General features: G+C 43.1%; 2 protein-coding genes and 1 long non-coding RNA gene across 10 annotated transcripts in view; all 3 read right to left on the bottom strand.

The window, feature by feature from the left end:
• Positions 1-5708: 5708 nt before the first annotated feature.
• phf20l1 (PHD finger protein 20 like 1) lies at positions 5709-40538 on the bottom strand. 5 transcript variants are annotated; one of them, XM_083760383.1, is made up of 22 exons: positions 40435-40538; positions 37382-37469; positions 35748-35955; positions 35005-35086; positions 33680-33768; positions 32351-32578; positions 31799-31907; positions 29858-30034; positions 26937-27095; positions 25834-25893; positions 24798-25145; positions 23188-23448; positions 21927-21980; positions 21537-21629; positions 20572-20763; positions 20002-20198; positions 15115-15214; positions 12834-13029; positions 11466-11853; positions 10659-10792; positions 8017-8120; positions 5709-6025 (listed from the first exon to the last, which is right to left on the bottom strand). In XM_083760383.1, exons 2-22 carry the CDS (start codon positions 37462-37464, stop codon positions 5883-5885), a joined length of 3405 nt encoding a protein of 1134 aa, XP_083616509.1. In that variant the 5' UTR covers positions 37465-37469; positions 40435-40538; the 3' UTR covers positions 5709-5882. The 5 variants fall into 5 exon arrangements, with proteins under 5 accessions (XP_083616509.1, XP_083616508.1, XP_083616507.1 ...); XM_083760382.1 differs by having other exon boundaries at positions 35005-35089; XM_083760381.1 differs by having other exon boundaries at positions 10659-10789; positions 35005-35089; positions 35685-35955.
• Positions 40539-45990: 5452 nt separating this feature from the next.
• On the bottom strand, positions 45991-52253 carry LOC310856372. Its single transcript, XR_014569079.1, has 5 exons — positions 52140-52253; positions 51620-51698; positions 51095-51227; positions 49247-49391; positions 45991-46911 (listed from the first exon to the last, which is right to left on the bottom strand). It is a non-coding gene; the product is annotated as an uncharacterized lncRNA (long non-coding RNA).
• A 19352-nt stretch (positions 52254-71605) lies between these two features.
• The window catches only part of ptk2ab (protein tyrosine kinase 2ab), a 144800-nt gene continuing 144316 nt past the window's right edge, over positions 71606-72089 (bottom strand). The window contains exon 33 of one of the 4 annotated variants that reach the window (XM_083761665.1): positions 71606-72089. This exon is cut by the window's right edge and continues 1055 nt beyond it. The gene's annotated coding sequence lies outside the window, so the exon portion shown is untranslated. The other 3 variants (XM_083761662.1, XM_083761663.1, XM_083761664.1) reach the window with 3 other exon arrangements.

The raw sequence follows: 72089 nt of genomic DNA on the forward strand, positions 1-72089 counted from the left end.
CGAATGTTTTCTTGTCCTCGTGCTTTTTGAGTTCATCTGAACTATAGCTCTACGATTATATACACCGTTCATACGATACCTGGAGAGCGGTGGGGATCCAATGACATGGACAGACGCAGCGACTCAGATATATACTGTATGATAGAGGAAAGGGGGAGGATACACGTTACTAGTGTAAATACTGAATATAATACTGATGGGTGGATGACAAGCATAATATTGGACATTGGGGTGTTTGTCAGTGAGGTACCTGTAATCAGATGATTCACTATTTGATCACACATAAGTGGAGAGAGTGAGACATATAGACATTCTTCTCTAATATAAAGAATACCGTGAATCCGAGGGCCGACTTGACAACAAACGCTTTCTAAATGATGAGTCTAGTTCTCGCACATCATCTGTCAATAATGTTCAAAAATAGCAGATGCACAAGCTTGTACAAATCATGCTGTTTTTGAATAGCCAATACAAAAACATCTAACATGACACAGAATTGTGTTTTAATGGGTTCATAAGTCATCACTTCGGTATAGTAGAAACGTACTGTATGCAACATTTCTGGCAGCACAATATCAGAGTTGATTTCGTCGACTAAAACTATAAGGCGAAGAATGTTCGTCGACTGCCTTTTTTCACTGAGGAAAACTAAATGGAAGCTAAATGAAAAATTTGATCCAGTATAAGTCATTTTACACGGTTGCATGCGTTATGAGCTTGTAGATCGGCTATTTTCAGCAGGTGTAAAAAACAGTCATTACGACGGCATCAAGGCCCGCCAAAACGCCTTTCAGTAGACTAAATCAACTGTAGATTTAGTCGACTAAAATCTCATGATGTTTAGTTGACTGAAACTAGACTAACACTAAAACATTCCCGGGTGACTAAAATGAGACTATTCAAGAGACTATGACTAAGACTAAAATAAAGATTTGTTGCCAAAATCAACTTAACCCATTCTGAACGGGAACCCGTTTTGGTGTTAGCGTCATGTTATGCTTTAGCTATTGAAAAACAGCAGATCTACAAGCTCATAGCTACGAGCTTGTAGGTCTGCTATTTTTGAAAAATCGAAGAACGACTGACATTTTTAGAATCTGATCTCAGGTCAGAATGGGTTAATCAGACCAGTGTGTGTCCAGTGGAAACCTTGTATGAATCTGATCTCAGGTCAGAATTAAGGGCCAGTCAGTGGGCATAATCTGTCTGAAGTCTGACTGTTCACATCATCAGTATCATTCACCATCCTCATCTCTATGTTTGTTAAGCACTCATCTTCCTTATCCTAGGATTTTTTTATTTTATTTAACCAGTAAAAACACATCGAGACTGCATCTCTTTTTCAAGCGGGGAACTGGCCAAGAGGCAGAATACATAATTACACTTTCAAACGCTACATTGTACACGTCAAGTTATACAACAGCCACATACTAAATCCACTAACCTATACCTCCAGAAGCCTACAGAATATATTATATACAACAGTAGCGCACGCGCACACACACACACACACACACACACACACACACACACACACACACACACAGTGTCACACACACACACACACGAAATAATGTAACTAAAATGAAATCATTTATATGCCAATGAAATAATAACGATGTAATGACATGATTGGATCACACCCACCACCTGGTTGTACTTAAGGGTGACTAATCAGCCAAGCTGGCAGATAGACCCTGACCAAGACCTTTTGGTCGGAACGCGTAGGTGCCGTTATGTATTTGCCTTGCTCATCATCAAATAAACCATACATTTTTTCACCAAAGTAGTGACAAGCAGTACAACTTGGAGGAAGGATACCTTTTGTCCTTAAACAAAAACCCATTGGGGTCTTTTAACAAGCCATACAGGACAGGACAAATGTATAGGCAGCCCCTGCTTGCCCAGGGGAGATACAGTATACTGCACTTATATGAACCAACGTATTATGAAGCGGTATTTTGTCCTACCAGACATCAGGGTCCAAATGTCTCAATGGACGGAGTATGGCCTCCAACTACTGCAAATGACGTGTCAACCTAATTTTTTTATTAATTTGATGCGACATCCCCAAAAGTTGACTTAATCAATGAATGCGTGTGTGCGCGTGCGTGTGGGCGTGCTGTTTATCATTGAGGCAGAGCAGGCATGGAGGAGGCCAAGTCAAATAAGAAACTTCGGGACAAATCAACAGCACAGTTTCAGTTCAACAACTGGACTTATTTAGTAGCGTAAAAGAGGGGCCAAGGTGGGAATCAAACGGCAGCAGGATGTGTGTACTGAGCATGTCCTTGTTGTCTCTGGGTCAACAGCAGCACTTTAATGCACACTTTAATACACGTTTCATGTGTGAACACTCATCAAAAGGCACATTAATCAGTCAATGACAAGCACCTGTGTCGGAGGATCCTGGTTATAGGCTTCCGCTTGGAAAGGAAAGGCTCAAAAGGCTACCAATATAACATGAAGTTATGTTATGGTGGTATTTCATTGTCTATATAATTAAAATAGACAATTTTTTATATGTATAATATGGATGTATGTGTGTAAGTATATGGGATGTAGGTTATACATGTATTATATATATATACATGTTTATATGTATACTCATATTACTTTTTAAGAGCACTTCTTAGAAGAGCAGCTTAATTGGCACAGAATCCAGCGAGTAATTTCAGTTAGGGTGGGAGTTTATACGTTTTTTACTTCTTCTCACTCCTTTTCGGATATGCTATAGATTTTTCTTTTTCCTTTTATTTTTCGTGTTATATTTTAACTATTTATTTTAATAGTTTTTCCTTGTGAGGTGAAATGCAAGGAATTGTTTCTGTTTTATTGGCCTATTCGAAATAAACATGACAAACAAACAAACAAACAATTACACTGGGTGCATACTCAGATAATATGTACTGTATTAATCTGCACCGTGCACGCTCTGTGGACATATTTAGGAGTGTTTAAAAATATGAATAAAAAGATTATATGATGCGCAGCAGCAGTCCAGATAAGACACATTTCGGCACGCAGTGTTAAGAGTAACACCGGGGCTCCACCGGGCGCGTCAGCGTTGCATCTCCGTCTTCCCCGGTTCGTTTTTTGACGCACGCGACGGAGACGCAACGGGCCCGGTGGAGCCCCGCCCTAACACTGACTAAAGGGCCAAGCTACACCAGGCTTTTCAGTGCGCGTTACGCGAATACGCACACACGCGCAAATTTAGGTCCAGTCCTTTTTTTTAAACGCGTACGCGGGGTTCGCGTTTAGGGTAAACGTGCGCGAAAAGCCTGGTGTAGCCCGGCCGTCACTCACAAAGCATCGTGACCGCAATGCGTTGTGAGCTCTTGTGACAAATATAGCGGTGACAGGCGGATTCACCGGAGGTTTCTCCAGAACATAAATGTAGAAACAAAAAAGGTCTGAATCTGCAGCAGTAGCTTTAATACTCCCAACGTTTCATGCTATGCTATACGCTCGCGTGTGGTCAATGTATGAAATGATTAGCAGGCGGTATACATATTATAATTCGTAGATAAGAGGCTTCTGCTCGACAGCAACGATAACGTAATTGACATTCACGTGTCTGGTGTCGACAGAGAAAACGGACACGGTATTTATCCAGAATACTTTTATTGGTCTCATGTGCATGTAGGAAACCTCATAAGAATGACCTTTAAATAAAACGCAATGTACAGCTGCATATGTAATATTGAACAAAAGGAAGAAAAAATGAAGAAAAAAAAAGTTTATACAAGGTGTCAAAATACTAAATGAACATGTTAATAATTTCTCTCTTCAAGTTAATCTTTTTTATTCCGTTCGTTAACCAGAGTTTATCTTTATCGCAACTTTTTAACTCTTTTCACTTTAGGAAAAAAACTGTACAAAAACGGAAATCTACACAGCCCGCGTGACATCACGTGCTTGTCCCACGCGTACACACGCATACATACTGTACATACATACTGTACACAGGCCCGGGGCTGTCACTCTGAATTGTGTGTGTGTGTGTGTGTGTGTGTACAGTACACACAACCATCTATGAATCTGGTGATGTGTGCGTTGTGTGCGTGTGTGTGTCAGTATCGGTGTATCAGTCAGTATCGGTGTCAGTCTGTGTGTCACCAACTTCTAACACATTGTCCACATTTTAGTCCTTAAGTAACTTACTGGACGTACGCGACGTACAAAGACAGTGGATTTCTCATAGACTCCAGTCTTTAAATATCTCTCTCGCTGCAACATGTAAAGGCTGTTGATTGTGTAGCATTCGTTTGGTTTATGTTCCTTCTTTTTTTTTTGCCACGTCGGAAGATGAAAGCAACCATCACAGGGACTGGTTTACAGTACCATAATAATTGTCTTGTTGTCACAGGTTCGAGTCTCATCGTGATTGGTGTATATAGGGTTTGAATGGCTTGTGGGGGGTTTTGGCTGGGCTACTGAGATTTGGCTTTTTAACTCATTTTGGGTGTTTTTAAGCATTATGTCATGCTTTAGCTTTTGGAAAAAATAGCAGATCTACAAGCTCGTAGCGCGGCACTCGGTACCGCGCTACGAGCTTGTGGATCTGCTATTTTTGAAAAATCGTGAAAATGTGGCAAATCTTTGAATAGATATTCTTTCACAGTGAACGTTTTTAACTCCAATCTTTGTTTCTGGGGGGGGGGAAACAACATATTTTCAGATGAGGGTCGGCGGCCAATTACATATATATTCTATAAATATTTTATGCTGGTATATATACATTTGAAGTTTTTCAGAAAACTTAGGTCAGGTTTTCAAGGCATTTCTTTTTTAGAATTCGGCCTCAGTCCAAAATGGGTTAAATGTTTAACGAGTACAGACGAGAACAGTCGAGACGAGACAAGTGAACGCCAGAGCCTCGTCTACACAGGATGTCCACACGGCAAAACCTGACACACCACCACCTCCCGCAAAACATCTCGTTTTTAACCCATTCTGACCTGAGATCAGATTATAAAAGTGTCAGTCGTTCTTCGATTTTTCAAAAATAGCAGACCTACAAGCTCATAGCGCGCCACTTGGTGGCGCGCTATGAGCTTGTAGATCTGCTATTTTTCAATAGCTAAAGCACGACATGATGCTAACACCAAAATGGGTTCCCGTTTAGAATGGGTTAACCAGCATAATTAATACCCTGTACACTTTAACCCATTCTGGGCGGGTATACCGCCTTTTGGTGTTCTAACCCATTCTGGACGGGAACCCCTCTTTAGAGGGGTTCTGTACAGTATGTACAGTATTCAAAAATGTCACATTTTTGATGCTGCTATATAAATATTTGAAGTTTTCCAAGAAAACTTAGGTCAGGATTTAGAAGAGTTCTTTTTTTTTCTTTTTTTTTTTTAGAATGGGCCTCGGTCCAAAATGGGTTAATTGACCTCAGGGGGTCCCTCCTTTTTTTTCACCTCTTACACAAAAAAATATTTTCTGCTGAAAATAGATAATCGGCTAGAACTTATGCCGAACCGGTACGCCCGTTTTGGCTGAACGTTTGCCAAAAGTCATGCCGTGCCCACAATGGAGACACTTATAGGGCTCGTGTGGTTATGGCGTGAAAAATAGCAGATCTACAAGCTCGTAGCGCGCCACCGAGTGGCGCCCTACGAGCTTGTAGATCTGCTATTTTAGAAGTAGCTCTCCCAAGAACCCACCGAGCGAACACAGAGGGAAGGGATTCACATCGTCCTCACAAATAGAAAAGACAGTATTTCAGGTAAAGAAATCGATGAAGACGCCACCCCTTTAAATAAGACAATCTACAGGCTAGTGGGTCTGCCAGTTTGTCACTGTGCGAGTGTGAGTGTGTGTGTGTGTGCGTGTGTGTGTGTGTGTGTGTGTGCGTATGCACGTGCATTATGTCAGACAGAGCAGAGTGCACTAATATGCTGCAGCTTGCTAAGGTCCGCCAGCAGCTGCTTGATTGACAGCTTGAGCTGCGGGAGGCGGGCCAAAGGGTCCGGCGGTTCTAGGCCTCCCGATAGGTCCAGCCAGGATTCTAGAACTGCCAATGGAGAGGGGGAAGCAGGAGAGTGATGTCACCACATGAATATCAACACCACAATATTAATGTATTATTGTTATTATTATTATTGGAACGATTACCGGCCGCCATTTCAACACAACACCATGAAGGCACTGCACTGACTTAACGAAACTAAAGCCTTGACTTATCATCGCCATCATTTTCCGACCGTGGTCGAGATCGTGGATTTCGCAATATTACGCCAGACTTCCCGGTCCTTCCATTGCCATCCCTGCTTTCTGCTTACTGATGCCTGTGTCCCTCGCGATGACATCAGGGAACGACAGTTTTCTACCTCTGGTCTGCTTTGAGGCAGGACTCCAGAGAAGAAGGGAAGATATAACCTCATTGTCAGCTCTGTAGCAGTGGCCGGCAAACTGTGTGTTCTTCTGGTGGCTCTTCCAATACAGATTTTGCGCTCTCATTAGAAGGAGCGTGTAAGTGACTTATACTTTGTCGTAAGGACAAGGTATTGTTTCGAGGAGCTCAGTCGGTAGACCGCCTTTCGACCACAAGGTCACCGCCAACTCGGCGTATGAGTAGCACAAGCTTGTGTGAGGCAAAGTCAATGCGGTACGTGCTGGGAAATCCATCTCCCAGAGGTCTAAGCACATTGCAAAACAGGGATAGACTCCATCTCCCAGAGGTCTAAGCACATTGCAAAACAGGGATAGACTCCATCTCCCAGAGGTCTAAGCACATTGCGAAACAGGGATGGACTCCATCTCCCAGAGGTCTAGGCGCATTGCGAAACAGGGATAGACTCCATCTCCCAGAGGTCGACTTAGTATGAAGTCCCACTTGGCTCCTCCGTTGACTATCAGTATTAAAATGTGTACAACGTTTCAAAGCATTGCACCACGATTCCCAAGGAAGCGGGACCATTTTAACACGGAGTCCGCCAGAAACGAGGAACACGAAGTTTTAAATCAGGACCCTAGCCCTTGTATTCTTTAAAACACATTTAGTGCCGGAAGTGCATCAAAATAGAAGCTCCGGGGTGCCAGAGTTGTCTGATCGCTTTTACTCTGAAAGCCATGAACTGGAAACACTTTCCTAAAAAAAGTTGACTTTACTAAGTGACCTCACATCCCCGATCATCTTCATTTATTTTTTTACGCTCCAAAAAGCGTTCATATTTTGCGGGAGAGACGGATGAGGAGCAGAAATGAAGCGCCAGCATATCGATCCATTCATCACCACGGAGAGCGCCTTGGATTAGGAGATACGAGTCATTCTTTCCGCCGCGCTAACATGGGAGTCAATGACAAGCTAATAGTTGCACTGAGCGTTAGCATACAGAAAGCGAAAAGCGAAATGCCAAAAAAAAAAAAAAAAGGAAAATGTCTGAATATTCTTATCTCGCCCGTGTCACTAGGACGTCGCTAGGACGTCCTCATACGTCGTAGGCACTGATTTTTCGGGATCCTTATGACGGCCTCATGGGTCGTATGAACTGAAACGGTTAATCCGATCGTATCGCTAGCTGATGTTGCTAACCGCATCAACACAGTGTGGGACACTGGCCGCGGCCATTTTGAACATGCGCGCGCATCCACTTCCAGTCCCCAAGCCCACCATTCACAGCTCTGTATCTCAGAAAGGACATTGAGGGGGCCGTTTCTGGTGAATACAAGGGTTTTCAACGGGCGGCTTTTTCCACCACCGACCGACCGACACAACATCCGGGCATGTCACCACACACAGCAGTTTGTCTTTGTAACATTCGGTTACGAATATTTGGCTCTTCAAAGTAAGTGTTACGCGCGATAAAACCTTGGCAATACGCCATCGAGGGGATTAATTAATGCTGGCGCAAATTGAGTTTTAAACTAAGTGTTCTAGGTGAAATAGGTCCAAACATTTTTGGGAGAATAAATAAATATAATGAGAAAAAGACAACATCATCAACATTCCCCCCCCGGAATTAATGATCCATTATATGTTTTTTTTTTTTTTTACCCTCTTACCGTCCAGTTCTTTCTCTATGTAGTCCATTCTGGAAGCCAGTTGGTTCTGGACGTCCTCGATGTGGGTGAGCAGGTTCATCTGCCACTGGACACACGTCCTGGTCCTGAAATACCACAGACAGGGAGCTTTAACTACTGACTAAATACCACAGACAGGGAGCTTTAACTACTGACTAAATACCACAGACAGGGAGCTTTAACTACTGACTAAATACCACAGACAGGGAGCTTTAACTACTAACTAAATACCACAGACAGGGAGCTTTAACTACTAACTAAATACCACAGACAGGGAGCTTTAACTACTAACTAAATACCACAGACAGGGAGCTTTAACTACTGACTAAATACCACAGACAGGGAGCTTTAACTACTAACTAAATACCACAGACAGGGAGCTTTAACTACTAACTAAATACCACAGACAGGGAGCTTTAACTACTAACTAAATACCACAGACAGGGAGCTTTAACTACTAACTAAATACCACAGACAGGGAGCTTTAACTACTAACTAAATACCACAGACAGGGAGCTTTAACTACTAACTAAATACCACAGACCGGGAGCTTTAACTACTAACTAAATACCACAGACAGGGAGCTTTAACTACTAACTAAATACCACAGACAGGGAGCTTTAACTACTAAATAAATACCACAGACAGGGAGCTTTAACTACTAACTAAATACCACAGACAGGGAGCTTTAACTACTAACTAAATACCACAGACAGGGAGCTTTAACTACTAACTAAATACCACAGACAGGGAGCTTTAACTACTAACTAAATACCACAGACAGGGAGCTTTAACTACTAACTAAATACCACAGACAGGGAGCTTTAACTACTAACTAAATACCACAGACAGGGAGCTTTAACTACTAACTAAATACCACAGACAGGGAGCTTTAACTACTAACTAAATACCACAGACAGGGAGCTTTAACTACTAACTAAATACCACAGACAGGGAGCTTTAACTACTAACTAGCGTGACACTAGCCTGGGCACCATTTCATTTAAATACCACAGACAGGGAGCTTTAACTACTAACTAGCGTGACACTAGCCTGGGCACCATTTCATTTGGTCCTGAAATACCACAGACAGGGAGCTTTAACTACTAACTAGCGTGACACTAGCCTGGGCACCATTTCATTTAAATACCACAGACAGGGAGCTTTAACTACTAACTAGCGTGACACTAGCCTGGGCACCATTTCATTTGGTCCTGAAATACCACAGACGGGGAGCTTTAACTACTAACTAGCGTGACACTAGCCTGGGCACCATTTCATTTCGGTATATGATCCGGGCTGGAGCCGGATGATATGCTTACGTCATGTTGTAGGCAATGGTTTGCCTACAACAAACGGGAAGAACAGGCGGCGACATCTTCCTTTTCCCTCTCAATAAAAGCTCTCGCTTACGAGAGCTTTTATTGAGAGGGAAACTGAAGTTGCCGCCGCCGCCTGTTCATCCTGTCTGGCGACTACAAAACAATACTACAACATGACGTAACCACATCATCCTGATGACTACAAAACAATACTACAACATGACGTAACCACATCATCCTGATGACTACAAAACAATACTACAACATGACGTAACCACATCATCCTGATGACTACAAAACAATACTACAACATGACGTAACCACATCATCCTGATGACTACAAAACAATACTACAACATGACGTAACCACATCATCCTGATGACTACAAAACAATACTACAACATGACGTAACCACATCATCCTGATGACTACAAAACAATACTACAACATGACGTAACCACATCATCCTGATGACTACAAAACAATACTACAACATGACGTAACCACATCATCCTGATGACTACAAAACAATACTACAACATGACGTAACCACATCATCCTGATGACTACAAAACAATACTACAACATGACGTAACCACATCATCCTGATGACTACAAAACAATACTACAACATGACGTAACCACATCATCCTGATGACTACAAAACAATACTACAACATGACGTAACCACATCATCCGGCCCCAGCCCGGATCATACAGACTTTTGAAACAGAGACCAGGCTTTCCTCCGAGGCGGTGGAAAGCCTGGTGACACAGTCTCAGACAACGCAATTAAGCAACTAGTCGACTAGTTTACGGCACATAGCCGTACACTAGGGCATTAAGCCACTAGTCGACCTTGTTGGTACTACGTAGTTGATAAGAAAAAAATAGTTTTAATTTTTTCCCCGATTTTGTAGGCCTCAAGATCAGGTAGATTATAGTTATAGTCACCAATGTACACAGTTTTTAAATGTACAAATATTTATTTCCAAATAAACTAAACCCACCCCTTTTCTTTTTTTTAGTGGTGCAACCACTCCTACAACCAGCAATGTCCGTGTACCTGTTTACCTGTATAAGTGAGCACGAGTATGTGACTTATTTATACCAGTAGGGGGCACTAGAAACAGAGAGAGGGGTATTGCTGTGACTGATAATATGAGAGAGAGAGAGAGAGAGAGAGAGAGAGAGAGAGAGAGGGGGGGGGGGGGTGTGGGGGGGAATTGTACCACTCAGTTCACACAGGTGATTTAAAAAAGAATATATGGTTTTATTCATTTCCTTAATTGCCGACCTACCTGGCTCTGGCTTGGTGCTCTGCCTGGGACAGTCTGACTGGACTGATGGATGTTCTGGAGGGTTCTACTGGACCCCCTGGCGTGTGTCCGGACTCCGCCCAGTTTGGACACGGCACCGCCACGGTGCTCTGCTGCTGGACGACAACACACACACACACACGGTATGAGATTATTGTGACATTTAATGACATCCGAGAACGAGTTTCACTTAGTGGGTTTTTTTTCTTTTTCGCATGAAATCATTACATCATGATTCCCATTAAAACGTATTTAACCCATTCTGGGCGGGAACCCATTTTGGTGTTAGCATTATGTTATGCTTTAGCTATTGAAAAATAGCAGACCTACAAGCTCATAGGCTACGAGCTTGTAGGTCTGCTATAAAATAGCAGATCTACAAGCTCATAGCGCGCCACCGAGTGTCGCGCTACGAGGTTGTAGGTCTGCTATTTTAGAAAAAAATCGAAGAACGACTGACATAGAAACATAGCTTTTTCAGAAAACTGTCAGGATGTAGAAGAACATTTTTAGAATCTGATCTCAGGTCAGAATGGGTTAAACCATTCTGAACGGGAACCCATTTTGGTGTTAGCATCATGTTATGCTTTAGCTATTGAAAAATAGCAGATCTACAAGCTCGTAGCGCAATCAGAGCAGTGTGAGTCCAGTGGGAAACCTCGTATGAATCTGATCTCAGGTCAGAATGGGTTAATCAGACCAGTGTGAGTCCAGTGGGAAACCTCGTATGAATCTGATCTCAGGTCAGAATGGGTTAAGGATGTCCCTATAATGGGACGGTGGTCATACCCGTGCGTGCTGCTGCATGGTGCTACTACAGCCAGCAGAGTCCCCCCCGCCCCCAGCGGGGGGGGGGCCCTCGGGGGGGGCGTGGGCCGCCGGCGGGTCGGCTGGTTTCTGGTAGCTGTGCTCGCTGGTGATGTAGGTGTCGGGGAGGAGGGGGATTGGGGCGTCCGAGGAGGAGGAGGACGAGGAGGAGGAGGGGGGGGGCAGGGGGGGGTGCTGAGGCTGAGGCAGGAGGGGGGAGGAGCCGTGGGGGTGGAGGGGCGGCGGTAAAGGAGGGGGGAGGCGGGGATCCAGGAAGTGCAGGCAGTCGGGCAGGCCTCCCATTGGCTGGTGCTCGTCGGAGTTGACCCAGGAGCGCGCCCAGAGCTGCAGGCTGGGACTGCGGCAGTCCCTGGAGAGCCGCGCACGCACACACACGCACACAGTGACACACACACACACACACAGTGACACACACACAGTGACACACACCCACACAAATATTTTATGAGGACATCAACATTTTAGGACGGCAATTCTTATTCATCGCCACCAGGGGGTGCCAAAAGGCTCAGACCGCCATTATATATCCATTTATTTTTATTTAATTTCAATCTTTTCCCCCCCCATGTTAAAAAGGCGTTAAACACGTCGTTGGCAGTCTAGGACTGATAAAAAAATAGTCCTTGGCAGTCATAGAGTTTTAATGTAACCCTAAAGCCGAAAATAGCAGATCTACCTTTGAGATATAATTTTGGTTTGTACCCAGATATAAAATAAGGCAACCCCTTTGTCGTCGCGATGCCTTGTGAGCTCGTTTTTACTTTGATGCCAATAAAAGTAGAATATTGAATGCAAGAGCATTGGCATGTAACAGTATTTTGATATTGTGTGTTTTAACATGTCTTACTGTAAGATGTCGACCTTCAGAGTGAGAGTGCATGCGTGCGTGCATGCATTGTAATATGTGCATGCGTGCATTGTAATATGTGCATGCGTGCGTTAAAAAACCCCATTTTGGGACGGGAACCCCCTTTTGGTGTTTTAAACATTATGTTGTAATTTAGCTATTGAAAAAATAGCAGACCTACAAGCTCTTAGCGCGCCACTCGGTGGCGCGCTAAGAGCTTGTAGGTCTGCTTTTTCTTTTATCTTTGAATATATATATTCTTTCAGAGCGAACTTCTTCTTTTTTTTCGACGTCAGGGCCTAAATGGGTTAAGTAAGCATTATATTATACTTTAGCTATTGAAAAATAGCAGATCTACAAGCTCGTGGCGCGCTACGAGTCTGCTATTTTTGAAAAATCGTAAAAATGCGGAAAGAAAATCTTTGAATATATATATTCTTTCAGAGCGAACGTCGTCAGGACTAAATGGGTTAACAACGTACTGCAGTATGTCCATCTTGAGGGTCAGGCCGTGCAGGACGTGTCTGAGGCTGAACAGGTCGGCCAGCAGCTGGTGGGTGGAGACGATCCTCTGGCTGTTCCGCTTGGAGTAGTTCTCCGACAGGACGGACAGGCCGAACATGTGGCCCTTCACCAGCCAGTCGCGGTCGTGGCGGTACTTGGCGCTGCACCGCTGGCCTGTGTGGGGGGGGGGGGCATAATGTGGACACGATAACAGAATAAAATTAGAGTAATATATAACAATTAAGCAATATTACACGAGAGGGTGTTGTTTAACGTGATTATTGCCGCGACAGTGATGCGGTAGGGGAACGAGACGAAGTCGAGTTCCGCAAGCATCACTGAAGTAACAACATTCGGCCAAAATGTCCTCTCGGCACAGGGCTGTGTAAAATGGAACGGACTTTCTCTGCGTATAAAGGGAATGTGCTACATTTTCCTCTTTTAAATACAATCTGAAAAAATGGTTGCTTGAAAACCAATTCAATGAATGAATGCAACCATTCATGATCATTTTAGGTGTATTTCTTTTGTATGCTGTGTTAGAGAGATTATTAGAGTAAGCATACCCTAAAAATAGTTCTATCAAATAGTTTAATATTTTCTTAGTCTTATTACGTTTGAAATGTACTAGGTATTTGTATGCTATGTCCTGTATGTCAGTCCCGTTTGTATTGTTTGATGTTTGATGCAGATGGAAATGAGCTAATTTGGCTAAATCTGGTACATTTACACTGCATTCTTAATGTAATGTTCATCAATATACACCGTCCCGTGTAGAGATATAAAGGACTGGATTTGTAACCTATGTAATGAAGCCAGAATTGGAGATGAGGACCATGTTTTGTTGGAATGTAAGAATACTAGCATTATGAATTTCAGGCAAAAATACCTGCCAATTCTTTTCTTCTATGTTTAAATTAATTGCATTACTAAAATCTGAAAAACAAAAAAGTGATCTATAAATTGGGTGCTTTTCTGAAAGATGTTCTTCCACTGTACAAATAGGGAAAGCCTTCCGATTTGTCGATGTATACCGTCACAATGTATTGTATACTGTTGATTGTATACTTTTATGAATCTGTGCTCCAAACCATGGGATCATGGTCGTGAGAAATCGGATGGGCACCCCACGTCGCTATTTTGAAAGAATGAAAGGCCACATCATGTGTTTTAATGTACCGTTCAGTTTCAAATTACTAGGGAAATGATTGGGGGTCTTCAACATGGGGTTACTACAGGTGGGCCACCAAATCTTTGTGTGATAGAAACTTAATTTTAGCACCTCCCATGCCCAGCTTTGTGTGTCTGTGTGTACCACGGAATGTGACGATTGTATTGGAGAGCAGACCTCACTTCACGCAAGTGTGATTTTTTCAAATGTTAATTCAAATATTACAAAAATCACACCCGTGTGAAGTGAGGGGCGTCATACATCATCATACATCATCTCTCTCCGGCCAATTAGAATTTGCGTCCTCACCTTCGTCTTCAATATTTGTTTAAATAAAAGCGTGAATAGTTGATCTACAAGCTTACAACATGTCACTTTGTGACGTGTTGTGCACTTGCAGATCAACTATTTCTGGTATTTTGTAATTATTTTGGAGAAAAAAAAAAAAAAGGGTTAAAAATGATTAAATGGTTTCTTTGTATATTTAAGTTATTCGTCTCATCCGCCCTGTGCATTTTAGGATTACAAAGCCTTATTCGTCTCATCCGCCCTGTGCATTTTAGGATTACAAAGCCTAACTGGCAAACAACAATACAAATTGTTAATGTTCCAAATGTTCAATGCAAAAACAACAGGATTAAATCGTTACTGTTCAATGCAAAAACAACAGGATTAAATCGTTACTGTTCAATGCAAAAACAACAGGATTAAATCGTTACATCACATTGTTAATGTTCCAATGTTCAATGCAAAAACAACAGGATTAAATCCTTACATCACAATCATTTTGTGTGACAACAATTAATGGTCAATTTAACCCATTCTGAACGGGAACCCATTTTGGTGTTAGCATCATGTCGTGCTTTAGCTATTGAAAAATAGCAGATCTACAAGCTCATAGCGCGCCACCGAGTGGCGCGCTACGAGCTTGTAGGTCTGCTATTTTTGAAAAATCGAAGAACGACTGACATTTTTTTTTAGAATCTGATCTCAGGTCAGAATGGGTTAATCAGACCAGTGTGTGTCCAGTGGAAACCTTGTAAGAATCTGATCTCAGATCAGAATGGGTTAAAAATGTGTAATTTTACCTGGAGGATCTCTGCAGATGTAACAGATGTACTGGTCTGGGATGCTGTCTTCCAGGAGGCCCATGCAGGCACTGTGCTGCCAACACATGCACTCCTCACACTACAGCGCACGCACACACACACACACACACACACACACACAGGGGGGGGGGGGGGGGGGGGGAGTAGTTAGTCACTAGTCCGCTAGTTTTGGACTGAGACGATGCACGGAATGTCTGTTTCTTGAACGGTGACGTCATGGACGGTGATGTCATGGACGCAAAGCTAATGTCAGTGAACGGTTGAACGGTGACGTCATGGACGCAAAGCTAATGTCAGTGTAGGTTGACAATACAGTTGTATCGTATCGTACTCCCTGTTTTTAGTGCTTATTCCCCTTTCTTTTTTTACGGTGGAAGGGATAAGGCTCATACATACAGTTTTTGGTGATCGCTTATCACCGCGCTGTAGTTTTTAAAGGGTTGGAAAACTACACCATTACGTCAGTCGCGGTGATGATCAGCTATCACCGTGGACACAGACCCATCTCTCTGTTTTTACTATCAGACAAGTCTTTATCACCCCGTTCACTGATTGGTCTAGGAGTTGGGTAAACCACAGGGTCAATCCTTAGGGACATCACCGCGAGTATGATGACTCTTATCACCAAAAACTGGAGTATGTATGAGCCTTAACACAAAAAATGCTGGAAACGTATCCATACGCTTTATTAATATCGAACGCCGTACGCGCGAAGCGTATGTATACGTTTTATACGTTTTTTTATTGCTTACTGTACATCAACGTCCTATGCTCCAGGACACCGAGGAAAATAACAGCGATCGTCTCCAGGAAGCTCCAATATGTGATCCGGGAGTAAAAAGCCCCTCCCTCCTGAAAAGAGGTCTGTCTGTGGCGAAGACGCTCCCTCCTCCAATGCCTCCATTACACGTATGGGTCTGCACGGCAACGGCATAGACCAACGCAGATGTCAGGGCATCTAAAATGGAGTTACCCATACTCTAGTATTAGTCTAGTGTCTGTGAATACACTCGATTCCCCCTCCCCTCCTGTTTCTACATGGTTTCTCCCGAGGAATCTTTGTGGGGGGAGTCTGAGTCTCTTCTGCCCGGATCGCATTGCAGTTTGAGTTCCCTGGCCCCAGGCCACACTGCGCCTTGTAATCGCCTTGCACCGCGCTCTCATTCTCGGAAAAAGATATAACGCAGTCGTGTCGATTTGCCCTCTGCCAGTATATAAACCAAGAATAATCTTCAACGATCGCCATTTCATAACGTTTTCAACACGCACACGGCACACGCCATGATCAACTAACTGCCTGGCTACGTCTTCAGTCTTCACCAGCCATCGCTATCCGTTGTGTGGATCGCCATCGCGTCTTCACTTTGTTTGTTTGGGCAAGAAGCACGATCAGCGATGGAAAAGAGCTTTATATCCACGGCAGATAAGTAATGACGTATTATCGAAGGACCGCCATGATCAACTTACTGCCTACGTCTTCGTCAGCCAATGCAGCCATCATCGCTATCCGTTGTGTGATTGTGGATGTAGGCTATATCCACGGTATCGAGAGAGACGCCCGGCTGTGATATAGGTCTTATCACTGCAATTATAATGAATAAAAAGGCTACAATCACACAACGGATAGCGATGGCTGCATTGGCTGGTGACAACGTAGCCTCGGTCCCAGGCAGTTAGTTGATCATGGCGGTCCCTCGATAATACGTCATTACTTATCTGCCGTGGATAAAACTCTTTTCCATCGCTGATCTCTGCTTCTTTGCCCAAACAAAGTGAAGATAGCGTTGTCCAACAAAGCAGCCAGTTATTTGATCATCTCTCTCTCCTGTGCTTCTTTCCTCAAACATGTCCAGACATGTCAACCTCAACCACTAAACTCACCGATCCAGTAACGCATCTCACCGTTATACTATCGTTCTGAAGGCAGATATAAAAATAAACATAAATAAATTATTGTCATATACATACTACACACTGAATGAAAGCCCTAATTGTCTACTTTTAGGAGGAAAACAAATACATAATATTGATCCCATGTACAGTTTGTCAGTAGGATATTGAATGCAGTTGTTCAGGTCCAACTATTATTCACAAAATAAGGCCTATAGCGACATGTACATATTATATACCGTATGAAACAGAAGACCCTCTGCTTTCATAAGAAAAAAACTAATACTGTAATAATAATAAAAATCACACCCCTGTGAAGTGAGCATTTCCTCATGAAGTTATCATAGCGAGTTATAAAGGTTTAAAGTCACAGAGATTGACAGGCAGATATAAACATAAATAAATTATTATCATATACATACTACACACTGAATGAAAGCCCTGAATGTCTACTTTTAGGAGGAAAACAAATATACAAATATATACAAATATAGTTTGTCAGTAATTGGCTATTGAATGCAGCTTGCGCCCACCAGAGAGGAATGTTGCGCAACATTGCACTGCTCACTTCACAGGGGTGTGATTTTCATTATTATTACAGTAGAAGTATTTTTCTTATGAAAGCAGAGAGTCTTCTGTTTCATACGGTATATAGTATGTACATTTCGCTATAGGCCTTATTTTGTGAATAATAGTTCTTCTGGTCCATGCATTTTCTGAAATCCTCTCTGGTGGGCGCAAGCTGCATTCAATAGCCAATTACTGACAAACTATACATGGGACCATGTGTATTTGTTTTCCTCCTAAAAGTAGACATTCAGGGCTTTCATTCAGTGTGTAGTATGTATATGATATTATTTGTGTTCATTTTTATATCTGTCTGTCAATGTCTGTCAACTTCAACCTTCCATATCTCTGCTGTTTTTTCAAGCGAGCAGCGTGCCTTCAAAAGCAGGTTTTAGAAAAAGGTCAATATCTCCAGAATGGAAGATGGTAGAATCATAATTTTTTTTTAAAATTGAAGTGGACATGTTTGGCCTACTTTTTATTTATGCGATGTGATTCTAGCTATAAGAGGCCCCTCGCTGTGGGCCCCTAAAAAGTTCAAAAGTCCAATGTTAATCGCTTAGCACCAGCAAGCCTGAGCAAATAGAAAACTCTAGCATACAATGTGTTAACAGTGAAGCCACTTATCACTGCCCTCTAGTGGCATGTCACCGACACAACTCTGAATGTAGATCCACTGAGAAAAGAACGGGAGCAGAGGTTTCTTTTTTGTTCTCTCCCTTCCAATTTTCTCTTATCTTTAACACATTTAGGCCTGACCTCGAAATAAAATAAAAAAATCTTCTCAATCCTTCAGTTTTTCCATATCGCCCACCCCTAGGCCTTGACTATATATTTTCCATATCGCCCCCCCTAGGCCTTGACTATATATTTTCCATATCGCCCCCCCCTAGGCCTTGACTATATATTTTCCATATCGCCCCCCCCCCTAGGCCTTGACTATATATTTTCCATATCGCCCCCCCCTAGGCCTTGACTATATATTTTCCATATCGACCCCCCCTAGGCCTTGACTATATTTTTTCCATATCGCCCCTAGGCCTTGACTACCGGTATATTTAGATCATGTTAAACTGTCCTAGCGGTGACAGGCCTAGTATAGACCGACCTGGATCATGTTAAACTGTCCTAATGGTGACAGGCCTAGTATAGACCGACCTGGATCATGTTAAACTGTCCTAATGGTGACAGGCCTAGTATAGACCGACCTGGATCATGTTAAACTGTCCTAGCGGTGACAGGCCTAGTATAGACCGACCTGGATCATGTTAAACTGTCCTAATGGTGACAGGCCTAGTATAGACCGACCTGGATCATGTTAAACTGTCCTAATGGTGACAGGCCTAGTATAGACCGACCTGGATCATGTTAAACTGTCCTAATGGTGACAGGCCTAGTATAGACCGACCTGGATCATGTTAAACTGTCCTAATGGTGACAGGCCTAGTATAGACCGACCTGGATCATGTTAAACTGTCCTAATGGTGACAGGCCTAGTATAGACCGACCTGGATCATGTTAAACTGTCCTAATGGTGACAGGCCTAGTATAGACCGACCTGGATCATGTTAAACTGTCCTAATGGTGACAGGCCTAGTATAGACCGACCTGGATCATGTTAAACTGTCCTAATGGTGACAGGCCTAGTATAGACCGACCTGGATCATGTTAAACTGTCCTAATGGTGACAGGCCTAGTATAGACCAGTGTTGTTTTTGGCAGCAATTTTCTATTTTAGTTTAGTCATAGTCTTTGGACTGAAACTTCATTTAGTTTTAGTCACATTTTAGTCACCTGGAATGTCTTAGTGTTAATTTAGTTTTAGTCGACTAAATGTCATAAGATTTTAGTCGACTAAATCTACAGTTGATTTAGTCGACTAAAATGTATTTTGGCGGGTCTTGATGCCGTCGTAATGAGTGTTTTTATACTTGCTGAAAATATCTGATCTACATGCTCACAACGCGTCGCAACGCATGCAACCAAGTGTAAAATGATCTCTCGTCCACTAGTCCCTTCCTAACATTTTAGTCTAGTTTTTATTCGTCGACGAAATTGTCCGTATATTTAGTCTTAGTCTTAGTCATCGTAGCTTAGTTTTCATTTAGTTTCCATTTGTTTTTGTCAGTGAAAAAGGTAGTCGACGAACATCTTTCGTCTTAGGGCCGATTCATACTCCTATTTTACCACTGTTTCGGCGCTGTAGTGCCGAAATGATTTCGGCTCGTCAGAAATCTTCAGTAGCACCGAAGAGCCGACTTTAGGACGGTACCCGCCCCCCCCCCGAACCTCAAATGACGACTCATTGTAGGCTCTACAGCGCCGAACCGACTTTTATTCGGCTCTAAAATAGGAGTATGAATCGGCCCTTCGTTTTAGTCGACGAAAACAACACTGGTATGGACCGACCTGGATCATGAAGCCGTTCTCCTCGTCCATCTGACACACGCAGCGCACGATCTCCTGGCACGCCTCGCTGAGCTCGTCCTCCTGCAGAGGCACGTCCTCCTCCTCCTCCTCCTCCAGGTCCAGCTCCAGCTCCTCCTCGGCGCTGTAGGGCAGGGACTCCGTGGTGGAGTCCTCGGGGAAGTCTCCCTCCGACAGATCTATAGAACCACAGAACCAGCAAACGAGACACGTTATTAAAACCCATTTTGACCCTGGGAATGATTCTAAGAAAATGTCTTCTAAATCCTGACAGTTTTCTGGAAAACCCCCATGTTTCTATGTCAGTCGTTCTCATTTTCATGTGAAGGACCCCCAAGATTATATGTAGCGCCACCGAGTGGCGCGCTACGAGCTTGTAGGTCTGCTATTTTTGAAAAAATCGCGAAGAACGACTGACATAGAAACATAGCTTTTTCAGAAAACTGTCAGGATGTAGAAGAACATTTTTAGAATCTGATCTCAGGTCAAAATGGGTTCATACAGGAAGTGTGGTTGGTAGGTTGGGGGGGGGGGGGGTGTTACGTTACGTACTCTCCCCACTGAGGTCCACCTGCAGGATGGCGCGCGGACAGACGAGGTGCTTGGAGGACGACGAGGAGGAGGAGGGGGCCGGCAGGGAGACGGAGGTGGTGGTGGTGTTGTTGCCGCCATGTTGACGGTGATGCACCGAGGAAGAAGAATGCTCCAGGAGCGACAGTGACAGGCCGTCGTAGTTGTGGTAACCTGGGTTGGAACAGGCACACGCACACACACACACACACACACGCACGCACACACACACACAAATACATTTAGATAGCAGTTTATACATATCCACTTATGTGCCTCATGGCACATAAGGCCTCTTTGGCAGTACGTAGGGCAGGGTTGCCCAATTACTTTTCCTCAAGGGCCATATTCTTTCCAAAAAGGGCCACAGGGGGGGGCGCTCCTATTGGGGAACCCAATTCATGCATGTACACCAATTTAGGCCGGATGTCGAAATAAAATAAAAAGTCTTCTAAATTCTGACAGTTTTCCGAAATACCCATTGTTTCTGTGTCAGTGGTGCTCAATATTCTATGTCAAGGACCCCAAAAAATATTATGTAATTGGCCCTCCGACCCCCATCTCAAAATATGTTGTTCCAGGGACCCCCCCCCCCCCCCCCCAGAAGCAAAGATTTGAGTTAAAAACGTTCGTTCTCAAATATATATTCAAAATTTGCGCCACAATTTCACGATTTTTCAAAAAAGAAAATAGCAGATCTACAAGCTCATAGCGCGCGCCAGTGGCGCGCTATGAGCTTGTAGATCTGCTATTTTTCAATAGCTAAGTTAATAGCCAAGTCACATACAGTCCAGCTGACCAACACGAGTATTTTATCGAGTATATCGTTCCAGGGACCAGAACATGCATGTTGGAACGTTCACTGCGCGTTATCGTTGCCTACGAGCCGTTTGACGTGGCGCAGAAGCGGTGAATTGTGGGTAATGTAGTTGTGAATGTTCATTTACAGTGCTGCTTTGACTTTTTCTTCTTTTTCTTCTTCTTCTGTTTCAACTTGAACGGGTCTCTGTCTCTCCGATCTCGTCTGTCCTTCTTCCTCCCTGTGGACAGACAGACAGACAGACTCCATTAGCAACCAGACAGACAGACAGACAGACAGTCTCCATTAGCAACCAGACAGACAGACAGACTCCATTAGCAACCAGACAGACAGACAAACATTCTCCATTAGCAACCAGACAGACAGACAGACAGACAGACTCCATTATCAACCAGACAGACAAGACAGTCAAACTCACAGAGACAGATGGACACAGACACACACAGGGCAGCACAGACAGACAGAGCCAGGTAGAGACAAAGACACAGACATACAGACGGACACACTGTATACAGACCTAAGCTCAGGTGCTTGGCGTCCATTTTCAGTCTCTTCTCCATCTTGATTAAACCTGGAGGTAGAGGTCAGAGGTCACGCAGGTTTCATCCTTATCATGACCATGTGACTCACAATAAGGAAGTAATCCATTAACTCAGTTTTAAATGCCAGAAAGACTGACTGACCACCTGGCTGTATTTAACCAAACTTAACTCGACTTAACTCGACTTCGACTCAACGTCGAAATTAAAAAAAAAAAGTCTTCTAAATCATGAACATTTTCTGAAAAACCTCATGTTTCTATGTCAGTCGTTCTCAAACATTTTCATGTCAAGGACCCCCAAGATTATATGTAATTGGCCACCGACCCCCCATCTGAAAATATGTTGTTCCAGGGACCCCCCACCCCCACCCAGAGTTAAAAACGTTCACTCTGAAAGAATTCTTATTCAAAGATTTTAACCACATTTTCACGACTTTTCAAACATAGCAGACCTACAAGCTCAGAGTGGCCGCGCTATGAGCTTGTAGATCTGCTATGTTTCAATAGCTAAAGCATAACGCAATCTACAAGCTCATGAACTTGTAGGTCTGCTATTTTCCTTGACATGAAATAGTTTGAGAACCACTGACATCATCATTATCATATCATACTATAATTCAATCAATCAATGTCTGAGTGTGTGTCTGTCTGTGTGACTGTCTGTCTGTCACTGTGACTGCCGTAGCTCCTTACTGCCTGCACCAATCACTCCCACATTGACCATAATAATATGGAGGTCTTAACGAAGCCCTTTTTCCAATTTAACTACCGGTAATTATAAATTAATAGTGAATTTATTAGTGAATTAAAAATGTGAAAACGCACCCAGGGCGCAGTACCCCCTGCGGCCACAAGGGGGGGGGGGGGGGGGGGGGATATCTCACAACGGGTAAGGGCTAGTAGTAGAAACATAGGGTTTTTTTCAAAAAACTGTCAGGATTTAGAAGACATTTTGTAGAATCGTCGTCAGGTCTAAAATGGGTTAACCCATTTTGTGCTTTAGCTATTTAAAAATAGCAGATCTACAAGCTCATAGCGCGCCACCGAGTGGCGCGCTACGAGCTTGTAGGTCTGCTATTTTTTTTAAATCTAAGAGCGACTGACATAGAAGACATTTTTTAGAATCTGATCTCAGATCAGAATGGAAAACTGTCAGGATGTAGAAGACATTTTTAGAATCTGATCTCAGGTCAGAATGCAATTCTTTAATGCAATTCCAACGAATCAAAAAACGTACCTGGCTGTAGAGGGTTGCCAAGCAGGCCGGGGTGCGGGTGTGGGTGTGGGGGCTCCAGCCTCAGCTCCCCCCTGGGGAGAGGAGGAGGGGGGGACAGCGCCAGGGAGCAGGGGTGGTGGGGGGCGAGGGGGGGCAGGGAGGAGGGGCAGCACAGCTCGGCGCTGTTGTCCGAGCTCACAGACGTGGACGAGCGCTTCTTCTTCCCGCACGACCGGACCGTCGACCGCACGTCCTCCAGATGGAAGGCCTGGGGAGAGAGCGCTGTACACACACGCACACACACACACGCACATGAGCGTCGAGCGCGCTCGCACACACACACACACACACACACACACACACACACACACACACACACACACACACACACACACACACACACACACACACACACACACACACACACACACACACACACACACACACACACACACACACACACACACACACACACACACACACACACACACACACACACACACACACACACACAAGCCCGTTTTCTCAACTCGTTGTTTTCTGCAAGACATTACTCTATAAGCCATATCTCCAAAACTGGTGGGCCAAACTGAACAACCAATATGTCAATTTAAAGCTATGATTCCCTGCTTTCATATGACATGGAAAAACTAAAATTAAAAAAAATAATCCAATGGCAGTCTCTCAGTCAAATTTAGTCACAAATGGTACGGTTTTATCATGAGCAATATTAGTGAGGACCAATGGGTGAAGTCGTCCTTTGAGTGCTACCAACTACTTTTTATGTATGTGATGTATCGCCATGCTTTTTTGTTCTTGCTTAATGTAAGTCGCTCTGGATTAAGAGCGTCTGCTAAATGTCTAAATCGTAAATTGGAACCTCCTCGAGGGCCCCTGGGGAAAACCCCACCGTCAGAGATTCATCTTTACATGTGTGTGCGTGAGATTTAAATAGGGTGCATTTTGCATCCCAAAACGCAGTTTATAGTTAAGGGACGCAATGAAATGACGACCTCTGCATCCACGGGATGCACTACTGTAGGCCTACTGTTTTTTATTCTAGTTTATTTTGATAGCTTTAGTTATAATAATCATTTCTTCTTCCGTTTTCTACATGAATATAACCACATTATAACCATATAAAATGAAATGAGTTATATGCTGCAATTTGTACAAAATAAAACACACCTGTGTGAACTGAGTGTTGTCTCTCTCTCTCTCTCTCTCCCCCCCCCTCCCCTCCCCCCCCTAATGGTACTAATAGTCATAGCTCATAGCGCGCCACCGAGTGGCGTGCTATGAGCTTATAGGTCTGCTATTATTTTTTTTTATCGAAGAACGACTGACATAGAAACATAAGCTTTTTCCAGAAAACCGTCAGGACGTAGAAGACATTTTTAGAATCTGATCTCGGGTCAAAATGGGGCGGGAACCCCTTTTGGTGTTAGCATTAAGCTACGCTTTAGCTATTGAAAAATAGCAGATCTACAAGTTCATAGATACGAGCTTGTAGGTCTGCTATTTTTGAAAGAAATCGAAGAACGACATGACATAGAAACATAAGCTTTTCCCAGAAAACCGTCAGGATGTAGAAGAAATGTTTAGACTCAAAACGGGTTAATAATAATTACACGAGGAGGAAGACACGGTCCGTCTCCTCTTGGAGTCGAGCAGCTCCAGAGCGCGGGCCGTGGTGGACACGGGCGGCAGGGAGGCCGAGGTGGCCCGGGTGCGGACCGCCGGCGCCACCCGGTGGTCCGGGGACGGGGTGGTGTGGTGGTGCTGGTGCTGGTGGTGCTGCTGCTGACTCTGGATCAGCCCGGGGGGGCTGCCGCTGTGGTAGTACTTGAGGTGGTAGTCCAGCAGCTTGGCCTTGCGGAAGGACTTGGAGCAGCCGGGCAGCGTGCACTGGAACTGCCGGGGCTCCTCGCCGGCGGAGGAGGACGGAGGCTCGGGGGGAGCGCGCAGAGACGACAGGACTGTGGGGGGGGGACGAGAGAGAGAGAGGAACGCGTTAGTGTTATATGGAATAAGCGGGATAATATCTGGGATATAGTAACTCCCCGGTCGGTGAATTATCAGATATTGAATTAGCCACAGTGTTGTTTTCGTCGACTAAAACTAAGACGAAAAATGTTCGTCAACTAAAACTAAATAAAAACGAATCTATGATGACTAAAACTAAGACTAAATATACTGACAATTTCGTCAACAAATAAAAACTAGACTAAAATGTTAGGAAGGAACTAGTGGACAAGAGATCCAGTTTCATGCTGGGTTGCATGCTGAAAATGCTTTTCAGCATGCAACCAAAGTGTAAAATGTCATTACAACAACATCAAGGCCTGTCAAAACACATTTTAGTCGACTAAATCAACTGTAGATTTAGTCGACTAAAATCGTATGACATTTAGTCGACTAAAACTAGACTAAACACTAGAACATTCCAGGTGACTAAAATGTAACTAAAACCAAGTGAAAACTATTCAAGAGACAACGACTAAAACTAAAATAGAAATTTGCTGCCAAAAACAACACTGATTAGACTGACGTTATCCTTTACGTATGGAAGTCACAGAGGGTTGGGAGGTGATGGTGGAAGTGCCGTCTGTGCTATATGGAAGGCACAGAGCGGAGTTAGGTGAGGAGGTGCAGTTTGTTACGTACTGGGTTCTCTGGCGTGTCTGTTTTTGGGCGTCCTGACAGAAGAGCTCCTCACGCCCACAGCTGGAGAAGAAGACCACAAACACAGCAGGTTAAAAAAAAACAACAGTATGTTATACCGTTACCAATACTGCTACCATCAACACTACTACTAGTATACATTGTGTATTTGCCCTACCACTAAAAGAGTAGCATTGTGGTGATTTTGTTGTATATATTTCATAGGGGCAGCGGTGGCCGAACGGTTTGCGGAGCGGTCTTGATATCGGAAGGTCGCTAGTTCGTATCCCCAGACCGGCACGTTAAAATTACCACCGCTGAAGTGCCCTTGGACAAGGCATTGAACCCCTACCATGAAATGTTCTATGAACAGGGCCTGGCTGTAAACAAGTTCTTGAGCTTAGTCCAGTTACCCTGGGTAAACATGGTACCTTTCTTTCTTAGGTACTTTGAGGTGTATCGTGGATGTTATTATCTGCTGTTCTGTAATTTGAACATGTACGATTGTAATTTAATTTCTGCCCTCTTGGCCAGTTCCCACTTGTAAAAGAGACGCAGTCTCAATGTGTTTTACTCAAATTAAAAGTAAACTAGAAATGTTCTGAGGTTTCACCGAGGGGCAGAAGACGGGAAGGTTCGCTTTCACACTGCAATGCACTGGTTTGGATGCATGGTTTTATGTGTAAATGCCAACAAGGATGCAGTGTTTTCGCTGTCAATAATCAACCTCACCGGCCTGCAGTAATTCACGACATAATTCCCTCATATGAAGTCGGTTTATACATAGCCACAATGTAATGTAATGTATTAGCAACGCAGCAATGTGCAGGTAACTGAATTCCTGTTCTGTTCTTTGACTATATAGAAGGGTCTTTTTGTACGTCTCTAAATGTTTTGATGAATTGAACACGGTGGACCCTCTTGTAAACAAGTGTAATGCTTAATTGGGTCGTCCACTCACTGTTAACAGTCTTTGTATTGAGTTTGTGCTTGAAATGTACTGTAATTCTGCAAACTGTTAATACATATTTCAATCAATCAATCAATAAAAACTATGTGTCTTTGTTGAGCCGAGCTGCTCGAGCATCAGTTTCACATGCGGTTACCTGCGACGGGGGGCGGTGACTTCTCTTCTAGGACAACGTGATTGGCCGAAGGGCTGTCAGTCACCCGGTTCTGCTCCATGGCTGGCTGGGCTGGCGTCGTGGGCGGCGCCCACGTGCAGTAGTTGTGGTGACTCGACTCCTCCCTCTCCGTCGACGCACCTGGCCACAAAAGCATCACAATTAGCAGATGTACTGTATACAACGTGGTGCCAAAGCGACGAGTTTTGAGCTTGTAGATCTGCTACTTTTGAGTTTGAAAATTGGACATATGAGTTTCCACCAGACCCGACGGGAGACGATATTTAAAAAGAAATGTTCCAAAACATTTGATTACTTCTAAACCTTTTCCAGGCATGGAAAAAAGAAATCTTCGGGTTTTTTACTCTCCTAATTTCAAAATATGTCCAGGAATTTCATGAGCGTGGGAACCTTAGAGTATATATGAATAGAGACGGCACCGGATTCCTCCTCCCATCCACTTGCCTTAAGTTGCTCAAAATCGCATGAGGCGATTTCACTCCTAGGAACAAGTGCATTCTGGGATGGATTGCCCCAAACACATGAACGCGCTGCCGTTGGCTATCATTGTGCCGTTTGTGCGCGTTCACGTATGAAACATTCGTTCACGTGTCATGGCCCCAATAACATGAACGTGCGCAATGATAGTAAAAACGGACCAGCGCTGGCTCGAGCTGCAATGACAAATTCGGCCACTATGTCCATTTCGCCTCAGGGTTTCCTCCGGGTGCCGTCTCTATTCATATACTCTTAAGGTGGGAACCCTGAAGAATGATTTGATTATTTCTGTGGGATCTGGCGCCTGGGAAGACGCAGGCCGTGGTGCACGGGGCTGCTCGCGGTGCGTATATCTAGTGTGCGTCTGAGCATAGACGGTGGTAATGCCCCGCCTGCCTCCGATTGGCCTACCGACACTGCCCGCCTGCCTCTGATTGGCCTACAGACACTGCCCCGTCTTGACTGTCCACTGAGGTGGATATAGCTATGCTGGACGGTCTGATCTCTGCTGCGAGGTGGTGGTATGATTAAGCCATTCTGACCTGAGATCAGATTCTAAAAATGTCTTCTACATCCTGAAAAAGCTATGTTTCTATGTCAGTGGTTGTTCGATTTTTCTAAAATAGCAGACCTACAAGCTCATAGCGCGCCACTCGGTGGCGCGCTATGAGCTTGTAGATCTGCTATTCTTCAATAGCTAAAGCATAACATAATGCTAACACCAAAATGGGTTAAGAGAACTGGCTGTAACTTTTTTTTCGTAGAAGAGGAAAACTAATTGTTTATGCGTTAGCTTTGATGGAATAATTGATTGAACATGTACGCCGTAATATGATTTGATCTGGGTGTGTTTTAAATAAAGTGTTGATTATCGTGTCATTTATTTGTATGTGTAAACATGAAACATTATTGTACTGTAAAAAAGGTCTCTTTTCCCTTCACCATTATCCTGTTTAGTACAATAGTATTAGTTTGCTATAAGTAGATAAATACACAATAATCAACACTAACACTTTAATTAGAAGTACACACCCAAATCAAATCATAGTAGGCCACATCGTACACTTTGTCTTCAATCAAGTATTCAATCAAAGCAAACGGCATAAACAACATTAGTTTGGCTCTTCTACAAAAATAAGACGTACAAGTTAGCTACAAGGCTGCATTCTGCCGCGCGTGCCAAGCCGTCATTCTCACCACGGAGTAACCTCGCATCTCCGAGGCAGTGTTGCCAACTCTCCAGTAACGGAAGTAGCTAGTGGCTCCTCGAAAAGTAGCTAGAAGTCACTAGCGACTTTTTAGCGTCCCTAGCGACTTTTAGGCGAAAATATGTAGCCAGCCCAGAAAAACATTTTTCGACACTGAGGCACTCTCTGTGCTGTGGTCTGAACCTGGAAAATTCACTGCTCGTTTAAACGCATTGTAATTAAAAAAAAACATACCTCAATTCAACTAACGTTTAGAACGCTATTTTGTTTCCGATCCATACAGGAATTAGAAGGTTAATACTTTAATGCATTTTAGTGTGTATTTTATTTTTTTACTAGCAGACTAAAGTGAGCTGCCAGTGCTTCCTCCTTTCTTGCTCTGTCACAGAGCAAGAAAGGAGGAAGCACTGTGGCAGTCTGTGCACATAACCGAGCCGAGGAAGCCACTGAGCCAGACGCGCCGATCACTTTTAGTTTTGCCAACTTTTAGCGGATTTGAGGCTGAGAAGGAAAATTAAGAAAAATTAGGGTTTTTATCTCTGGCGCCTGTCAACACGATTTGTCCGCAATTCACCAGAAAAAGTAGCTAGATTTCTCGCCAGAAGCTTTTCACTAATTCAGTCGCTAGGGGGGTCTGGAAAGAAGCTTAATATGGCGACAAATGCGCTCCGAGGAACGTCGAGACGGGGCAGTGTCGGTAGGCCAATCAGAGGCAGGTGGGGCGTTATACCATTGTATACGCTCAGACGACGCACACTATACGGCGCTCGCGGTGGTGGGTGGGATCAGGCCAGTGTTGTTTTTGGCAGCAAAATTTTGATTTTAGTTTTAGTCATAGTCTTTTGATTAATTCAGTCACATTTTAGCCACCTGGAATGTTTTAGTGCAATGTATTTTGGTGGGCCTTTAATGCCGTCTTAATGACAGTTTTACACTTGCTGAAAATAGCCGATCTACAAGCTCACAACGCGTCGCGCTGCAACCAATTTTAAAATGACTTACCTATACTGGATCTCTTGTCCACTAGTCCCTTCCTAACATTTTAGTCTAGTTTTTATTTGCTGACGAAATTGTCAGTATATTTAGTTTTAGTCATCGTAGCTTATAGTTTTCATGCCAGTGGAAAAAGGTAGTCGACGGAAAAGAAAATCGGCTTAGTTTTAGTCGATGAAAACAACAACACTGGATCAGACTTACCCGGTGTCTGGGAGAACGCAGCAGGCTGCGGGGGGGCACAGGGCTGCTCCTGGTGGTGGGGGTGGTGGTGGGCGGGGGGAGGATCAGAGGGGGGGTCCGAGGTGGGCGCCAGGCGCTGCGAGCGCCGCCTCTGGCTGGAGGTGAGAGAGCAGGAGACGAGGGCGGGGTCAGTCTGACCTGGAAGGAGGAAGGAAGGAAGGAAAGGAAAGGAAAACAAATGAGTGGAGTTAGAATCACAATTCACCCTTTTGTCAAGTCCCGCCCGTGGTCGTGTCACCCTCTTCGCACCCATTGGTTGCGGTTTCGTGGTTGGATAAAAATCCTCTCTCCCCCTGTCCACTACCGTTGAAATAACGTTATGTTTTTCCAGCTCACTTCATATTGATATCCTGTGCGTTCAATTCTTATTTTAAACTGGGTGTCAGTAGAAAAGGGAACATCACAGGTGCAGCATGGTGACAGGGCATATCATGTTTGTTTTTAGATTACAAAAAATATATATATTTTAGCAAATTCAACATAAACAAGGTGGAACCAGGAAACAAGGCAGAAAGAGCCTGCTGGTCAGTCAGTCAGGGACCAATCAGAAGGCTGACAAAGGGTGAGTTATATGGGCTTAGGAATCAGACCAAAAAACAAAAACTAAATCTCCACAAATTCAAGGCTTAAACGGTCCCTTTAAGTTGAATTGTGGAATCCAGCAGCCTCAAAAAAACACTAGCATGTTCCTCTAGAAACATGTCCTGTGTCCCCCACAGCCCAAGTAGGGTCTGCACCCCGGGGCCAATACAATTCGAAAGGTGCCTTTATTGGCATGACAAAACATACGTTTACATTGCCAAAGCAAACAAAACAAATGTATGTACAATAAAATGTGAATAGAGAAAATGTGTAAAACTCTTTTCCCCTCTCACCGTGTTTTCCTTCCAAGCACTCCAAAAAGAAGTCCCTACTACTCTGTAACAATGTCACTCTTCTTAAAAGGAGGAAGCAAACAATACAGGAATCCACACAAAGTGGGTGTTATATACCCCCTGGGCCAGGGCAGAACTCATGGTCTTTGTTCAAACAGGTTGCTTGTTGTGGCCCTCTCTCTCTCTCTCTCTCTCTCTCCTTATCAAAGGAGTGACACTTCTGGCCACCCACAACAGTGGGTGTTACTGTGGTAGCAAATGGGAATCCCCCAATTCCACCAATCATGAAATGATAGGGTCAAGATAATTTTTTTTACAAGCATCCAATATCTCCATTTACAGCTCACACAGAGCGTCACATTGCAAGCTTTTTTTAGATCGATATAATATTTTAAGTGTTTTTGAGAACGTTTGAGGGGAAATGAAACATTTCAACTGACACCATAATCTCCTACATTGACTTGAGTGTAGGTTATGGACTTTGGGGGGGGAGGGGGTTGACGGTGTGGGGGTTGTGGGTCATGGGGGGTGGTCTGGCATTTGGGGGGTTGTGACAGTATGGAGGTGGGGGATACAGGGAATTCGCATTGAGCAACCATTAGTGATGTAAATAGGTTTTCAAAGTAAACCCATTTACTTTGAAAAGGGTAATGCTTGCGGAACGAGACTCAGTCTCGTTCCTGACCGCATCACTGTCGTGGCAATAATCACGTTAACCCACACCCTCTCGTGTAATATTGCTTAATTATTCATACGCTGAAGTTCTCTTTTTTTGTTTGCTCTTTTTAGCACTATCCCTTTCTTTCTATTATTGTTATCACCTATGCTGCTGCATTGTCACGAGGAAAAGGAAAACAGATTGTACTCTCCGGGCCTTATCCCTAAACTTATTTGCCTAAAAAGATAGGGCCACAAGATGTACCAATAAGCACAACCATGAACCTTTATGTAGGATGGGCCAAATACCAGCGCGCACGCACACACACGCACATGCACGCACACACACACAGTGGTAATTAGAACATACCCGTGCTGTGTTTGTTGTCTGTGGTGAAGGGGGGCGTGTCAGAGTCCGACTGAGGCTCATCCTTCACTGAACTTCCGCTGCTCCCACAGCCTGCTGATGCCGAGACGCCCTGACACACACACACACACACACACACACACACACACACACACACACACACACAAGTATTTCCACAGTGTCAAAACCGCCTCAATTGGGGATAAACAGCAAAGCGTAAAGTGTGATTTTGAATGTACATTTGCACACTCTGGGTTAACTAAACATTTACTGTGTGGCATCCAGTCATACATTACATTAATTAACCTTTCAAGATACATTTGGTGCTTTAGCTATTGAAAAATAGCAGATCTACAAGCTCATAGCGCGCCACCGAGTGGCGCGATACGAGCTTGTAGGTCTCCTATTTTTGAAAGAAATCGAAGAACGACTGACATTTTTATAGAATCTGATCTCGGGTCAGAATGGGTTCATCAGACCAGTAGTGTGGGTCCAGTGGAAACCTCGTATGAATCTGATCTCAGGTCAGAATGGGTTAATCATGCTCTCCTATACCTGGATGGTGGGCGGGTCCTTGTGCTCCCCCTCTCGCCTCTTCCTCCCGCCGCCGTGCGTGTCGTCGTCCTCGTCCGTCTCCCGGTCGTCCTCGTCCTCCTCCTCGTCCTCGTTCTCCTCGTCCCCCTGGGCGTCGGGGCGCAGGCGGCTGCTGTTGTTGCTGGTCCGCGGCTTGCTGAAGCTCCGGGAGCGCGTGGCCGTGGCCGCCTTGACCAGGGCCACCCAGTCCTGGTCGCAAAAGGTTAGAATAGTTAACCCATTCTGACCCGAGATCAGATTCTAAAAATGTCTTCTACATCCTGACAGTTTTCCATTCTGACCTGAGATCAGATTCTACACGTTTTACGGTAGTTTTCAGCACCGTACGGCAGCATGTAGCCACGCTAACCCTAACCCACAAATTAACCAAAGTACGAAAAAAAACTAAAACTAAACTATAACTAAGCATTTTCACCAAAATATAAACTAAATAAACACTAGCAAACCTGCTCTAAAAACAAACTAAAACTAACTGAATTAAAAAAATCTGAAAAACGAACTAAAACTAAGCTATAATAAATAAATAAAAACTATTATAACCTTGCCTGGTCGGTGGGGAAATGCAACGCAATGCACAACAACCATGCATCATTCAATTCATCAACAGGCCATAGCACCCATTTAGGCCCGACGTCGAAATAAAATAAAACGTTCGCTCTGAAAGAATGTATATTCAAAGATTTGTGCCGCATTTTTTACGATTTTTCAAAAATAGCAGACATACAAGCAGACCTATGAGCTTGTAGTATATAGTATAACATAATGCTTAGTTAAAACACCAAAAGGGGTTCCCGTCCAGAATGGGATATATCACGCATTAACCCATTTAAAATCTTCTAAATCATCATTTCAATCAACAGTTTTCAGTAAAAATGTCCCCAAAAATGTACATGTAATTGGCCGCCGACCCCCACCTGGAAATATGTTGCTCCAGGGACCCACCCATGAAGCAAAGATTTGAGTTAAAAAACGCTGGTTGTGAAATAATACATTATATATATATAATATATATATATATATATATTCAAAGATTTACACCACATTTTAGCAATTTTCCAAAATTTTCCAAAACAAGCTCGTAGCGCTGCACTCCTAGCGCGGCACCTACGAGCTTGTAGATCTGCTGTTTTTCAATAGCTAAAGTATAACATAATGCTTAAAACACCAAATGGGGTCCCCAACAAATAGCTATATTTACAGAGGAGAAAAGGGGGAGGAGAGAAAAGCAGAGGAGAGGGTATAGGAGAGGACCATGTTCCCTCAGAAAGGCAGCGGGTGAAATTGGCTGACCTGTCCCTTGGCGTCCTCTGGCATGGACTTGATGTGGATTCTCTTCACACTGCGCACCACACCGTCGTAGAACTGGACCCGGTACATACCTGCACATATGACACACACACAGTAGGGCATTAAGCCACTAGTCGACTAGTTTACTGATGAATCCACTAGTTTATTTTTTTTTACTTTCCCGATTTTGTAGGCCTCAAGATCGGGTAGATTATGGTTATAGTCACCAATGTACAAAGTTTTTCTTTTTTACATAATAGGTAGTAAACCCATTTAGGCCTGACCTCGAAATAAAATAAATCTAAATGCTAAATGCAAAGAAATCTAAAATAGCAGACCTACAAGCTCATAGCGCGCCACTCGGTGGCGCGCTATGAGCTTGTAGATCTGCTATTTTTCAATAGCTAAATTACAACATATTGTTTATAACACCAAAAGGGGTTCCTGCCCAATATTCCATTCAGCCAAGACCGGTACATGCATGATGTGCATCTGCTTCTGCTAAAACTCTGATTGTGTGTAAAAAAAAACAAATGATCCGTTTGGTTAATTTTAAATGCACGCACGCTGAGGAGACGAGACTCTTTTTCTCTCTCCCACCCTCTACTGCAGTCTCTCTCTGTCTGTCTGTGTCTCTCTCTCTCTCTCTCTTTCTCTCGCACGCGCTTTAATCACAACATGGTAATTGGTCAATACGTTACATTATTTCTCTATACAGTCCACATTTATGTCTGCCTGGCTCAGCTGGGTCGGGTCGCTCGGAATGGCGGAAATAAATCGGATCTCGGTCGGACTCGGCGCCACAGTTTGAAAGAAATCTCGGAACGGGTCGGAATCGGACAAAATTGTCACGGATCGGTTCGGTTTAACTATTTGAAAATATTTCCGGAACGGGTCGGAAACGACCCGTGAAGAGCTCTAACACACAGTAAGAGATTGTTCTGAGTAGCCTCAGAATTACTGTAAGTACAGAAGTACTGTAACCCCCATTTGAAAAAAAAAATCATTTTTTAAAGGGACGGAAAACTACACCATTACGTCAGTCGCGGTGATGATCAGCTATCACCGCGGACACAGACCCCCATCTCTCTGTTTTTACTATCAGACAAGTCTTTTCACTCTGGAGCTATCACCCCTGTTCACTGATTGGTCTAGAAGTTGGGTAAACCACAGGGAGGCGGGGTCAATCCTCGCGGACATCACCGCGAGTATGATGGCCTCGACTCTTATCACCGTTTTAGGTGATAAGCCATCACCTAAAATGGTGATAACCTATCACCAAAAAACTGGAGTATGTATGAGCCGTTACTTAGCTAGTAGTCACTCACCCTCCTTGTTGACGGCCTGGATCTTTGCAGGGTAGTAGCGACAGTCTGTCCAGCGGGCCAGGACCTCCTCACCATCTCGGAACTCCTGCATAGAGGCATGCATCGCTTAACCCATTTTGGACTGAGGTCGATAATAAAATAAAATAAAAAGACTTCTAAGTCCTAACATTTCTGAAAAACCACATGTTTCTATGTCAGTGGTGCTCAACCCTTTTCATGTCAAGGACCCCCAGAATTATCTCTATTGGGCCACATTCACTACTCCCCCACCCCCCATCTCAAAACATGTAGTTCCAGGGACCCCCCTCCAGAAGCCAATATTTTAGTTAAAAACGTTCGCTCTGAAATATACATTCAAAGATTTGTGCATTTTTCCATTCACGACTTTTCAAAAATAGCAGACCTACAAGCTCGTAGTGCGCCACTAGATCTGCAATTTTTTTCTATAACTACAGCATAACATAATGCTTTAAACACCAAAAAGGGGTTTTTGGGGTCCACGAGAGTTCAATCCCAGTATTGTCGGGCGACGTTTCCAAGTCTGTGCGACATGAAATAAATAAGCCTTGACGCACGGCAAGGAGCATCTCAATGACGTGAGACATCTGTGCGTTTGTGTGTGTGTGTGTGTGTGTGTGTGTGTGTGTGTGTGTGTGTACACAATGCGGTAAAGGTTCTACCTGCGAGGGAGAGACTGTGGATGTTTGTGTGTGGTGGTGACAGTGTGCGTTTGTATGTCGTACAGTCTTGTCGTGGTGCTGGTGGTGGGGGTGGTGGGGGTGGTGGTGGTCGTCCTCCTTCAGCCCCTCCTTGCGGAGGGCGGGCCTCTCGAGGGGCCGCAGGCGGCTGCTGTCCCAGGAGATCCACTCGTCGTAGCGGTGGCTCCAGCGCTCAAAGTGCACCAGCAGCTTGCCGTTCTCTGGCTCCAGCTTCTCTATGCGGGCTGGGTACCTGTAGTGAAAACGCACCACCAAACGGCGCAGAAGTTAAGCCATTCTGACCTGAGATCAGATTCTAAACATGTCTTCTACATCCTGACGGTTTTCCATTCTGACCCGAGATCAGATTCTAAAAAATGTCAGTCGTCCTTCGATGTTTCAAAAAATATCAGACCTACAAGCTCGTAGCGCACCACTCGGTGGCGCGCTATGAGCTTGTAGATCTGCTATTTTTCAATAGCTAAAGCATAACATGATGCTAACACCAAAAGGGGTTCCCGCTCAGAATGGGTTAAGCCTGCTACACACCGTCTGCGAACGCCGCACGTCACAACAGCCGCCGTTCCGTTATTTTCAATGAACCTATCCCACACCGGTGGGACGTCAGACGCGCGCTCACGCCTCGTCTGACGCTCCGATACGCCACTGTTCTATTTTCTGCGCACGCAAAAAAAGAATTGTAATTCTTCTAAATCCTCCAGTTTTCTGAAACAAATATTTTCACGATTTTTCAGAAAATAGCAGACCTACCAGCTCGAACTTGCCGGACTGTGGACCATTAAGCATTAACCCAAAATGGGTTAATGGTCCAAAGAAGAAACAACAAATTGTGTCTAAAAGATTTTTTTTTTTTAATGTTTCCCTGTGTCGTGATGTTCTGTCCTTTTGAAAAGTCGTATTAGATCCTGCTATCGCCTAGCACCATGGGAGACGTGAGCAGCTATGCAGAGAGAACGGACTAGTTTGTGTACAGTTGTGTAATGTGTATTTGGCACAGCTGTACAGTTCTGGAGGCTTGAGACCATTCTTTTGGAGATTACCATGGCTAGTTTAACCACTTAAGTCTCAGTTTTATACTTCATCGTACGATGGTCTCACGCAGTGAAGATGAGAGTAGACAATCAATCTACAACAATTGTGATGCCTTGTGAACTTGAAGAGCTATTTTCTATAGCCTATAATGACATACCCAAAACAGGGACTCTACGTTAGAATAGTCCCCAGTGCCCACTCCTTGCAGGGGTGTCGTTTTGGTCACTGACTGACTGTATATTTACATTTACGAGATCAGATTCTAAAAATGTCTTCTACATCCTGACAGTTTTCCATTCTGACCTGAGATCAGATTCTAAAAAATGTCTTATATGTCAGTCGCTCTTCGATTTTTCAAAAAATAGCAGACCTACAAGCTCGTAGCGTGCCACTCGGTGGCGTGCTATGAGCTTGTAGATCTGCTATTTTTCAATAGCTAAAGCACGACATGATGCTAACACCAAAATGGGTTCCCGCCCAGAATGGGTTAAGGCAAACGCCACCTGCCCGGAAGTTTTATTTAGCTGCCAAGGTCAGGTGGGCAACCCTTAGTGTCAACGCCTGAATGACTACGGTCAAGTTCATAATTCTATCTATAGATAACAGTTCCAGTGTTAGTGCCGTACCATTTCTTCAGGTAGTCCTGGGCTTCCACTTTGGCTCCCACCTCAAAACTGATTCCAGGTCTGTTGGGGGGTTTTCTGCTCATTTTGCCTGGTTCCACGACAGATAATCACACAGATAAGAGGACGTACAAGTCAATTTAGTACCCAAAGACTGTGTTCCTGACTGACTGACTAACAAAATATATTACCTGATGATACTAAAAACGGTTGCCGATGATACTAAAACGGTTGATTTGTATTTAAAAAGTAAATATAACCACGCTACTTTACGCTACTAGGCCATTCTGAAGTGAACAGCAGAAGGTTTATCTTGTCCAGCATGAGCTGATCCAAGAGGATCAGCAAGAAATCAAACGGAGGATGCCCGTTGCAGGCAGTTTAATATAGTCCCCCAGACAATATTCTCCGTTGCAAGTGCAATGACCCAAATTCAGACTATTATTTACTCTCGAAAGACATCGAGGTTGCCCTAATTTGTCGAGGTGCATCACAATGCAATTTCACATCAACGATAAAACAAATCCGAATATAACTTTCCCCTATCGTGTGATTACAACGAACACAAGTTTAAAAGCACTTGCAGGCATTTGTGGGTAGGTCTGCGTGCGATAAAACATTTAAATTGGCCGTGTGTTATACGAGAACATAAACATTTAATTTAAGCTGTAGCTCATTCCTTAGTTCTGGTTGGGGCACAAAAAGTTAAAACAAAAAGGCTGTTTTTCCCCAGTTCAGATTCAGATGCAACTCATCATTCAACAGAATTAAAAGTACACCACGCGGTGCTACCAAATCATCATGAACTGTACAGTATGCCTCGACTGTAACATGGCTATTGGTTTTATACATAGACAATTGAGTTGACAGACGTAGGTTTTCAGCGGGTTTCGTTGCATATTGAACATATTCATACTTTTAGGTGATAATTGAGTGACCACAGAAACGGTGGTTAGTCAAAACAGAGAGATGCGTTCGCTGTTCGGGGGTGAGCAAGTTGCTTATCACCGCGGCGTGATGTCACATTGTAGTTTTCACACGGAAGGCCGGATAGCCGAAATGTTTGTCTTTGATTCATCGCGCAGTCTTGGCGTGTGCGACCCATATTACCTTTATTTCCATAATATGATTTGAACAGGTAATGCACCATAAAGGCTCATACATAGTCTGGATTTTCGGTGGTGAGGTGACCACTGAACTACAACATGTCGTCACGAGCCGCGGTGAAGAGCAAACCACCGCCACCGCTCCAGCCCTTCTCTCTGTTTTTACTCGCCACCGCTCAACGTTATTTCAGCTCCGGTGGTCACCTCACCACCGAAAATCCAGACTATGTATGAGCCTTTAGTCAGAGTGCGGTGGTCACAAGAAAAGTTATCCATGTTGTAGTTTTCCCAACCACCGCGGTGGTCACCTTATCACCTAAAACTGGAGTATGGCCGTAAAGGCTCATACATAGTCTGGATTTTCGGTGGTGAGGTGACCACCGGAGCTGAAATTCAAATAACGTTGAGCGGTGGGTGGTGAGTAAAAACAGAGAGAAGGGCTGGAGCGGTAGCGGTGGTTTGCTCTTCACCGCGGCTCGTGACGTCATGTTGTAGTTCGGTGGTCACCTCACCACCGAAAATCCAGACTATGTATGAGCCTTTAGAGTTCTGTTCAGTGGTCCTGGTGGACAGCAACGTGTTTCACAGTCTGTGTATGTCACATTGTATTGTCAACATATCTGTTTAACAGCAGAATACTATAAAAGTGTCTTAACTAATGTCCCCATTGGGACAATAAAAATCTATCCAATCTAGCTCTGAACAGAAGTCTAAAAGAGGGCATAAGGCTCTTTAGCATTGGAACAGAACCGTACTGTCTAGCACTACTATAGACACATGTTATGTAAGCTGACAGTTTATCAAATGTGTCTCATATCAGCTGTAGTAACTTAACTGCTGAGTTGAATGTCCTGTGAGGGACATGTGAAGGCATGCCCCCTGCAGCTGCAGCCGCTTAACCTGATTGCATGCAGTTACACTTCAGGTTTATAGCCAGGGTTCCAACAGTTACAATATAGCACTAACCTGCTGCAGACAGTTCAGTTCAATACATTCACCCGGATCACTTGGTCTGTGGGACTGCTCAGCTACTTGTAATCATATCACAGTTTAACTCCAGTATGTTGTCAAAGGCCAGGGACCGGTAGATGTTCCACTGCATGGTTACATTATAGTCAACTCAAGTGTATCAACATTAACAACAACACACTCCAGAATAGAGTTTCGTGTGTGTGCAACCAGTTCAACAGACCTAGCTACTATTATATGTGTCAGTTTATCACCGTGCTACTACCAACATTAACCCTGTGCTGCAGATTAGCCAATTGAAATACAGTTAGCATCATAATATGCTAACCTTAATGCTGTGTGCAGGTTCTTAGCCACTGACCTGCCATGTAGCATACTAGCACCGTGCTAACCTTTATACTGTATGTGCAGGTTAGCTCTACTGGTCTACCAGTTAGCATCATATGCTAACCTTAATGCTGTGTGCACGGTTAGCCACTGATCTACCAGTTAGCACCGTATGCTAACCTTAATGCTGTGTGTGCACTGTCTGTCTGTCTGTGCAGGTTAGCCAGTGATCATCTACCAGTTAGCACCATATGCTAACCTTTATGTGAGCACTGTCTGTGCAGGTTAGCTCTACTGATCTACTAGTTAGCACCATATGCTAACCTTAATGATGTGTGCACTGTGCAGGTTAGCTACTGACCTACCAGTTAGCACCATATGCTAACCTTAATGCTGTGGACAGGTTAGCCAACCAATATAGCCATTGACCTGCCAGTTAGCACTATATTATGATGACGCCGTTATAGCCGTTAGCTCCAGCAAACAGCCGGCCAGCTAAGGCAGGCAAAGTTTGTGACTGTCAACCATTCATTAGGTTTGCGGTTTGTCTGCGAGTGCGACGCGCGTCAAGTGCCTGTTTCTCTCTCTCTCTCTCCCGTTTGTCTCTGTCTCTCTCTCTCTCTCTCTCTACATGCCATGCAGATGTGGTTTTACCTTTGCGGACACATTTGAAACGGCTCAACGGGACGCAGATTGTTGCAGAAGTCAACCTTCAACCAACGATCCGTTCTTCTGCAAGAAGAAGACCTCAGTCAGTGGCCAAAGTGAGTGACGTCACCAGTGTTGCCAGATCCGATTAGAAAAACAAGCCCAAAAGAAGCCATTCCACAAATTTAGCAATTTAAATAATATTGTCTGCTATTTGTCTGCTATTTTCCCCCAAAACCTTGGGAAAGTGATTTTTCTTTCTGTGAGAGGCGCTATAGCCACTCCAATATAATACGGGGCTTTTGAAGATTATAGCCTACGTCATAGTATGGCTGCCAGGTTGAAAAGGCCCTCAGCTCTGAACTAGCTAGAAACTAGGTAGAAAAACTGAATCCATTCTTTTTGGATCAAGCAGGATGTGACAGTGTAGTGACTACCCAGGGCAAGGAAGGACACAACACAGGGCAGCTTCCTTAAGTTTGTCTTTATTCCTTCATGTGCAGGGAATTATACACAATAATATCCTTGTACACAGGAGAGGCGATCTCCCCACTGTCCGGACAAAGGCTATCTACTGAGTGTTTGTGGAGATGACTGATTTATCCTGTTTGACTCAGGCCAGGTGTGACTGCTTAAATCAGTCACCCTCCATGTCACACAGTAATCTCAGGCTTCTTGATTAGAGTGAGTGACAGTATTATCACACAAAGAATTACCTACCTAGGTTCCATCCTGGAGGCAAATCAACAAGATTGCTTTACAGGATCTCCTCACTGGTCGACAAAAAATCCTTGAAGACCCTAACAGGAGCCCTCAAGGTTTATTCGACTATGCAAGCACCTCTTGATACCACAGCACCTCAAAGGCCCTTAAAACAAGGCTCCAGACTTGGTTAGGCTACTACTTGGCCTCACTCCCCTCGGGGAGTGAGGCCAAGCAGAGGTGAGGTCCCCGAACCCACCTCACCCCTGCCCACTTTGACAGGCTGGAATGGCTTAGGGTTGACGACAGAGTACAGCATCTTGCAATGGGTCTGGTCCACATAAGATAAGAGTTCAACAAACCATGTGCAACCCAGATTCGGCACAAACAAGGGACTAAATCCATTTAGCTCCTATATGCCACCAAAATGTGGAACGCCCTATGTCATTAAGACATGCGAATTCCTTGACTCCTTGACAAAACTCATCTACTGTAAGGACGAAACTGGCCCCCGTAAAATCTGAATCCTCATCCCCTTTTCCCCCTCACTGTATATGTTTTTCCCCCTTTTTACCTCCTCAATGATGATTTTCAGTTTTTTACTATATAGAAGTATATATTCGTGCGTCTCTAAATGTTTTGATGAATTGAACACGGTGGACCCTCTTGTAAACAAGTGTAATGCTTTATTGGGTCGTCCACTGTGACTCACAGTTAACAGTTTTTGTATTGAGTTGTACTTGAAATGTACTGTAATTCTGAAAACTGCTAATAAATACTTCAATCAATCAATCAAGCGAGACTGTTCAGCTTTCCGCTAAAGGCCTAATTGTCTCAATAATACAGGAAAATAATACGTTTCTACGGTTGTCAGAACTGTACATATACCCTGTGATGTAGCTGTTACTTTCCTCCCAGAGCCTGATGTATTGTTGTTGTATTGTTGTATTGAGGTTGGTACAGTTATGGAAATAATCATGTAAACGAACGCGTGCTGATTCAATGTTCTATCTACGTATACCTCTCTGGAGGTTAAAGGTGAAAGACCTAGAGGTGAAATTAGCAACAATACATAAAGCCATGAAGACAAGAGCAATATCCACCACCTAGATTACCCATGGCTACTACAACTCCTGATTAAGCCCCAGTTGACACACTGGACAGAGTTCTCACATTGCGTCACAACGCACTGTGAGCTTGTCGATTGGCTATTTCCATAATGCCCGAAATGTAGGTGCATGGTTGCTAATGTATGTTTGGTAACAATAATCAAAACCTTCAGTAACTAGTAAGTAATGTTCTTTTTTTTTTAAGTGTGGTGTCCGACCGTCTGAGGTGTAGTGGAGTAGATGTATTGAGTAGAGGTATTGTACATTGTAAATACTCATGTAAAGTACAAATATACCTCAAAATTGTACTAAAGTACAGTACAAATAAATGTACTTCCACCACTGGTCTACATAATACCACACAGTTGACCTCAGAGAGATGGTGGTACATTATGGTGCATAAGATGATTGTCATGAATGATACTTTATGACCTTTATCTGCCTGACCCATTCAGTACACACATGTGGTCAATCACTCCTCTACGTAAGCATAATTGATACACTTGATACGACGAACATCAACTACTTCATCACGTGTCGTAGACTGACGTCTGTGCACAACGATACGAGATGTTTGTTCTATTCCTATTGAAATCTGTCCTTGTCTCATATCTTCCGGTCACGTCATGTGTTCAAAACGGTATCTATTGTATTATTGAACTTCAGAACTTGTCGTGTGATGCTGCCTGGTGTCATGTTGTTCTCTGCACGTGGACTCAACTGGAACTGAAACATTACTCACACCCTTTAGTTAGATGGAGACTCTTAAGGGACCACATGGGTGGTCAACCGAAATCACAACAATGATGACTTATTGATGGATTCAAAAGCATGTGCCTTTTTTGATTTTAGGGTTGGCTTTTAAAAAGTAGCAGATGTACAAGCTCACAGCGCGTCACTTTGTACTGAAAAGTCTTAAGTGTGAGAACTAGTAATTTAGAATGGACTTCTAAAGGCCTTAGGTCTTAATGGGTTCATAAACTTGTAACTGACTATAATAGTTAGCCTGAAGCAATCTGAAGTTAGTGGATATATTTTTTTAAGTCCTTACTGTCCTTCTAGGTCAGACAATTGTTTCCCTAATCAGTGCCTCACTCAAATACAATATTGTCATTGCAAAATGCTGTACACTGTCGTTAACTCTAAGCCATTCCAGCCTGTCAAAATGCGCAGGGGTGAGGTGGGTTCGGGGAGTGAGGCCAAGTCGTAGCCTGACCAGTTTGTTTTGGGAAGCCTGGGGCCTTCTTTTAAAGGCCTTTGAGGTGCTGTGGTACCAAGAGGTCACTATAGCCTAGCCTCGGAAACCTAGACGTTTTTATTTACAGGAAGACAGACCAATGTGATGTTGTCAAATGTTAGCACACTTTTTGCATACGTTTTTAACACATGCATGTCTAATACATCTTCTCATACATGTGTCTACTCTGTTTGACATGCGCTTCCCATTTCTCGCCGTCCGGTATGGTCATGTCATCTTTGTCAGTCGTCGTTTCCAATTTATCCATGATTGAGCGTGGGGGCCACTTTAGGAGTAGGAGAGCTGATCTGGAAAAGTCATGAATTTAACTTGTTTGGCCCACATGGCCTCCAAAGTTTCACCCTCTGTACTTATTCTGCTCCAAAAGCAACAACTCTCAATGGCATTTGAGACACTGCACGTAGGCTATTCCTGTCCCAGTTACAGTACATCTGAAGACTCATTGTCACTATTTGTCATAGTATGGCTGCCAGGTTGAAAAGGCCCTCAGCTCTGAACTAGCTAGAAACTAGGTAGAAAAACTGAATCCATTCTTTTTGGATCAAGCAGGATGTGACAGTGTAGTGACTACCCAGGGCAAGGAAGGACACAACACAGGGCAGCTTCCTTAAGTTTGTCTTTATTCCTTCATGTGCAGGGAATTATACACAATAATATCCTTGTACACAGGAGAGGCGATCTCCCCACTCAGTCGTCGTTTCCAATTTATCCATGATTGAGTGTGGGGGCCACTTTAGGAGTAGGAGAGCTGATCTGGAAAAGTCATGCAGAATTTAACTTGTTTGGCCCACATGGCCTCCAAAGTTTCACCCTCTGTACTTATTCTGCTCCAAAAGCAACAACTCTCAATGGCATTTGAGACACTGCACGTATTCCTGTCTCAGTTACATCTGAAGAATCATTGTCACTATTTGTTTACCTGACACTTCTGGCATGACATTTACCTTTGGTATGGAGAGAGTGTTTCTGTGACTTCCTCAGGATTTGGAATTTGACTGCTTTCTGTATGATGCTCCTGCTCTAAATCATATTGTAGTTCATACTCTGTGCTAGAATAGTCTGTTTGGCCAGCCGTACTTTCTAGCCTGTGTAAGTGTTTGTGTTGGTGCTGCATGAACCTATGTCCTCTTATCTCTGCATGGCGGTACTGCTGCTTCTGCTATCTCTCTCTCTCTCCTCTCTCTCTTTGACCTTGGAGTAATGTAAGCTTATACTATCTCTCTCCTCTCTCTCTTTGACCTTGGAGTAATGTAAGCTTATACTATCTCTCTCCTCTCTCTCTTTGACCTTGGAGTAATGTAAGACTAAAATAAAATAGTGTAACATAAATAAAAGTGCATATAAACCGAAGTTCTATTGTGTGTTTAGGGTGTGCTACTATAGAATATATGCTCAATATCAAACTTTACATATAACACACGTAACACGTATTGTTGGTATTGCAAGCTCGATCACAGCGCGTCACTTTGTACTGAAAAGTGTGAATTCTACTAATTTGTAGAATCGGCCTCAGGTCTTAATGGGTTCATAAACTTGTAACTAACTATAATAGTTAACCTGCAGCAATCTGAAGTTAGTGGATATATTTTCTTTTAATCCTTACTGTCCTTCTAGGTCAGGACAATTGTTTCCCTAGTCAGTGCCTCACTCAAATACAATATCGTCTATATCCACAGATAGACATTTTAAATACACATGCATGCACTGCTCTCTCTCTCACACACACACACACACACACACACACACACACACACACACACACACACACACACACACACACACACACACACACACACACACACACACACACACACACACACACACACACACACACACACACACACACACCTATAGATTGTGTCATGATCCAAGGAGTTTAGGGGGAAATTGTTTGACGATGAGGGAACACACAATAGATTACACATACCAGCCAAATAGATAGTATAGACTATAGAGTATTCACTACTTTGGAGTCTTGACAATAACAACCAGTAAGACGCCTGAGGGCGAGAAGCGAGGTCACGTGCATGCATCCGCCTCATTGACGGCGAGGGCGGGACCCCCTGGGCGTGTCCCTGGGGGTCTGGATGTTCCGGGGACCCCCACATGGTAACTGTCATTTCTCAAAGATGTTTTCCAAATATAATCAAAGTACAGTACAGAGAGCACACTAGCACAGTACACTGTACTATAGGCCTACAATAAATGTATAGGCCTATAGTTGCACTTTAATGTTTGTTTAGGGCACTAAATGACAACCTTATAGACGTCATGTGCATGGCCGATATAAATACATCTTGTAACTAATTTTGTTTCATACGTAGCAGCAAATATGAAAATCACACTCGTGTGAAGCAAGGGGCTTTTTTAAATTTGGGTTAACAAAAAGACACATATTAGAAACAGAAAGAGACCAGACATCAGATACACATTCACAAAATATCTTTAATTTTCAAAAGTGGTAAAACATAACAAGAATCATAATGAATCAACAGTCAGAATTTGTTATAGTTTGCACAAAATATGAATGGGATATTCTCGTAAATTTAAACTAGAGAATGAAAATCAGTGTGTTTAAATGAGACAAGATGATGATGTGGATCATACATGGCCAACTGGGGGCCCAGGGGCCACATGCGGCCCTCACTTCACTTAATGCGGCCTGCAGGTTAATATCAGAATACTGATATATTATTGATTTCAGCTGTTACAATTCCAAACATGCAAATGTGACAGGCATTAATTACTTCAGTCTAAATTAGTAGCTTAATGAGTAGAATTAAAATGCTGTTGTCTTGTATTTTATGTCCAATGTATTTGTATTTAGTTCATAAAGTTAACATGACTACAATTAAAGGCATTTGAAAGGTATCAAATAAAAATGTTACGTTTGAGGATTGCAATTAATATATAAGAAAAGTCCTTCTGCACACCTACAATGGACAGGTGCGTCACATAACTGGAACTGAGAAAAAGAATCCCGCAACATGCCTGATGAAGGTCTGACGACCGAAACGTTGCTCAATAAATCTAAACTAAAGTGAAGACAGTGTGCGGGATTATTTTTTCTCTACTTCTCAGGATCACAATTAAGAAATAGCAAAAAATAATTCAGGATTTCACTTCAAATATATAGCAAAAATAGCTTTTTTTTCCTGCAGTGAGTGAGGAAATATATAGTGGCCCTCTCCTTCATCAAAGGTTCCCAGCCCTGATGTGGGACGGTTTGATTCAGTGATTCTACTCAGAGCCAACCACGTCCCAGTGAGCTCCGATGGAGGTTATCCCAGCGCTGTTGAAGCGTCCGCTGATCAACACGAGCCGAGCGTTAGGGTGAACTGGGTAGAAGTTGAAGGAGTAGCCATAGGGCTGGCCAGCTATCAACATGCGCCCTCTGTTGGTCACGAAATACAGCTGCACAAGAAACAGGAATGAAATGGTTAGCTCAGTATAATTATTGAAAGTTGAACTGGAATGTAGGCTCCATGCAGTGCTGCTGGTTGGTTCCCAATGGGAACCGGTTCAGTTATTTTTGGTTCTTAAATAGTCCATGAGCCAGAGCTCCAAAAGTGGAACGTTAATTATGAATTGAGTGTGCAAAACCGTTAGGACCATTAGATTGTTATCACCATGAAACTTCCCCAGTAGATTAGGACTACTTCTTACACGAAGACAATGATTTATTGTATTGCAAATTTTAAAATAGGAAAATATTTAAAAAAATAGAAAAGATGAAAAAGCTACTATATGGAAGGGTTATCTTATCATATATTAATATATTGATCCTATAAACAATTTAATATAGGTATAGTTTTGCCCACTCAATTCATGAACTAAGACCGGAAACCAACCGGAGGAAAAGGGGTCTCAGTGTCATGAAATAGATTGGGAAGGTTTATCCATACCAATATGTTTGGACTAGCTGTGCACTGTAGTGTACATCATTCACTTTGACTTTTATTTATTTTTGTCTTCACAGTTTCAGTTTAGTTTTAATTGGTATTTAACCTGCTTTGCTAGTTTAATTTAGTTTTAAAAAGGTTTACTTTTAGTTTTTATTTATTTATTCGTTTTCGTGTTTTATTGTAATATGGGGTACTAGTCAAGGGTGAAATTCCAAAGGCTCAGAAAAGTAGTGAAAATAGTAGCCCTGGAACATGACTCTCGTATTCATACGAGAGTCATGACGTAACTTCACCCTGGTTTTTGCGAACGCTACATTTACAAATAATTAAAATATATAAACATTCGCATTTCAAATATAAAGTACTCACAAAGTGTTGTTTAATAAAAAGCATTTTTATCCAGACCTCTCAAAACAAACTGGTCAGGCTCCTACTTGGCCTCACCCCCCGAACCCACCTCACCCCTGCCCACTTTGACAGGCTGGGATGGCTTAGGGTCGACGACAGAGTACAGCATCTTGCAATGGGTCTGGTCCACAAGATTCGATACACCACCAAGATACCCTGCATGTACCTGTCTAAATACTTCCTTAATGTAAACGAAGTCCACACCCACAACACCAGAGGGAGTGCAACAAACCATGTACAACCCAGATTCGGCACAAACAAGGGACTAAATTATTTTCGCTCCTATGCCACCAAAATGTGGAACGCCCTACCAACAGTCATTAAGACATGTGAATCCCTTGACTCCTTCAAAACCGCTCTCAAAGGGCACCTACGGATGGCTGCATTTCGAAACTGGCCTCTGTAAAATCTGAATCCCCCCCCCCCCCATTTTCCCTCACTGTATATTGTATCTTTTCCCTTTTTTTGCTTCCCATATGATGAATTCCTGTTCTGTTCTTTACCTACAGAGAAATGTCTATTTGTATGTCTCTAAATGTTTGTATGTCTTTAAATGTTTTGATGAATTGAACAATGTGGACCCTGTTGTAAACAAGTGTAATGCTTAATTGGGTCGTCCACTCACAGTTGACAGTCTTTGTATTGAGTTCGTGCTTAAAATGTACTGTAAATTCTACAAACTGTTAATAAAGATTTCAATCAATCAAAAAGGTGTTATTTTGCCATTTGCTTTCAACTACGCGCCCCTATCGGTCGGGAGGAGGGTGGCACTCGGTGTGTTCGATATAGGTAGGCTGACCGCCCTGCCAATACAGACTAATAGGCGAGTGCGCTCCCGGTGTGCAACTGTGGATTTCCCAAACGAACCCCGTTTGAAAAAAGTAGCCGGGGAGCTCGGACAAAAATGCTTTTTATTAAACAACGCGGGACGCAGCAATTCTAATCGCTGGCGCTGCTACTAACTAACACCCGTGGGACACTTTGTGAGTACTTTATATTTGAAATGCGAATGTTTATATATAGGCTACGGAAATCTTGTAAATGCAGCGAGCGCAAAAAACAGGGCAAAGTTACTGCATGACTGTCATGATAATCATCATGGCAGTCATGTTCCAAGGGCTATGAAAATAGCAGATCTATAAATGGTCGATATCATCTCACACTCACATCACACCACGTTGTTGATTTTCACTATTTTACTAAGACTAAAACTAAGGACATTTTCTCTGTGGTTTTAGTTCCCGTTAACCAAAGTGTTTTGTCAATTGTAGTTTTTGTCATTTCTGTAGTTTTTAGGTTCTGACCTGATAGATGTAGTGACTGGAATGTTTAGTTATTAGGTTCTGACCTGATAGATGTAGTGACTGGAATGTTTAGTTATTAGGTTCTGACCTGATAGATGTAGTTACTGGAATGTTTAGTTATTAGGTTCTGACCTGATAGATGTAGTTACTGGAATGCCATTTCCCAGAAATCTGAGTAACGAACTCGCCATCGCGCAGCTCCATCTCTATTACACTGTCACCACCAGTGTTATGGCCGACATGCGCACTCCAGATGCCATCATACTGAAACTGCAACCTGTGTGTGTGTGTGTGTGTGTGTGTGTGTGTGTGTGTGTGTGTGTGTGTGTGTGTGTGTGTGTGTGTGTGTGTGTGTGTGTGTGTGTGAGAGAGAGAGAGAGAGGGAGTGAGTGAGTGATTGAAAGAAAACAGGTTTGAGGTTTGTTGCCAAATGCTGGAAGATTCTGTCAGCTTTCATTAAATAAAGGTACAGTATAAAACATGAAAGTATACATGCAGTTGCAGTTCAGGTTCAGAGAAAACATGACAACATTGAGCTGTATGTAAGATTTGGATCACAATGGAAATAAGTCCTCTCACTTTTTGTGCAATCCTGATAATTCTGTACTGCTCTCCTATGAACTGTATCATTCATGCATATATCAAATGAATCAAATCAAATAAAAAAATCGCGAGACACTTTTATTCATTACTGCTGTCAGAATCTGGAGGCCCGTTTCAAGACCAAATATGAGGCCCCCATATACCTGCTATGACATAATTATTTTGTTGATACAGCCGTATTGATACAAATAGTTTTACTGTTCAATATCACACACAGCCATTACTCTCGACAATTAGCAACAACACCACCTCTCCTCATCCTATCGTCCCTTCACAATTAAAGTTTCTCCCCTTTACCTCCCAATGCTGCACATTTTACCCAGGTTATTTACATAAAATAGGTGTAACTTAACATTGTGGGAGAGAGCAAGGGCCAAGAGTGGCGGGGGTTGACTGACGCCTGACGTTCAGTTGGAGCTTGGAGGCCCGTTTCAATTGAAACATAACTAAGGCCTCCTATGACTGCTGTGTATGTGAGTGTCATTTAAATGACTAATATGTGATGCGCCAGGGATTCATTGTGAGACACATTTATTTTTAAGATTAGATACTAATTAACAGAGCCATCTAATAGAAGAGTTACGGTATAGAGGGGGCGTAAACCGAGCGCTCGAGCGCTGTTCATGCAGCCTGAACTGAGAGTTAATTGGAAATACATTGTTTTCAACGAGGGCGGCGCAAATAAGAGGTATTTTAAGCATTTGTGCAACATGACGACTGTTTTAAAGTATTGTACAGTAACAACTAAAGTCTCTTTAATGTTTATGTTGTACTATTACTACAAAACAATCTAAAATAAAGGGATTTAAGTTAATTAAAGCATGGGCTGTTGCCTGAGTCCAATGCATTTCGGTCTACTTCTGGTCCAGGACTTGTCCCAGTTGGTTGTCCCCATTCTCAATAGAAGTCTATGTAGGAGAGCCGCCATTATTGGACTGGACCCATGAAGTGAACGCAGTTTGCGTAACTCTGTCTATATCTAAGGCTCTGCTAATTAGATATTGCGTAACACGGACACCTAGATGTCGTGTCACTCAACTCATCTTAACGCTCATCATTCCTGCAAGTGTCATCTTTGTTTCTTATCAACATACCAAAATAGTCACACACTACTAGACACTAAAGGAACTTCAGGGCTGCTTCTTATCGATATATCTCTTCTATTTTTAACCTCCTTAGTCTGGGTATTGCCTGATTTACTGGATGAGACATGCAGAAAATAGCTAAACTACTGACGGAAATGCATTGCAGTGCTTGTAAATTGACTATTGTCACCAGCGAGACTGTTCAGCTTTCTGGCTGCCAAATGCTTGTCTTAATAATACAGGAAAATAATATGCTTCTACGGTTGACAATTGAACTGTACATATATAGTACCCTCTGAGGTAGCTGTTGTTGTTCTCCCAGATCCTGATGGCTGTGATCTGTCCCTCGACTCCCTCCGCCTTTGACTGGTAGGAGGCACCTGACCCGTGACCCACTGCTAGAGAGTAGCTGTATGTCTCGTTGTCTGAGAGAGAGAGAGAGAAAGAGAGAGAGAGAGAGAGAGAGAGAGAGAGAGAGACAGAGAGAGAGAGAGAGAGAGAGGAGAGAGAGGGAGGAGAGAGAGAGACACAGACAGACAGACAGACAGACAGACAGACAGACAGACAGACAGACAGACAGACAGACAGACAGACAGACAAAGTTATTTCAAAGTTATCTTACGTAAATAAAACGTACACCGATGCAGTGTTTTACTTGAATCTGTTTATTTTGTTTTGCCAAGCTAGTTTGACTTTGAAATAATTTATACAAAGGATAGATTATTAACAACACACGCACGCCCGCAGACACACAGTCACACACACAGACACACACACGCGCGTGCACGAGTGCGCACACGCACACGCAGGTACTCACTGGCCCATGCTGAAGACAGGAAAACAATCGCAATCACAAGCAGTGAACGGACAGCCATACTGATGCTGAGTTAATGACACTGGAAAGAGAAGATACAATTATTATAACGTTTGTTAAGTTTGGTATCTAGCAGATGCAATGATCAGACAGGTAGGCCTATGGACATAAGAAAAACTAAGCATCCAATCTTTCCTGTATGTACCTTCAAAATGGTTTGATTTAACTCATATATATATATATATATATATAATACAGTCTACACTACAGTCAGTCAATGTATAATCCAATCACATTTATCTGTGTATACACACACACACACACACACACACACACACACACACACACACACACACACACACACACACACACACACACACACACACACACACACGTATGTTTGTGTGAGAGCAGGTTGTATAGGCTATACCTCGCTTCTTAATGTCATGTGAATGAACAGCTGTGACTATTTTGTCATTTTATTCTATTGTATTGTATTTCTATGTGTTCCCTGTATGCTTACCGGTGTGCAGCCTGTCCAGGTGAGAGGTCAAAGTCAGTCTGTCCTGCTCCTCAGTCTGTGATCCTAGTCAGACATCACTTGCGTTTATATATGCTCTCTTTATGGGTTGGTTCCTCATAGCTGTACCTGAAACAATGTGGGTGAGTTCCTCCTCCCTACAATTATCTGACGTATCTGAGATTTCCGAGCAGCACTGGTCTTACTGGTGTTTATTATGGGGGGTTCCCGTTATGAAGAAACAGCGGACTGGTTTTTAAGAGGCTATTATTATACTACTGAATGGAGGAATGTCAAGATGCTGTGGTGCTCAGCCTGGTTAATGAAACATAGTCACAGCTCTATGATGAAAGCTTATTATACGTACACAGTAGGCCTACAATCCCAGGGTTAATTAAGGAAGGACCTTACGGGTCCATTTCGTTACATAACTGGCTGCCAATTACATCCAGAATAGATTCCAAGGACACTTCGACAGTAACTCTGGGGGAGCCCGGGTTCGAACTGGCAACCTTACGGTTACCATCCAGGCACTCTACCCCTGAGCCACTGCCGCCACTGTATAAGATCTCCCACGCCTTCTGGTTGTGCCCAAGACCAGACTCAAAACGACAGGTGCGCTTTGTTTTGTGACGTTTTACCTGACTCACTTTGTGCAGGCTAATGTTTTTGTGCTTTTATTTCATAAGGTTTTATTGATCTGAAAAAGTCTTCAGCCCTGAACTCTGTAAAATCTGCACCTCCTCACTCATAACAAACTATCATTGGGGCAAAAACTGAGTCCATTCTTTTGGTTACGGGTCCAGAATTAACCTCTGCCAGGCCAAGGACCTCACACGGTCAAAGTGGGTGAAATTGTTATCACAAGGAAAGAATAAAATGACCTACCTGGTAACGTTTCAAGCGAAGGAAAAAAAAATGGCAACAAAAGTAATCAGAAAAGTCAACTATTTCTATTCGGGATCTGCCTGATGGTCAGCATAGGAATTCACACTGAGGACTCGAGCAGGAGCACGCACCCAATGCCCCTCTGACTACGCATGCACCTCGTTGTATACCCTAGCACCACAAAGGCATTAACAACAGACCAGACCTCTCACAAAAAACAAACTGGTCAGGTTACTACTCGGTAACTACCTGGTCATGGTATAGAGGACAGAGTAAATAAAGTTGCAAGGGGAGCTGGTCTTCTTCGAGGTGAGCGAGGAAACAGGGACACCCTGTCAGACTACTTCTATATAGCGTGAAAGACACACACACACACACACACACACACACACACACACACACACAAGGCACATCACCTGATGGAGCTCCAATGAACTCAAGTCAACCCAGATTCGGCACAAACACGCCGGGGTCAAATTCGTTCTACTGATGTGGAATTTCCTTCCAACAAACACCAAAAAGTGATCCTCATTCAAAGCCGCAAATAAAAGAGCACCTGTCTGCAATTTGTAACTGTGCCTAGAAAAGTCAGTTTAACACCAGAAATGGACCCCCCCCCCCCCCCCCCCCACACACACACACACACACACACAACTGTTTACTGTACATACGTTCATTGCTACTTGTGTTGATTATGTCTTATTTATTATTGCATATGGTCTTTGAATGTCTTGTTGAATTGAATACACTGGGCCACAATGGACAAAAGTCCTATAGGGCTCTTTGTATTATCCCTTTAACACTCATTGTAAATGTACCACCGTGTTACTGACCATGATGCAGTGACCATATGAAAACTAAAAGAATGAAAATGGGCGTTGAGATAAAGAATTAAGACAAGGTTAAATTTGAGTCGCTGGTGTGATTCAATGATTCAACATGTAGAACCTCTTCTTGGGAGTCAGAGCCAATCATTAATGATACGTATAGAGGCCCCCGTTTGATCACAAATCTGCAAATGGAACCCATTCTGACCTGAGATCAGATTCATACGAGGTTTCCACTGGACACACACTGGTCTGATTAACCCATTCTGACCTGAGATCAGATTCTAAAAATGTCAGTCGTTCTTCGATTTTTCAAAAATAGCAGACCTACAAGCTCGTATCGCGCCACTCGGTGGCGCGATATGAGCTTGTAGATCTGCTATTTTTAAATAGCTAAAGCATAACATGATGCTAACACCAAAATGGGTTCCCGGTCAGAATGGAATTAAAAGGGTCCAATTGAATGTAGGTGCTGTGAACCACTATATGATGACGTTATCTTCTGTGAACCCCCGGTATAAGTTTTTTTTTTTTTAATATATTTTTTATCCCACGATTTTGTAACCCATTTTTCACCCCCGGTGTCAATCATCTAATGTGATCCTGGGCTCTACACACCCTCCACCAACCTAGTCCCCATATATGGGGGACAAGGGGAGAGCAACGGACTTGAACTCATGCTTCCTTCATGCCTGAGTGTCCAAGTTGCTCCTTTACACCTGACAGGGGGGGGAGTTTCCCTGGTTGGACGTAGCGTGTGGAAGGAACACGTTATTCCAACCAGTTCCTTTCCCCTCCGGTAAGGTTATTACGTCTTAGATTAAGCATTAGATTTCTAAGCAGGAAGAAACCCAGGGCAGGTTTTCGACAGAAAAAGTGAGCTGCTTTCTTTGGAATGTGTTGGAATGGACGGACTGGATCGGCTGGTTAACTTCAGACTATAAATAGCCAATAATGTACACGCAAGGCATTGTTTTTTATTTCCCCCTTTTGTGCCAGGGAAATAAATACAACTTCAATACAACAAATAAGTGTTCAGAATCTACAGCTTGGTAGGCTGCAGATAACTAACCCACCAACATAGAATCTACAGCAGGCTGCAGATAACCAACACACCAACATAGAATCTACAGCAGGCTGCAGATAACCAACACACCAACATAGAATCTACAGTAGGCTGCAGATAACCAACACACCAACATAGAATCTACTACAGTTTGGTAGACTACAGATAACCAACACACCAACATATAATCTACTACAGTTTGGTAGACTACAGATAACCAACACACCAACATAGAATCTACAGCTTGGTAGACTACAGATAACCAACACACCAACATAGAATCTACAGCAGGCTGCAGATAACCAACACACCAACATAGAATCTACAGTAGGCTGCAGATAACCAACACACCAACATAGAATCTACTACAGTTTGGTAGACTACAGATAACCAACACACCAACATATAATCTACTACAGTTTGGTAGACTACAGATAACCAACACACCAACATAGAATCTACAGCTTGGTAGACTACAGATAACCAACACACCAACATAGAATCTACAGCAGGCTGCAGATAACCAACACACCAACATAGAATCTACTACAGTTTGGTAGACTACAGATAACCAACACACCAACATAGAATCTACTACAGCTTGGTAGACTACAGATAACCAACACACCAACATAACAATCTACAGCTTGGCAGGTAGACGACAGATAACCGACACACCAACATAGAATCTACAGTTTGGTAGACTACAAATAACCAACACACCAACATAGAATCTACAGCTTGGTAGACTACAGATAACCAACACACCAACATAGAATCTACAGCTTGGTAGACTACAGATAACCAACACACCAACATAGAATCTACAGCTTGGTAGACTACAGATAACCGACACACCAACATAGCCAACACAAAATGTATCCTTATCAACAACGGGTAAATATCGGCTATACTGCCATCGGTTAATGTCAGTTTTATTTGCCAACACAGATAATGACCTGATAATCTGCATTATAAGTAGGCCTACTTTTACTTTTGGTACTTTAAGTAAATGTATTTGATACCAATACTTTTGTACTTTTACCTTTGAATTCTGGACTTTTACTTGCAACGGAGTTGCAATAAGTAAGTAAGTAGTAAAGTAAGTAAGTAGTAAAAGAATTGGAAATGAACATGTTGATAGGCACAGAATGCCATCAACTACCACTTGAGTCCTTTTGGGGATTTGGCTATTGAAAGAAAGAAAGATCTACAAGCCTGTTGTCTGCTTGTGAATAATGTCTGATGTTGCTATATGACAGACATCTAATTAAAACTGTATAAAAAGGCTCAAAGATGACAAGCTGTCGTGGTTTATATTTGGAACTACTGTAATGTCCATAAAGTAGTTGTGAGAGGCTTGAGATTGCAGGAATGGCCAAGCTAAGAGCTAATAATAAGGCGTTGGCTAAATGTCCTTAAATGCCTGTGATGACGGGCAGTCGCTACACGCCTGCATGGAGAAGACAAAGCTTCCTTCCTGTATGCCTGAACTGAGACTGAACACTTTGTTCCAGTTCCAATTTAGTCTCCAAAGCTCAATGGAATGATCAGATTAAGATCAGTTAAGATCAGAAAGATCAGATTAATTCAGTGTGTAAGAAAACAAAGCCAAGAATCTACTTCCTACTTCCTACTGTAGTAAAATGCAATTAGATAGCAGAAAAATATAAAGTGTACTATTAACAATATGAGCAGCCTTGACACTTTGAGGAATTCTCAAGTTGAGTTTCGATCTAAACTCCCTTGCAAATTCATGCCAAAATGAATTAACCAAAAGCCAAATCTTGGTGATGGGGTGTGTGTGCGTGCGATAGCCGATCACTCCAAGCCTACACCCGTTGATGAGTGGAGCAGCTCTTATATGAGATGATCAGAGTAGCACCTGACATAGCCTACTATGCAAAATATAGTTTAAACCCTGTAAAACCCGGATTAATTTCTACTTGCAAAAAACTGATTTCAACCTTATACTACTTTTTACTACTAGAACTTATCAGAGGAAATGTCTTTTTTTTAATAAATTAATAATTTACATTTGGGGGATATCTTTCACAATAATGAATAAAACAAGTTCTAGACATTCTAATGATCACAAAAAACATATTCGTTTTTTTACTTACTTTGATCAGGGTTAAAGGTCAAAGGTCATATGTTCATAATTGTTCACAGAGTCCAGAGATTTTTAATTTGTGTGAATTTCAGCCTCTGTGGGGGGTATTTATATGCAAATATCATGACCAATATTGCAATGAACATCAATGATGACGTTTAGGTGAAGAAAAAAAAACATAAAAATAATAAGAATTAATATTAATAAATAATTAATAAATAATTAATTGAAATATGTTTTAGTATTGCAACGCTGGGTGTCAAGACTTATCAGACACATGTGTTCAAGTATATAATCTTGGAATGCAAGAAAATGGAAGAATAATTAGAATGGATTCTGACAGTCCAATGTTGGCAACCCTGGCTGTGAGCAGCAGTCTGTAGGCCTTGGTTTGTCTGTCTGTAAAGCCAAACAAAGACAAACTCTACGTGGATAATGACTTGAGTGAAACAATCTTAACTGAACACAACTTAAACTTTCAACCAAGGTTCATGTTTTAGGTTGCTATTGTAGAAAGAAAAAGATGAAGGTTAATTTTTTTTTCATTTGCTGCTTTCATTTTATGGATTTTAGCTGTTTTTGACAGGGGGCAGGGGGCATAGATCCTGTGATCTTTTGTGGTCAGATGTAATTTCTTGGGCTCTAGTAATTAAAAAAATAATCGCTATAACAAAAATAAATATTTAGCCCCATGCTCGAATGCCCCCGCCCCCCTGTCAAAAACAGGTGAAATCCCTCAAACTAAAGAAAGCAGCAAGTGAAAAGAAATTCACAATCATCTTTTACTTTGTCTAATAACCTAAAACATGAACCTTGGTTGAAAAAATAACTAAAGTTTACAAAGTTCTTTAAACTCTAAACACAAGAGAAGTAAAGACTAGACACAGTGGTCTATGTTGCAATAGAACTGAAATGACTTTATAACTCATTAATCATGAATGACTTTTACTGTCTTCCACCTCTGCATTAACAACATCTCCATGGTCAAATACAGGAGTGGCATCAATCAAACAAAAAGGTAACAATTATTATTTTTGTCTTTTAAATGAGTCTACATGGTGTTTTCTTATAATGTAGAGTACCCAATCCCGAGGTGTCTTTGGTCAAAGTGTCACTGAAGGCTTAACCTTGCACGGCTGCTATACTGTCTCCACCTTAACATCCCCTTTGTCAATTACGATAGGAGGCGTCAACTTTTATATGATACAGAGCTTCCATGTGTTGTCTTAAATTAGATCTGGTTCTGAAGTATTTGTTGCAGGTGGTGCACAAGTATGGCCTGTCCCCGTTGTGAATCCTGAGGTGATCCGCCAGTGCGCTGCGTTGCCGGAAGGCTTTATCACACACATTGCATCTGAACTGCTTCTCTCCCTTGTCACGGCTCCTTGTGCGAGCAGAGATGGCGGCTGGATTGTGAACTTGTGACTCAATACCGCCCCCGTCTGGCGGATGCGGGTCACATCTGAAAGGCTCCTCCCCGGCGTGGGTCCCGAGGTGTTTCGTCAGATTTCGGCGAAAGCTGAAGGATTCGCCACACACCTCACATCTGAACTCTCCCACGTGGCTCCTCATGTGCTCCTTCAAACGTCTATGTTTTGGCGTTTGTGGAAAGACCTTTCCACAAACGCCACAAGCGGTCTTGTGACTCTCTTCACTGCTGTCATTGTGTGCATCTTGGGTAGCGTTCAGGTTATCGCCAACTTCGTTTTCAGCCTCAGACAATCCTGGAGGCGAGACCTCTTCATCAGCCTCTATGATCATCTGCTCAGCTGAAGGGCCAGGCAGACGTTCTTCTACTCTGTCCATTTCATCTGGAGGAGCACAAAATGACAAGTGACCGTTCAGCACACACGCACACTGTGGGCAGAGAACGCTGCCCGTGTGAAGGTCGTATAAAAATGCAGATATTACTAAAAACACGTTTAAGGTCCCTGGCTCCCTGCACACTGGACGCGTTCAGATTCTTTAGCTGGGTTTTTTTAGTCTGCTACCCAGGCATGCATATCTGTGGATCTATTATTCCAGGGGCTAATGCACCACGTCAATCACACACATTTGAACACATACCGTTACCTGGTATGCCAATATCTCGTTTGGACTGGTGGATTTCTCCCTCGTGGCCTGAGATCATCTCATCAGCTTCCACGATCCTATCAGCAGCCACAGACTGCTTCACCGGGCCCAGAAGATCTTGAACTTGACTCATATTGGAGTCTTCATGGAGCCTCTATGGACTGTGTCTGCTCGGCTGAAGTGAAAGGTAGAGGTCTTCTATCCTCCTCCTCCTCCTGGCTGCTGCTCAGAGGTTCCTTGTGGCTCCTCTCAGTCTGCAGGCACTCTGGGTTCTTCTGCCTCAGACTAGAACTGAACATCTGCAGGCTGCAGCTCACCGAGGAAATCCTCAGTGAGGTCGAGCTCCTCTGAGTAGCAGGAAAGGACAAGAGCGATAATGACAGTGTGTGTGTGTGTGTGTGTGTGTGTGTGTGTGTGTGTGTGTGTGTGTGTGTGTGTGTGTGTCCTGACTCAACATACTGGTTCATTCCATTATTGGTTATACAGTATATGCACACATACATGCCATTTTGGAAAGAACTTGGGCCCCTTCCCTACTTCCTTCACAGGTGTTACTGATTTCACTAATGAAGGATCTGTTCCATTCTGGTCAAACAGTCTCAGGGTGCTGCTATTGTCAAAGTATAATCTTCTTTTAGACAACTTATTTTCTAATCAATGTTCTCTTATCAACAATTCTTGTTTTTAAGCAATAAAGTATTTTAAAGAAACTAATGTCTTTTAAACAATTAAATGAATTTTAAGCAATTCAATGTCTAATTTAAATGTCTTTTAAACTCCAATTTATTAGTCAATATTTTTACATAGATTATTAAAGTAAACATTTTAAATTAAACACTTTAAATTAGATAGATGTTTCAACTCAAGTAAACATATAAGCACTTTAAATGGAACAAAGACAGCTAGGCATTTTAAACCTTTAATATTGTGAATTGTCCCCACTTTGTCGTGTTTTAAAATCTTAAATCATTTTAAATAAATCTTAACATTTCTAACTTATTATTTTGTAAAGTTACACTTTCAAATACAAAATTAAATAAATTCCCAGACACTGTCAAGTGTGTTTGAACACAGGTAATGCTGCAATGTGTTTAATTTTAATGGTAGCACTGTAGTTAAAACAGCATTTCAAACATGCAAAGTAAAAAAAAAACATTTTAACAGACCTTGGCGCTTCTTCTCTCTGGTTTCTGTTTGTTTGTGTGGCCTTTAAAACCCTTCGGGTGCTTCTAATTAGCAGTGGCCATTTTGCTGATGCACTCTGGGAAGTGTAGTGTTGGCCATATGGAAGACATGCCTATAAAAGTTCCACTCCTGAGATTTGCCTCAACACCTCTAATCACAGGAGTCCTTCACTCCTGATTGCTCTTCAGATTCACTCCTGCTCACCAGTGACATCATTGTCAGGGTCTTCCCCTTTCCCTTTCTTTCATAATAACATGTTAACTTCTGAACTGTTCACAGCTTCATGGTTGAGTGCACATCAGCACATCTCAGGCAGGCGGATGATTGCATATTGCATAGGGTGTATACTGTATACAGTATATCTGTATACCGGTATACTACTATGAGACGAGTACATATATACAGTACTTTTATTAATATTTTGTTAGGGTATGTCTTTACTGTGATGTTACTCTTCTGCACCTCCATCCACAATAGATAATAAAAAACAGAACTATCCCTTTTATACCAGACATCAAACACTTGTGTTTGATGGGGGGGAGGGGGGAAATCAAGTGTTTGGTCAAACCATGTGATTTCTATTGGAAAAGCATTGAGGCGGCCATTAAACAGACGGCACAGAGCATGTTCATCTGATATGTGTGTACAGGGCCTCATTCACACTATTGAGACAGCTGTCTTGTCCGTGTTTAATGGCCACTCCAATGCATTTCCAATGGAAGTCACATGGTTTGACCAAACATTTTTGTTTGATGGGGACGGGGGACGTGGGACGAGGGGTTCAGAACACAGCCATCAAACAAAAATGTTTCGTCAAACCATGTGACTTCCATTGGAAATGCATTGGGGGTGGCCATTAAACACGGACAAGACACAAGATACGGACAAGACAGCCGTCTCAATAGTGTGAGGCCTCATTCACACAAAGAACAGTGCTGTGCTCTGCCTGTGTTTGATGGCCGCCTTAATGCTTTTCCAATGGGAGTCACATGGTTCGACCAAACGTTTGTGTTTGATGGCTGTGTTCTGTCCCCCTCCATCAAACAAACAAATGTTTGGTCAAACCATGCGACTCCCATTGGAAAAGCATTTTGAGGAGGCCATCAAACACAGGCAGAGCACAGAACATATGTTCTTTGTGTGTGAATGAGGCCTTAGGCTTAGGGAGTAGGGACATACAGACATATACACACTAAAAGTAAAAAAAAAATAGCTTACAGTAGATATCAGGCATCTGAGCTACAATACTGGAATATGGTTCAACACTATAGCCCCATGCCCATGCCATGCTCCAGGACTGAGTCAATGTTATGTATACCAGTATAGGCCTACAGTCGGTGATCGTTGGAAAGAAAGGGGGAAAGAAATTCATTATGCATTTCCAATAATCCGGAATTTCACCAGAACAAGCATTTGATTTGAAGCATTAGAGGCCGATTCTGCAGGCTAGATTGATTGAGGCAATCATCTCGAACACATATGCACCCATTTTATTTGACCCGTGTTTTATAAACGCACCAATCACACATTGCATCTACCAGCTATATTTAACCCGATCTCAGGTTGTCGACTGATCTCTCGTTTAGACTGTACTGGGACATTTTTCTTCCTCGCCGCCTGCGATCATCTTCTCAACAGCTTCCAAGATCTCAAGACAAATTTCCCTTGTGGACAATAAAGTTTACCTTGACCTTGACCTCATCAGCAGCCGCAGACACAATCTGCTTCACAGGGACCCGAAGACACTGCATTTTACTCATCTGGACTGGTATAGCAGTTAAAGGACCACTTCACCACTTTTCAACCTATCTTCATATAATAGGTCCTCACTAATAATCATGATAAAATGGCACGATTTTTTTCTACTCAGTCTGTGTCTCATAGGAGGGCTGTGGGCAGTTTAGAAACCGTCTTCCAGTGACATCATCATTAGGTAGATTATTTTTTAAACAATATTTTTTTACAAAAATGTTTAGATTTTCATTATCGTGAGAACGATGGCTTCCATTTTCACATTGCAACTTTTCAGAACTAGAAAGCCTGCAGTTTCTATTAGCCTGTATTCCCCATCGATGATGTCACTGGAAGACAGTTTCTGAACTGCCCACAGCCCTCCTATGAGACACAGACCGAGTAGAAAAAAATTGCGCCATTTTTTCATGATTATTAGTGAGGACTTATTATATGAAGATAGGTTGAAAAGTGGTGAAGTGGTCCTTTAATCAGCTATAGTATCATCACATTGACTGTGTTATGGAGAGCGATATATGGTTCTCTTTATGATCACAAACAGTTTAGCCTGAAAGAGACCTCTGGAGGGGACGTGTAATCAACAGTGACGTGACAATGAGAGCGAGCGCAAGCAGGTGTGTGTGTGTGTGCGTGCACCTACGTGTGTGTTATATTGGCTATACAATAGGCGATTGGGATTACAAAACCTGGAAAATAGAAAGAATATAGGCTACACTTGGAAATGGGTTATTGTTATATTTTTGTTGTTTTTATTTATATTTTTATCATCAATGTAGAGATAGTCTCATTGAAAAGAAGGAAGAGGGACCGACACTACATTTTAAATCCCGACCCCAGGATATTGCATAAAGCCCCATTTTGGTATATTGTTTTTGTGCATATGCAATGCACACGGGTGTGATTTGTTTTTCTTCTCATGGAGCCCGCCCCGGCCAATTCGATACATTTTAGGCCCGGGCCAGAAAACGTCGGGTTCGGGCATAACTTGAGAACTCTAGTAGAGACGTGTAGAAGACAAATATTCACTTTGTTTCATTTCATTATTTTTATTTATTTATTCTGCTATTTGACAAGATTGGCTGGCTTGGCCCATGAAGACAAAATATAAACCAGTGCTTACTAGGAGTAGTACTGTACAGTTAGCCAGTTAAGACACACCATGTACAGTACAAGCATGGGATTCACACACACACACACACACACACACACACACACACACACACACACACACACACACACACACACACACACACACACACACACACACACACACACACACACACACACACACACACACACACACACACACACACACACACACACACACACACACACACACACACACACACACACACACACACACACACACACACACAAAGTATCTCACCTGAAAACCTACAAGACGCAACTATTTGATATTTTGATATTGTCCATGTGGAAGGAAACCCATCGAAAATGTGGATGAGACGGGAATTTAAAAACTGAACAACCATGACACAGATTTCGGATTCGGGTCACATCTGAAAGGCTCCTCCCCGGCGTGGGTCCTGAGGTGTTTCGTCAGATTTCGGCGAAAGCTGAAGGATTCGCCACACACCTCACATCTGAACTCTCCCACGTGGCTCCTCATGTGCTCCTTCAAACGTCTATGTTTTGGCATTTGTGGAAAGACCTTTCCACAAACGCCACAAGCGGTCTTGTGACTCTCTTCACTGCTGTCATTGTGTGCATCTTGGGTAGCGTTCCGGTTATCGCCAACTTCGTTTTCAGCCTCAGACAATCCTGGAGGCGGGACCTCTTCATCAGCCTCTATGATCATCTGCTCAGCTGAAGGGCCAGGCAGACGTTCTTCTACTCTGTCCATTTAATCTGGAGGAGCACAAAATGACAAGTGACCGTTCAGCACACACGCACACTGGGCAGAGAACGCTGCCCGTGTGAAGGTCGTATAAAAATGCAGATATTACTAAAAACACGTTTAAAGGTATATTCAGTGATTTCACTCAAAAAACCTTAGGTTTAGTTTTTGGCTGTGGGACCCAGCCTTTCGTCCAATCAGGATAGAGAGTCAAAAACGAAACCTAAGGTTTTTTGACCCCCAGGGGTTAACTGGGGACAGGGAGGAACTACTTATATGGCCAGCACACTCTATAGTAGGGAGGATTATCGCAACAAAACAAAAAAATAAGTGATATTTGAATTAAGTGAAATCACTGAATATACCTTTAAGGTCCCTGCACACTGGACGGGTTCAGATTTTTCAGCTGCGTTTTTTTAGTCTGCTACCCAGGCATGCATATCTGTGGATCTATTATTCCAGGGGCTAATGCACCACGTCAATCACACACATTTGAACACATACTGTTACCTGGTATGCCAATATCTCGTTTGGACTGGTGGATTTCTCCCTCGTGGCCTGAGATCATCTCATCAGCTTCCACGATCCTATCAGCAGCCACAGACTGCTTCACCGGGCCCAGAAGATCTTGAACTTGACTCATATTGGAATCTTCATGGAGCCTCTATGGACGGTGTCTGCTCGGCTGAAGTGAAAGGTTGAGGTCTTCTGTCCTCCTCCTCCTGGCTGCTGCTCAGAGGTTCCTTGTGGCTCCTCTCAGTCTGCAGTCACTCTGGGTTCTTCTGCCTCTGACTAGAACTCAACATCTGCAGCTCACCGAGGAAATCCTCAGTGAGGTCGAGCTCCTCTGAGTAGCAGGAAAGGACAAGAGCAATAATGACAGTGTGTGTGTGTGTCCTGACTCAACATACTGGTTCATTCCATTATTGGTTATACAGTATATGCACACATACATGCCATTTTGGAAAGAACTTGGGCCCCTTCCCTACTTCCTTCACAGGTGTTACTGATTTCACTAATGAAGGCTCTGTTCCATTCCGGTCAAACAGAGTCTCAGGGTGCTGCTATTGTCAAAGGATAATCTTCTTTTAGACAACTAATTTTCTAATCAATGTTCTCTTTTCAACAATTGTTTTTAAGCAATAAAGTATTTTAAAGAAACAAATGTCTTTTAAACAATTAAATTCATTTTAAGCAATTAAATGTCTAATTTAAATGTATTTTAAACTCCAATTTATTAGTCAATATTTTTACATTGATTATTAAAGTAAACATTTTAAATGAAACACTTTAAATTAGATAGATGTTTCAACTCAAGTAAACATATAAGCACTTTAAATGGAACAAAGACAGCTAGGCATTTTAAACCTTTAATATTGTGAATTGTCCCCACTTTTTGTCGTGTTTTAAAATCTTAAATCATTTTAAATAAATCTTAACATTTCTAACTTGTCTTATTCTTTTGTAAAGTTACTTTCAAATACAAAATGAAATAAATTCCCAGACACTGTCAAGTGTGTTTGAACTTGAACTAATGCTGCAATGTGTTTAATTTAAATGGTAGCACTGTAGTAGTTAAAACATAAAACAGCATTTCAAACATGCAAAGTAAAAAAAACATTTTAACAGACCTTGGCGCTTCTTCTCTCTGGTTTCTGTTTGTTTGTGTGGCCTTTAAAACCCTTCGGGTGCTTCTAATTAGCAGTGGCCATTTTGCTGATGCACTCTGGGAAGTGTAGTGTTGTCCATACGGTATATGGAAGACATGCCTATAAAAGTTCCCAATCCCACTTGAGCTCCTGGTTTTCCAAACCAGTGAGGTCACAGGAGTCACAGGGTCTTCCCCTTTCCCTTTTTTTTCATAATAACATGTTAACTTCTGAACTGTCCACATCTTCATCATGGTTGAGTGGGGAACATAGAACCTTTTATAGAACCGTTTCTTAGTTATGTGGGGAACATAGAACCTTTTTTGAGTGAGGAACATAGTACCTCTTTGGTTGAGCGGGGACCGTTTCTTAGTTAAGTGGGGAACATAGAACCTTTTTTGAGTGGGGAACATAGAACCTCTTTTTGGTTGAGCGGGGAACATAGAACCTTTTTGAGTGGGGACCATATAACCTCTTTTTGGTTGCGCAGGGAACATAGAACCTTTTTTGGGGGGTCGGATGAGTGGGGAACATAGAACCTGGGGAACATAGAACCTGGGGAACATAGGGATGACCCCGCTATTGTGCATGTTGGCTCACTGGAGCTACACCAGTGTGTCTCAAAGTGTCCTTGAGTGAGTTTGTTATGAGCTGGTCCAGCTTGCTCCATTCACTGCTTTGTATTCATGTAACTTCCGGTGCGAGATTTGGCTACCATGAAAGTATCATGGCGCAGCACAGTCATGTGAATGTCTATGACCTTTCCTTCTCTAAACTTCCTTGCCCGGAAATAGGAAGAGGTGAAGCCTTTCCACACCTGAGCCGACAGCCGCGGACATTATCTCTGTCGGCCAGTGTCTTTTCAGTTTTTCTTAGACAGCTGGTGGATGGAAAAGAAGCTCCACCCCCGCGTCCGACGGCCGTGACGGCCATATTCCTGGAAACGCTCTCCTCCGCGGCAGTCAGCCGCGTTGGTGGAGGCGTGGAGCTTAATTTCCATCCACCAACTGTCTAAAAACCTGGAAAAGACGCTGGCTGACAGAGAAAACGTCTGCGGCTCTCTGGTAAGTGTGGCAACAGCTTTATTCTGTGTGCATATCGCCCATTAAAAGGGATAGTACGTCTTTTTGTCACCTTTTCATTTGATATCGCACATCTCAGGCAGGAGGATGATTGCATAGGGTATACAGTATATCTGTATACCGGTATACTACTATGAGACGAGGAGATATATACAGTGCCTCCGGAAAGTATTCACACCCCTTCACTTTTACCACATTTTGTTTACTTGCAGCCTCATTTCAAAATGGATTAAATTCGTTTTTTTCCTCATCAATCTACACAAAATATCCCATAATGATAAAGTGAAAAAAGTTTTCAAATATTTTGTTAATTTATAAAAAATAAGAAACTGGAAAAACACATGTACATAAGTATTCACACTCTTGACTTAGTACTAAGTTGAGGCACCTTTGGCAGCAATTACAGCCTTAAGACTTTTTGGGAATGATCCTACAAGCTTGGCACACTTGAATTTGGGGTATTTTCCCCCTTCTTCTCTGCAGATCCTCTCAAGCTCTGTCAGATTAGACGGGGAGCGTCGCTGCACAGCTATTTTCAGGTCCTTCCAGAGATGCTCAATGGGGTTTAAGTCCCGGCTCTGGCTGGGCCACTCAAGGACTTTCACAGAGTTGTCCTAAAACCAATCCTTCGTTATCTTAGCTGTGTGCTTGGGGTCGTTGTCCTGTTGGAAGGTGAATCGTTGACCAAGTCGGAGGTCCTGAGCACTCTGGAGCAGGTTTTCATCCAGGATATCTCTGTACACTGCTCCATTCATCTTTCCCTCTATCCTGACAAGTCTCCCAGTTCCTGCCGTTGAAAAACATCCCCACAGCATGATGCTGCCACCACCATGCTTCACCGTAGGGATGGTATTTGCCAGGTGATGAGCGGTGCATGGTTTCCTCCAGACGTAACACTTGGCATTCAGGCCAAAAAGCTCTATTTTGGTTTCAATGATCAGACCAGAGAATCTTGTTAATAATGGTCTGAGAGTCGTTGAGGTGCCTTTTGGCAAACTCCAAGTGAGCTGTGACGTCCGGCTGTCATGTGCCTTTTATTGAGGAGAGGCTTCGGTCTGGAGGAAACCAGGCACCGCTCATCACCTGGCAAATACCATCCCTACGGTGAAGCATGGTGGTGGCAGCAAAACGAATTTAATCAATTTTTAAATGAGGCTGCAACAAAACAAAATGTGGTAAAAGTGAAGGGGTGTGAATACTGTACTTTTATTAATATTTAGTTAGGATATGTCTTTACTGTGATGTTACTCTTCTGCACCTCCATCCGCAATAGATAATAAAAAACAGAACTATCCCTTTTATACCAGACATCAAACACTTGTGTTTGATGGGGGGGGGGGGAGGGGGGAAATCAAGTGTTTGGTCAAACCACGTGATTTCTATTGGAAAAGCATTGAGGCGGCCATTAAACAGACGGCACAGAGCATGTTCATCTGATATGTGTGTACAGGGCCTCATTCACACTATTGAGACAGCTGTCTTGTCCGTGTTTAATGGCCACTCCAATGCATTTCCAATGGAAGTCACATGGTTTGACCAAACATTTTTGTTTGATGGGGACGGGGGACGTGGGACGAGGGGTTCAGAACACAGCCATCAAACAAAAATGTTTCGTCAAACCATGCGACTTCCATTGGAAATGCATTGGGGGTGGCCATTAAACACGAACAAGACACAATATGGCTGTGTTCTGTCCCCCTCCATCAAACACAAATGTTTGGTCAAACCATGTGACTCCCATTGGAAAAGCATTTTGAGACGGCCATCAAACACAGGCAGAGCACAGAACATGTGTTCTTTGTGTGTGAATGAGGCCTTAGGCTTAGGGAGTAGGGACATACAGACATAACAGACATATACACACTAAAAGTGTGTGCACTAAAAGTCACAAACAAATAGCTTACAGTAGATATCAGGCATCTGAGCTACAATACTGGAATATGGTTCAACACTATAGCCCCATGCCCATGCCATGCTCCAGGACTGCGTCAATGTTATGTATACCAGTATAGGCCTACAGTCGGTGATCGTTGGAAAGAAAGGGGGAAAGAAATTCATTATGAATTTCCAATAATCCGGAATTTCACCAGAACAAGCATTTGATTTGAAGCATCAGAGGCCGATTCTGCAGGCTAGATTGATTGAGGCAATCATCTCGAACACATATGCACCCATTTTATTTGACCCGTGTTTTATAAACGCACCAATCACACATTGCATCTACCAGCTATATTTAACCCGATCTCAGGTTGTCGACTGATCTCTCGTTTAGACTGTACTGTACCCGACCCCAGGATATTGCATAAAGCCCCATGCCTTTTGGTATGTTGTTTTTGTGCATATGCAATGCAAATGCATAATTCCTTTTAATTGTTTTTGTAACATAAGTTGAGAGAGTCTATGCCCCCAGGATTTGCCAGAATATCAGAGTTTTTGAGTGGTGCAACCACTCCAAGGAACAGCAATGTCCGTGTTCACCCATGTAGCTATGTGGCCATGAGCACCAGTATATGACTATACGGTACCAGTAGGGGCGCTGTTGTGCCAGAGAGAGAGATAGTATTAGTGCTGCACTGTTGCCTGCAAATGAGAGAGAGAGACAGAGGAGGGGGGAGGGGAGTTGCAACACTCAGTTCACACAGGTGTGATTTGTTTTTCTTCTCATGGAGCCCGCCCCGGCCAACTCGATACATTTTAGGCCCGGGCCAGAAAACGTCGGGTTCGGGAATAACTTGAGAACTCTAGTAGAGACGTGTAGAAGACAAATATTCACTTTGTTTCATTTCATTCTTTTTATTTATTTATTCTGCTATTTGACAAGATTGGCTGGCTTGGCCCATGAAGACAAAATATAAACCAGTGCTTACCAGGAGGAGTACTGTACAGTTAGCCATGCAGTTAAGACACACCATGTACAGTACCAGCATGGGATTCACACACACACACACACACACAATGAAACGCAAAGTATCTCACCTGAAAACCTACAAGACGCAACTATTTGATATTTTGATATTGTCCATGTGGAAGGAAACCCATCGAAAATGTGGATGAGACGGGAATTTAAAAACTGAACAACCATGACACAACTTTTATTCTGTTCTTGTGCAAGTTCACATACTCATACCAATAATATGACACTATACCAGCAGGTCACCGCTATTCAAATAACTAGTGTGTGTTATTTTCCCAAGTGTCCAGCAGGGGTCAGAATTTACAAAATGAAAAGAATGAAAAAAAAAACACTGACAAGGCTCGTTGAGCTCATTTGTCCCTCGTAATGTCAGAGAAACAAATGTGTTTTTTTTGTTTGTTTGTTTGTTTGTTTGTTTGTCCCCCCCCCCCCATGGAGGACTGTTTACACTGTGACACAATTCCTGGGGACAGTTTCAAAGCGTGGCACCTGACAGGAACGGAGGATATTCAAACACAAATTGTTCCAGTTACATGACTCCCTCCTCATCTCATGTTTGTTTTGCTTCCCCTGTGTGTGTGTGTGTGTGTGTGTGTGTGTGTGTGCGTGTCACAGAGTGACACTGCTTGAGGTGACAGAGCAAAGACGCGATGCATCACTTTGGGTGTCATTTCCTCTGGGATTGGTAATTAAGGGGAATAATGAGAAGGAAGACATTACGTCACAGCAAGACATGAGCCAATCACACAGCGAGGGACACCAGTCTGAGAGACACACACACACACACACACACACACCACCGTGCACACAAGTGATACTGTACCAGCACAACATCTACACCAGTGGTTCTCAAACTGTTTCATACCAAGGACCCTTGACACTAATTAGCCCGCAGATTTACCCCCATAAGAGAAGATTATTTTACGGCTCTAGCAGTGATTCTCAACCAGGTTCATTTCAAGGACCCAAAGTTTGATAATTGCAATAAGGCTACGGACGGACCCCCATTTTAAATGGCATTTCTATCTCTGGGACCCCCGATTTTATACTGTAAAATCAATGTTAATTCAACTCCGATGGACCAAATGGGACCCATTTTGTACACTGTCAGAGTTACAGACCCCCCCACCACAATTGGTTCCGAACTGTCATTTATAGCTATGGGGACCCCCTTGGGACTCCCTCAAGGACCCCACTTTGAGAACCACTGATCCACACAACTCCCATTCGCTCACTATAGGTCAGGAAGGCAGTCACCCGTCCTGTATGTATTCATTAACCACTTAAAGTTAAACCCTATAGTATACACTCGACTTAGATGACCATGAGTTCTATGCATGGTCCGCATCACCCCCCCCCCCCCCCCCCCCCCCTCTACACCAAATCTCAGCCGAAAATAGCAGATCTTCCTCACAGCTCGAGCCTGTGAGTGAAGCAATTCTCGGCGATTGTTCGCCTATTATTATTGTTATGCCATGTGCAGAATAGAGAGGATTCCTCTCTATTTGGGTTTGGGGGGGGGTTGAAACGTCCAAACAAGATGGAGAGGAGAGAGAAAGGAGGCCGTCTTGTTGAACCGCGACGTGTGCCGACTATAGGAAGCCTCTTGGAACCGCAGCCGTTTCGTCTTCACAACCTGTGAAGTCCTAAAAGAAAAAGCTGCTCCGATCGGAAAACAGGACCCATTCTGAACGGGAACCCATTTTGGTGTTAGCATCATGTCGTGCTTTAGCTATTGTAAAATAGTAGATCTACAAGCTCATAGCGCGCCACAGAGTGGCGCGCTATGAGCTTGTAGGTCTGCTATTTTTCGAAGATCGAAGAACGACTGACATTTTTAGAATGTGATCTCAGGTCAGAATGGGTTAATCAGACCAGTGTGTGTCCAGTGGAAACCTCGTATGAATCTGATCTCAGGTCAGGCGTAGCATCTCGCCGGATCCGATTGGGTGTGTGTTGTTTTGGCTCCGTGTTGCCATGCGGACACAGAGCGAACGGTAATAAATAATTCCCAACCCTTACGGGTATAATATATGCGACTCGAACGGCACAGAGTCGGGCAGAAGGGCCTCGCTTCGTTGTCAATGTTTTGAACTTGTTTTCGGGTTGGTTTTTTTTATGCCGTTTTTGATGTCGAGTCTACGTGGTTTCCGCGTCGTCGTGCCTGAGGCGTCGCATTCTCAGTCGCGGCCCGACCTCCTCCCGACCATTGAAATATGGCCACCTTGTCACGCAGCGGAAGGGTAGAGCGAGGTCAACGGATGGAGAGAGAGAGAGAGAGAGAGCTCCTCCCTCTGCTGATGAAAAGAGGAAGACTATAAAGGAGAGAAGAGAGAGAGAGAAGGAGGCGGTCTTCTCCAGGCTCCTGACCAATCACAGATCTTTATTGTAGCTTTTATCGTCTCAAACCGCCAACCCTCTGTTCAGCAATACAACAGGCATGCACACACGCATGCGTGCACGCATACACACACACACACACACACACACACACACACACACACACACACACACACACACACACACACACACACACACACACACAC

The sequence above is a fragment of the Protomyctophum parallelum genome, assembly GCF_964188405.1.
Source record: "Protomyctophum parallelum genome assembly, chromosome: 3".
In the NCBI taxonomy this organism is placed as follows: Eukaryota; Metazoa; Chordata; class Actinopteri; order Myctophiformes; family Myctophidae; genus Protomyctophum; species Protomyctophum parallelum.

Coding starts and splice junctions, on each gene's coding strand:
- phf20l1 (XM_083760380.1), bottom strand. CDS start 37,464: ATGAGCAGAAAACCCCCCAACAGACCTGGAATCAGTTTTGAGGTGGGA. Junction 25,894..26,936: donor GTCACCGCCCCCCGTCGCAG/GTAACCGCATGT, acceptor CTTCTTCTCCAG/CTGTGGGCGTGAGGAGCTCT. Junction 6,026..8,016: donor CATAGAGAAAGAACTGGACG/GTAAGAGGGTAA, acceptor CTCCATTGGCAG/TTCTAGAATCCTGGCTGGAC.